Source organism: Micromys minutus, assembly GCF_963924665.1.
Source record: "Micromys minutus genome assembly, chromosome: 17".
NCBI classification, from domain to species: Eukaryota; Metazoa; Chordata; class Mammalia; order Rodentia; family Muridae; genus Micromys; species Micromys minutus.
Genome location: NC_137952.1, coordinates 504,475 through 565,422, shown reverse-complemented (window position 1 = coordinate 565,422; position 60,948 = coordinate 504,475). Strand labels below are relative to the sequence as shown.

The 60,948-nt window shown below is 37.8% G+C and overlaps 3 protein-coding genes and 3 pseudogenes across 6 annotated transcripts; 3 read left to right on the top strand and 3 right to left on the bottom strand.

Annotated features, from left to right (window-relative positions):
* Positions 1–8,387: 8,387 nt before the first annotated feature.
* On the bottom strand, positions 8,388–10,461 carry LOC308431763 (WW domain-binding protein 11-like; annotated as a pseudogene). The gene is made up of 2 exons: positions 8,928–10,461; positions 8,388–8,604 (listed from the first exon to the last, which is right to left on the bottom strand). The product of its transcript is annotated as a WW domain-binding protein 11-like (transcript).
* A 2,971-nt stretch (positions 10,462–13,432) lies between these two features.
* LOC308431768 (olfactory receptor 4B13-like) lies at positions 13,433–14,359 on the top strand (the record flags this gene model as incomplete). The annotated part of the gene is made up of 1 exon (XM_080931344.1): positions 13,433–14,359. One exon carries the CDS (start codon positions 13,433–13,435, stop codon positions 14,357–14,359), a length of 927 nt encoding a protein of 308 aa, XP_080787470.1.
* Positions 14,360–31,983: 17,624 nt separating this feature from the next.
* Positions 31,984–32,898, top strand: LOC308431869 (olfactory receptor 4B13; the record flags this gene model as incomplete). The annotated part of the gene is made up of 1 exon (XM_080931494.1): positions 31,984–32,898. One exon carries the CDS (start codon positions 31,984–31,986, stop codon positions 32,896–32,898), a length of 915 nt encoding a protein of 304 aa, XP_080787620.1.
* A 13,865-nt stretch (positions 32,899–46,763) lies between these two features.
* LOC308431765 (GA-binding protein alpha chain-like) lies at positions 46,764–52,120 on the bottom strand (annotated as a pseudogene). Its single transcript has 2 exons — positions 51,976–52,120; positions 46,764–47,969 (listed from the first exon to the last, which is right to left on the bottom strand). The product of its transcript is annotated as a GA-binding protein alpha chain-like (transcript).
* On the bottom strand, positions 51,647–51,872 carry LOC308431775 (cytochrome c oxidase assembly factor 5-like; annotated as a pseudogene). The gene has a single exon. The product of its transcript is annotated as a cytochrome c oxidase assembly factor 5-like (transcript).
* A 4,999-nt stretch (positions 52,121–57,119) lies between the features above and the next one.
* LOC308431773 (olfactory receptor 4B1-like) lies at positions 57,120–58,031 on the top strand (the record flags this gene model as incomplete). The annotated part of the gene is made up of 1 exon (XM_080931354.1): positions 57,120–58,031. The coding sequence occupies one exon, from the start codon at positions 57,120–57,122 to the stop codon at positions 58,029–58,031; it is 912 nt and encodes a 303-aa protein (XP_080787480.1).
* Positions 58,032–60,948: the final 2,917 nt, after the last annotated feature.

The following is a 60,948-nucleotide window of genomic DNA, read 5'->3' as shown; positions in this document are numbered from 1 at the left end:
TTTGTTGTATTCTCAGATTTGGTTTGAAGAATTTTATTGAGTATTTTTGCAGTGATATTAATGATGAAAATTAGTCTGAAGGTTTATTTCTTTGTAGGATCTTTGTGTGGTTTAGGTATGAGCTTAGTTGTGGCTTCGAAAACTGATTTGGGTAGTATTCCTTTTATTTTTATTTTGTGGAATAGTTTGCAAAGTATTAGTATTATGTCTTTTATGAGGTTTGATAGAATTCTGCACTGAACCCATCTGGTCCTGGGATTTTTTTCGTCGGGAGGTTTTTGGTGACTACTTCTATTAGTCTGGGTGTTATGAGATTGTTTAGATGGTTTATCAAATCCTGATTTAATTTTGGAACCTGTTATCTGTCTAGAAATGTATCCATTTCCTCTAGCTTTTCTAGTTTTGTTGAGTATAGGCTTTTGTAGTGGGATCTGATGATGTTTTAAAAAATTTCCTCAGTTTCTGTTGTTATATTTTCCTTTTCCTTTCTGATTTTGTTTATTTGGATAGTCTCTCTGTGCCTTCTAGTTAGTCTGCCTAAGGCTTTACCAATATTGTTGATGTTCTCAAAGAACCAGCTCCTGGGTTTTGTTGATTCTTTGTTTAGTTCTTTTGTTTTTACCTGGTTGACTTTTGCTCTGAGTTTGATTATTTACAACTACCTACATCTCTGGGTTTTATCTGCTTCTTTTTGTTTTAGAGCTTTCAGGTGTGCTGTCAAGCTGCTAGTGTATACTTTCTGCAGTTCTTTTTTGGAGGCATTCAGAGCTATGAGTTTTCCTCTTAGTACTGCTTTCATTTCATTCTATAATTTTGGGTATATTGTGCCTTCATTTTAATTAACTTCTAATAAGTCCTTGCTTATTTTCTTTATTTCAGTCTTGACTATATTATCATCAAGTAGAGAATTATTCAGCTTCTATGTATATGCGGGCTTTTTTGTTTTTATTGTTATTAAGGACCAGCCTTGGTGTGTAAGGATAGAGCATAATGGTTTTTTTTTTCTTGAATTTCATGTAGTCTGTGAGTTGTTTCTGGGGTGTTCAGAGATTTCTGGGGTTAGTATCCCAATCAGTGACTGCATATTATGTCTGTTCTTTTGTGACTGTGTTATCTCACTCAGGAAGATATTCTCTAGATGCAGCCATTTTCTTTTTTTTTTTTTAAACAACTTTATTTTACAAAACAAAGATAAATGTACAGATTTTAAACATTTTTTTTGCTTAAAATTATACATTTTTCTCAGTACTTTTTTCAGATTTTAAAATAATTTTTACATAAAACTATATGAATATATTTTTTAGTCAGTACTTAATTTTTTTCAAGGTTTGATAGTATGCCTTGAAAACTTAATAGTTACAATGAGCATAAAGTATATGCAAAACAAAACACAACATGGAAATAGTCAAAGTCTTCTTGTTTTGTAAATTTTTTTTTGTTTTGTTTTCTTTATTTCTTGGACTTCATACAGTCTGTGAGTTGTTTTTGGGGGAGTGGAAGCCTCTGGGGTTAGCATCCCACTATCAGTGACTGCATATTATGTCTGTTCTTTTGTGACTGGGTTATCTCACTCAGAATAATATTCTCTAGATGCAGCCATTTTCTTAAGAATTTGGTTAAGTCATTGTTTCTGGTGGTTGAGTAGTATTCCATTGTGTAAATGTACCACAATTTTTGTATCCATTCATCTTCTGAAGGACATCTGGGTTCTTTCCAGCTTCTGGCTATTATAAATAGAGCTGCTATGAACATTGTGGTGCATATATCTTTGTTGTGTATTAAAGTGTCTCTCGGGTATATGCCCAGAAGTGGATTAGCTGGGTCTTCAGGTAGTACTATATCCAATTTTCTGAGGTATCGCCAGACTGATTTCCAGAATGGTTGTATTAGTTTGCAACCCCACCAACAGTGGAGAAGTGTTCCTCTTTCTTCATAGCCTCACCAGCATCTGCTGTCATCTGAGTTTTGGATCTTGGCCAATCTGACTGGTGTGAGGTAGAATCTCAGGGTTGTTTTGAGTAGCATTTCCCTGATGGCTAAGGATGTCGAGCACTTCCTCAGATGTTTCTCGACCATTCGGTGTTCCTCAACTGAGAACGTTTTGTTTAGCTCTGTACCCCATTTTTTAATAGGGTTATTTGATTCTCTGGTGTCTAGCTTTTTGAGTTCCTTGTACACCTTGGATATTAGGCCTCTATCTGATGTGGTGTTGGTAAAGATCTTTTCCCATTCTGTTGGTTGCCGTTTTGTTTTCTTGACAATGTCCTTAGTCTTACAGAAACTTTGCAATCTCATTAAGTCCCATTTGTTAATCTTTGACCTTAGAGCTTGAGCCATTGGTGTTTTGTTCAGGAAATTTTCTCCTGTGCCTATGTGTTCTAAGGTTTTCCCTACTTTCTCATCTAATAGTTTCAGTGTATCTGGTTTAATGTGGAGATCTTTGATCAACTTATACTTGAGCTTTGTACAAGGAGATAAGAAAGGGTCTATTTTCATTCTTTTACATGCTGAGTGCCAGTTGGACCAGCACCATTTGTTGAATAGGCTGTTTTTTTTTTTCCATTGAATGTTTACGGCTCCTTTGTTAAAAATCAGGTGGCCATATACATGAGGACTCATTTCTGGATCTTCTATTCTATTCCATTGATCCACATGCCTATTTCTGTACCAGTACCATGCAGTTTTCAGCACAATTGCCTTGTAATATAGCTTGAGGTCAGGGATAGTGATTCCCGCAGATGTTTTTTTGTTGTTGAGGATGGATTTCGCTATTCTCGGTCTTTTGTTATTCCATATGAAATTGTACATTGATCTTTCCAATTCCATGAAGAACTGGGTTGGAATTTTGATGGGGATTGCATTGAACCTGTAGATTTCTTTTGGTAGGATGGCCATTTTTAAGATGTTGATCTTTCCAATCCATGAGCATGGGAGATATTTCCATTTTCTGAGATCCTCCTCAATTTCTTTCTTTAGAGGTTTGAAGTTCTTGTCATACAGGTCCTTCACTTGCTTAGTTAGAGTCACACCAAGGTATTTCATAGTTTTTGTGACGATTGTGAAGGGTACCTTTTCCCTAATTTCTTTCTCCACATGTTTGTCCTTTGAGTATAGGAAGGCTACTGATTTGTTTGAGTTAATTTTGTATCCAGCCACTTTGCTGAACTTGTTTATCAGCTGTAGGAGTTCTCTGGTGGAATTTTTGGGGTCACTCAAGTATACTATCATGTCATCGGCAAAGAGTGATGTTTTTATGTCTTCCTTTCCGATTTGTATCCCCTTGATATCCTTTTGCTGTCTAATTGCTCCAGCCAGGACTTCCATTACTACGTTGAATAGGTAGGGGGAGAATGGGCAGCCTTTTCGAGTCCCTGATTTTAGTGGGATTGCTTCAAGTTTCTTGCCATTAAGTTTGATGTTGGCTGTTGGTTTGCTGTATATTGCTTTTATTATGTTTAAGTATGGACCTTGGATTCCTGTTCTTTCCAGGACTTTTAACACGAAGGGGTGTTGGATTTTGTCAAATGCTTTCTCAGCATCTAGTGAGATGACCATGTGATTTTGAGCTTTGAGTTTATTTATATGGTGGATTAAGTTGATGGATTTCCTTATATTAAACCATCCCTAGATGCAGCCATTTTCTTACGAATTTCATTAAGTCATTGTTTCTGATAGCTGAGTAGAACTCCATTGTGTAAATGTACCACAATTTTTGTATCCAGTCATCTACTGAAGGACATCTGGGTTATTTTCAGCTTCTGTCTATTATAAATAGAGCTGCTATGAACATTGTGGTGCACGTGTCTTTGTTGTATATTGGAGTGTCTCTTGGGTATATGACCAGAAGTGGAATAGCTGGATCTTCAGTTAGTAGTATGACTAATTTTCTGAGGAATTGCCAGACTGATTTCCAGAGTGGTTGTATCAGTTTATATCATTTCCAGTTTCTTTGTACAAGGAGATAAGATAGGGTCTAGTTTCATCCTTTTGCATGCTGAGTGCCAGTTGGACCAACACCATTTGTTGAATAGGCTGTCCTTTTTCCATGAATGTTTACAGCTCCTTTGTCAAAAATCAGGTGAACATATTTGTGAGGACTCATTTCTGGATCTTCTATTCTATTCCATTGATCCATGTGCCTATTTCTGTACCAGTACCAGGTAATTTGTAGTAAAATTGCCTTGTAATATAGCTTGAGGTCAGGGATAGTGATTCCCACAGATGTTTCCTTATTGTTGAGAATGGATTTTGCTATTTTAGGTCTTTTTTTATTCTAGATGAAATTGCATATTGCTCTTTCCAACTCAATGAAGATTTGGGTTGGAATTTTGATGGGGATTGCATCCTTACACACCAAGAAAACTTTGACTAATTCCAGGTTACATCCTGTTTTACATGTACTTTTTGCTCCTTGTAATTAGTAAGACCTTAATGCACAGTATCAAACCTTTGAAAAGAAATCCAAGCACTGACAAAAATGTATTCGTATACATTTTTGCAAAAATGCTTAAAATTTGTTCTTTTATCTTTGTTTTTTTAAATAAAGTTGTTCAAAAAAAATCAAACCTGTAATGATCCTGGAGTGGTTCTGACATCGATGGCCTGCATTGCATCACATGAATTCTCTGCAGCCATGGTTTTGAACAGACATATGAATTTGTACTGTGCATCTTGTAATTTCTATAATGCTAATTCACGCTGTCTGGAACACTGTGGCTCAGACTCAAGATTATTTTAACTTGAGAACTGCAATGCTTTCCTGCACACAGTTTCTGTTGTTTTTATATATGGGTTGGACAAGCACTATACACTATAGTCTATTACTATGAAAACTGCAACAAATGAGAACATATGTATATAAAAAAGGACCAGCCTTATTCCATGGTGATCTGATTGGATGCATGGGAGTATTTTGATCTTCTTGTATCTGTTGAGGCCTGTCTTGTGACTGACTATATAGTCAATTTTGGAGAAGGTACTGTGATGTGATGAGAAGAAGGTATTTTTTTTTGTTTTAGGATGAAATGTTCTATAGATGTCTGCTAAATCCAATTGGTTCATAACCTCTGCTAGTTTCACTGTGTCTCTGTTCAGTTTCTGCTTCCATGATCTGTCCATTGATGAGAGTGGGGTGTTGAAGTTTCCCACTATTATTGTGTGTGGTGCAATATATGCTTTGTGTTTTAGTAATGTTTCTTTTATGAATGTGGGTGCCATTGGTATTTTCAGCATAGATGTTCCAGTTTGAGAGTTCATCTCGATAGGTTTTTCCTGTGATCAGTATTATATGTTCTTCCTTTTATTTTTAAATAACTTTTGCTTGAAAAGCTATTTTATTTGATATTAGAATGGCTATTCCAGCTTGTTTCTTCAGATCATTTGCTTGGAAGTTTTTCCCAACATTTTACTGTGAGGTAGTATATCTTTGTCACTGAGTTTAGTTTCCTGTATGCAGCAAAATGCTGGATCCTGCCTATGTTTCCAGTCTTTTAGTCTATGTCTTTTTATTGGGAAATCAAGTCCACTGATATTAAGAGATATTAAGGAATAGTGATTATTGTTTTCTGATATTTTTGTTGTTAGAGGTAGTATTATGTTGGTGTGATTTTCTTTTGGGTTTTTGCAAGAAGATTTTCTTGCTTTTCCTAGGGTGTAGTTTCCCTCTTTGTGTTAGAGTTTTTCATCTTTTATCCTTTGTAGGGCAGGATTTATGGATGGATATTGTGCAAATTTGGTTTTGTCCTGAAATATTTGTTCTCTTCATCTATGGTAATTTAGAGCTTTGTTTTGATATTGTAACATGGGCTGGCATTTATGTTCTCTTAGGGTCTGTATGACATCTGTCCATGATCTAGCTTTTATAGTCTCTGTTGAGAAGTCTGGTGCAATTCTGATCAGTTTGCCTTTATATGTTACTTGTCCTTTTCCCCTTACTGGTTTTAGTACTTTTTCTTTGTTTTGAACATTGGGTGTTTTGACTATTATGTTTTGGAAGGAATCTTTTCTGGTCCAATGTGTTTAGAGTTTTGCAGACTTCTTGTATGTTCATGGTCAACTCTTTCTTTAGGTTAGGAAAGTTTTTTTTTTTTATGATTTTGTTGAAGATATTTAGTGGGCCATTTAGTTGGGAGTCTTTGCCCTCTTCTACACTTTTTTTTATGATTTGGTCCTGGATATGCTAGATGTTTTGGGTTAGGTGCTTTTTGATATTTGAATTATGGCTGATTGATGTGTCAATGTCATCTATGTTGTCTTCTGCTCCCCGAGATCCTCTCTTCTATCTTTTTCTGTTGGTGATGCTTGCATCTGTGACTTTTAATTTATTTCCTAGGTTTTCTATCTCCAGGGTTGTCTCCTTTTGGGATTTCTTTATTGTTTTTATTTCCATTTTCATATTCTTCATCTCTTTGTTGTGTTTTCCTGTACCTCTTTGAGTGATTTTTGTGCTTCCTCTTTAAATGCTTCTACTTGTTTATGTGTTCTCCTGGTTCTTCTGTAATTCTTTATGTAAGTTATTCATGTGCTTCTTGATGACCTCCATCATCATCATAAAGTATGATTTTATGTCTATATCTAGTTGTTCTGGTGTGTTGGGATATCCACTACTTGCTGAGGTGGGATAACTGGGTTCTGATGTTGCCAGGCTGTCTTGGTTTCCATTGCTTAGATTCTTGGGCTTGCCTCTTGCCATCTCGTTATCTGTGTTGTTAGGTGATCTTCTTGTCTCTGACTGGAGCTTGTCTCTCCTTTTGGTCTGAGTGCCTATGGGCTTTGGAGGGAAATTTCTCCTGGGTGCTCTTTGCCAGCAGCCAGTGAGTTCTTATGGTAGTGACCTGACTCTGTCTCTCTGGGTTCTGGTGGGAGGATATTTCTGAAGTTCTTCTGGTTGCTCAGCAATCTGTGAGCAGGCCCTGAGTCTTGATGGCAGTGACCCAGCTCTCTTTCTGGACCGGAACAGACCAATTCCCAGAGAGCACCACACTACTTGGACCTGGAGAGTTCTTACTGGTCTCTTTCCAGATAGTCAGTGTGTGGGGGTAGTGGGGGAGGATTCACCTGAGGGCTCAGGTGGATAGCATTTGTGAGGCTCTTCTGGGTGCTCATCAGTCTGTGGGTGGGCCCTGAGTCCTGATGGCGGTATCTGGCTCTCTCTCTCTGGGCTGGAACAGAGCATGGTATTTTATATTATTTGGGACTATTGTGAATGGTGTTGTTGCCTCAATTTCTTCCTCAGTTTGTTGTATAAAGAAGGGCTCCTAATTTCTTTGAGTTAATTCTATATTCAGCCACTTTGCTGAAGCTGCTGTAGGAGTTCTCTGGTAGAATTTTGTGGATGCTTGCACATACTATCATATCACCAATGAATAGTGATACCTTGACTTCTTTCTTTCCAATTTATAACTCCTTGATCTTGATTTGATTCTCTTGGTTTTATTGTGTTATTGCTTTAGCTAAAACTTCAAGTAGTATATTGAATAGATAGGGAGAAATTGGCCTGACTTGTCTTGTTCCTGATTTTAGTGGGATTGCTTCATGTCTCTTTACATCCAGCTTGATATTGTCTACTGGCTTGCTGTATATTTCTTTTATTATGCTTAAGTATGTTTGAATCCCTTACCTCTCTGAGACTTTTAACATAAAATGGTGCTTATTTTGTCAAAGGCTTTTTCAGCATCTAATGTGATGAACATGTGCCTTTTTTCCCTGTGAATTTGTTTAGATAGTGGATTGTATTGACGGATTTTCATAAATTGAACCATCTCTGCTTACCTGGATGAAATCTACTTGATCATGGTGAATGTTTTTGATGTGTTCTTGAATTTGGCTTGTGAGAAATTTTTTCTGATTGAGAGAAATAACTTTAATCCCTGAATTGTATATTTTTTCCCATTTATCCTGCTTTGAATTAGGAAATGATATTGTAATCCATTTCCATTACAAAAAAATACAAAACATTTATAGGAAAATATTAAAAATAACTCAAAACACAAAAGTCAAAATGAAATAAACTTTTTTTTCCTTTCCAGAATTCTCTACTCTAGTGCCCATGGAACATGAGTCAAAACAAGTAACTAAGACTTTGCTGACAGAATTACAGAAATGAAGAGGGGAAGAGAGGGAGGAGATGTAAGTGTCATGGAGAGGAAATAGAGGGAGGGTGTGGTGGTGTCAAGGGAACACGGTCAGCTGCAGTGCTTCCCATCCTGGTCTGTTGTAAAGAAACACCTTGTGTGTGGGATCCCAGCAGGCAAGCATTAAGAGGCTCCTGGAACTGGACTTGAAAAACACCCGACAGTGGACATTGCTCTGTACTCTAAGGTTAACAGGAGCCTCTTATTCCCCAAACCAGTCCGCTGAACAGAAGCCAGTCCTGGCAGAAGAAACCGTCACAGAATCCCTTCCATCTCTTTCATAAACGCTTCATAAATCTTGTCCTTAGTTTGTACTGAGACAGGGACTGAAGGATCAGATCTGGGGGTGGCTTTGGCAATGGGCACAGCAGAGTCATCCCTGTCCTTCTCTGGGGAACGGCAGTAGCCCCTTTATTTTCCCAGTGCACCCTCAGTGTAGTAGGCACAAACCATGTGACCTCAGCCTTGGTGTCTTAGTTAGGGTTTTATTGCTGTGAGCAGACACCATGACCAAGAAAAGTCTTATAAATAACATTTAATTGAGGCTGGCTTACAGGTTCAGAGGTGCAGTCCATTGTCATCAAGACAAGAGCATGGCAGCATCCAGGCAGGCATGGTGCAGGAGGAGCTGAGAGTTCTACATCTTCATCCAAAGGAAGTCAGAAACAGACTAAGCATCCTCAGGCAGCTAGGAGGAGTGTCTCCAAGCCCACCCTCAGAGTGACACACTTCCTCCAACAAGGCCACACCTTCTAATAGTGCCACTCCCTGGACCAAGCATATGCAAACCATCACACTTGGTATTAGTGATCTGGGGCTTAGCTCTGGTGGTCGCTGTGGCTTTCTTCTCAATGGTGGCTGCACTTGCATCATCTGCCTTCGGTCACTGAATGAGTTTGGGTGGGGCCCTCAACACCCCTGGGTTAGGCAAGGGAGCTGGTGGGAAAAGGCCAGGAGGGCTGGTCCAAGATGAGGCACCAAAGGTGGGTGCATCATCCCAGGATGAGGAGGAGGGATACCAGGAGGTATAAGGGGAGGTAGCCTTGGTGGGGTCCTCGCAGAGGGGGCCCAAGGGGCAGACCTGGAAGTGGTCCTGGGGGAGGGCCAGGAGGCCATAAGGGTGGGGCAGGTGTTGGTCTAATAGGTGGTGGTCCTGGAATGTACTGTATCTGAGAGAGAAGTAGGAACGGGCTGGAGGAGCCTGCTGCTGTGAAGATGTGCCATCAGAGTGGGCATCTTCCTTATGCTGCTTTTGAGATTGCTTTTCTGCTTCAGAATCATCAGAACCATCATTTCCCCCTCCTCTGAAAATTCCTCCACTTCACGTCCTTCCTCGGGGATTTCCTGACCTGCCATTCGAAGAAGCATCATGGTTCGAAGTGGAGTCAGCTCCTCCATGTTCCTCTTCTTATTTGATTTCCCAGGCATATCAGCACATCAAACACTCAGACCTGACTTCTCAGCCTTGTCACACTCACGGTCGTCGTGGTGCCCGAACTCATCCCCATCACTCTCTGCATCAGCTCTGTCAGTGTCACTGTCCTCAGCTTATCTTGATCCATGTCCTCAGGATAGCCGTCGTCGTCACTGGTGATGGACATCACCATGACCCCGCTGAGCACATTCTGGACTGGACAGCGTGTCTTCATCTCTCCTCGGAGGAGGAAGATCGAGAGCAAAGGCCACTTATGGCCGTACATCTGCAGAGCTTGAGGAGGAGGTGGGGTAGGTGGAGGTCCGGGAGGTTTTCTGCCAGGGGGCAAACGTGGAACACCATGTCCCAGGACAGGGAGGATAGAAACTGCTCGACTTGGAGGCCCATATGCTGCGGTTTGCAGGATGGAGCAAGGCTGGGCAACAGGAAGAAGAATTTCCTGGATCAAGATGCTGAAAGGGGCATGCCGGCATGTCTGGTAATCTCTACTTCTCCATGCTGAGCGTTCTTGATGGCATCAAAGTACTGGCTCAGTTGACCCCTCTCCTGTTTATACTCTACTTCTAGCTTTCTCAATTCTTTGTAAATATCTGGGTTTTCTTTTTCATAAAGCCGTAGGATTCGTTCAAAGGTTTCACGCAGCTTTTAATGCTTGTCTTTCAGTACTATCTCATTTAACGGTGGCGGTTGCACTTTAAATTCTACTTTGTCAAGTTTCTCTAGGTCCCGGACAATCTGTTTGGGATCCTTCATCTTCAAAACTGCAGCTCGGACCATCATGCCCTGTGTTTTGTTCTTTTTCAATTCTCTTTTTTTCGGGACTTTCTTTCAGGCTTGGTCTGTGGGATTCATAAACTTCCCACTCTTGGTGGAGGATGTTGATCTTTGTCCCATGTTGACAGTTTATATGATTTTCTTCTTTACTAAAAAAGAAGTCTGTAGTCCAGCTGCACAATTGCCAGCAGTTGTGAATGGAAGTCCAAGGATCTAGCAGTTGCTCAGTCCCGCAAGGCAGGAAGGGAAGAAGAGTGTCGTTTGTGAGAATTTTATTGAGTATTTTTATGTCAATGTTCATAAGTGAAATTGGTGTGAAGTTTTCTTTCTTTGTTGAATCTTTGTATGCTTTATGCACCAAGGTAACTGTGGCTTTGTAGGATGAATTAGGTAGTGTTCCTCATAATTCTAGTTTGTGGAGTATTAGTATTAACTTTTCTTTGAAAATATAGTAGAATTCTGCACTAAAATCATCTGGCCCTGGTTTTTTTATTTTGGGGGGGGTGTTGGGATATGTTTAATGATTGATGACTGCTTTTATTTCTCTAGGGATTATAGAACTGTTTAGATAGTCTATCTGATCTTGATTTAACTTTGGCTAGTGGTATTTGTCTAGAAAATCATTCATTTCATTTAGATTTTCAAGTTTAGTGGAGTACAGGGTTTTGAAGTAAGACCTGAAAATATTTTTAAAATATTTTCTCAGTTTCTGTTCTTATGCCTCCCTTTTAATTTCTGATTTTATTAATTTGGATACTGTCTTTGTATCTTTTAGTTAGTCTGGTTAAGGATTTGTCTAGCTTGTCCATTTTCTCAAAGAACTATCTTTTGATTTTGTTGATTCCTTGTATTGTTCTCTTTGTTTCTAATTAACTGATTTCAGCCCTGAGTTTGACTATTGCCTGCTATCTACTAGTTTTGGGTGTGTTTTTATCCATTTGTTTTAGAGTTTTCAGGTGTGCTGTTAAGTCGCTAGTATGAAATTTATTCAATTTTTAAATTAAGGAACATAGTGCTACGAATTTTCCTCTTAGCATCACTTTCATTATTTTCCATATATTTAGGTATGCTGTGCCTTTATTTTCATTGAATTCTTGAAAGTCTTTAATTTTCAATTTTTTTCTTCTCTCAGTAATCATTGAGTATAGAGTTGTTCAGTTTCATTGAGAATGTGGGTTTTCTGTATTTCTGTTTTTATTAAGTTCACCTTTAATCTGTGGTAATCAGATAGAATGCAAGGGGTTATTTCAGTCTTGTATCTTTTAGGTTTGCTAGGTGTCCTATTATATGTTCAGGTTGGAGAAGCTTCCAAGAAGTGCTGAGAAGAAGAAATATTCTTTTGTTTTTAATGAAAGAGTCTGGAGATATCTGTTAAATTTATATGGTTCATAACATCTGTTAGTTCCATCCTGGTTTTTTTTGTTGTTGTTGTTTAGTTTCTGATTCTATGACTTTTTCATAGAGAGTGAGAGTGTGTTTTCTTATATGATGTTGAAGGTGTTTTCTGGCCCTTTGAACTGGGAATCTTCATTCTCTTCTATTTCTATTATTTTTAGATTTTGTCTTTTCATTGTGACAACATTTCCTGGATGTTTTAAGTTAGAAACTTTATTCACATAGCATTTTTTGACCAATGTATTAATTTCTTCTATGGTATCTCCTATGTATGAAATTCTTCCATTTCTTGTACTCTGTTGTTGATGCTTGCATCTATACTTCTTGTTATCTTTCCTAGGTTTTTCATCTCCTGGGTTACCTTCATTTGTGCTTTTAAAAATGCTTCTATTTTTATTTTTGTTTGGACTATGCTATTAATTTCCTTTGCCTGTTTATTTTTTCCTTTATTTCTTTAAATGATTTATTTCATTTTTAAGGGCTTCTACATGTTTGACTGTGTTTTCTTGTATTTCTTGAAGAGAACTATTTATATCCTCTTTAAAGGTCTTTATCATCTTCATGAAATGGGTTTAAGGTCACAGTAATGCTCCTCAGGCATGTAAGGGTATCATGGACTTACTGTAGTAAGAGAGCTGGATTCTGATGGTGCCATATTATAATTGTATTTGTGGATTATTTTCTTGCATTTGCCTTTTGCTATATGTTTGTCTCTGGTGTTGGCTAACCTTTGTGACCTGGGTTAGAGCAGGTCTCCTAGGAGGGTGGTGGAACTGAGTGTCTCAGCTTTGAGAAGGCCTCCTTGGGGGGTAGGAAACAATGTGCTGAACAGTGACTGGTAGGAAGATGTGAAGGTGGTGACTGGAAGGGAGATGGAGCTTCAGAAGGGCAGGGCGAAGCCCAAGACTATGGAACTTGCTGGGCTCTAGCAGTTGGGGAGAAATGGGGATGTTGTCTCACCTATGTGTTTGGGGTTAGAGAAGGTCTCCTGGGAGGCAGGCTGAGCTGTGTGGTGGGACATAGTTTGCTGATTCCAGACTGCAGGTATAGGTACATACCAGAGGAAGATGAATTTCTGACAAGATGGGGCACTGACCATGGCTGCTTAGTTTGCTAGGGTCCCAGGAGGTGGAGGAACTGGGGTGGGAGGAGGTCTTATCCATTTGTCTCCAGTTAGAGCAGGCCTTCTGAGAGGCAGGCAGAGCTGTAGAAACATTTTTTGATGCAAGAACTCTGTTTTGAGTAAAGTGAAGAAGAATTGGACTAGAATGGTATTAAAAAGAATATTCAAGAGAAAGTCCTATTAGATGACTGAAATAATACATACACGATCTGTTTCTCTATCTAGCCACCTATCATCAATCTACCTATAATATATATTGAACTCTTCCATTCATAACCTGGGCTGAAAGTTAGAAAAAATTATTCTGAGTTACACAGTGACTGTGAGTGAATAAACATTTCTCTGGATTTCTACTTTCTGTTAATAGCTAGATAAAATTAAAATATAATAAATTAAACCACTAAAGTACTAACATTTAATGATGAATGAGAATATACTGGCTGAGCAGTAAGTATTTAGCAAAACAACCTGAGCTTTTGAGAATGCTTTTAGTGAAATTAACTTGTACAATAATCTTTTCATTTTCTTCCAGCCTTCCTACTATCTGATATTCAACACACTTGAGCTGACTCCATGGCCAATGAAAATAATGTAACTGAGTTAATTTTCACTGGCCTTTTCCAGGATCCAGAGGTGCAGAAGGTGTGCTTTGTGCTGTTCCTTCCCGTGTACCTGGTCACAGTGTTGGGAAATGGTATTATTGTTGTGGCAGTCAGTGCCAGTAAGACTTTACATTCTCCCATGTACTTCTTCCTGAGCTCCTTGTCTCTGGTGGAAATCTGCTACTCCTCTACAATTGTCCCCAAGTTCATCACTGACTTGCTTGCTAAGATTAAAACCATCTCTCTGAAAGGCTGTCTGGCTCAGATATTCTTCTTCCATTTCTTGGGGGTGGCTGAGATTCTCCTGCTTGTGGTAATGGCCTATGACCGTTACGTGGCCATCTGTAAACCTCTGCATTACATGAACATCATGAGTCATCAAGTGTGTCACATGCTGGTGGCTGGTTCCTGGCTGGGAGGCCTCATTCATTCTATAATCCAGATCCTCATCACCATTCCATTGCCCTTCTGTGGTCCCAATGTGATTGACCACTACTTCTGTGACCTGCAGCCATTATTTAAGCTTGCCTGCACTGACACCTTTGTGGAGGGGGTTATTGTGATGGCCAACAGTGGTCTAATCTCTATAATCTCTCTCTTTATCTTGGTGTCCTCTTATGCTATCATTTTAATCAGCTTGAGGAACTATTCTGCAGAGGGGAGGCGCAAGGCCCTCTCTACTTGTGCCTCTCACATCATGGTGGTCATCCTGTTCTTTGGACCTGCTATCTTCCTTTATCTACGACCCTCCTCTACCTTCACGGAAGACAAACTTGTGTCTGTGTTCTACACGGTCATCACCCCCATGCTGAATCCCATCATCTACACACTGAGAAATGCAGAGGTGAAAAATGCTGTGAGGAAGTTATGGGGCAAAAGGGACCCAGAGACAGAGTGAAAAGAGCAAGAAGCTATGGAAAGGAATTTAAATTAGTCTGTTGTTATTCTGCAGTTTTGGTTCATGTTCAAATATCAGAATAACTAGGTGAGCATAGTTCTTCTACTGCTGCACCTCTGTAGTAACAAAAATTCTCTAATGGCAGAAGTACGATAGTCTCTGTGACATAATGGATTTAATTGGCTGCATAGTTTCTGGGGTTATGAAAAATTACTTAAAGTCTGGGTAATCTGAATGTTCTAAACAGGTGCAAATGCCGAGATTATTTAGAATCATGCCTGTATTTTACAATGAACATGGTAATAACTTCTAATATAGGGTAAAGTATTTTAATATTTGTAGTCAATATATAATAATCCTTTTACAGTGATAGTCTTATTGTTCTTTGATGGATTTAGCATATCTTATAATTGAGAAAAGCCAACATTAGTTCTAGTAGCTATTTTGAAATATTTACCAGCCATTGTTGCCTTATTGTGTTATGAAACATCTGGAATTATTTTCTTTTTTTTGAACAACTTTCTTTAAAAAAAACAAAGATAAATGAACAAATTTTAAGCATTTTTGCATTAAAGTATACAAATACATTTTTGTCAGTGCTTGCCTTTTTTCCTCCAAAGGTTTGATAGTGTGCATTAAGGTCATAGTTGTTACAATGAGCATAAAGTACATGTAAAACAGAATGTAACCCGGAATAGGTCAAAGTTTTCTTGGGGTGTAAGGATTGAGCATAATGGTTTTTCCTTTTCTTTCTTTCTTTCTTCCTTTCTTTTTTTGAACTTCACAAAGTCTGTGAGTTGTTTCTGGGGTGTTCAGAGCTTTCTGGGGTTAGTATCCCATTATCAGTGACTGCATATTATGTCTGTTCTTTTGTTATCTGGTTATAACTGAGTTATCTCACTCAGGATGTTATTCTCTAGATGCAACCATTTTCTTAAGAATTTGGTTAAGTCATTGTTTCTGATAGCTGAGTAATACTCCATTGTGTAAATATACCACAATTTTTGTATCCATTTATCTACTGAAGGACATCTGGGTTCATTCCAGCTTCTGCCTATTATAAAAAGAGCTGCTATGAAAATTGTGGTGCATGCGTCTTTGTTGTATATTGGAGTGTCTCTGGGGTATATGCCCAGAAGTAGAATAGCTGGATTTTCAGGTAGTACTATGTCCAAGGATTTCTGAGGAATCGTCAGACTGATTTCCAGAGTGGTTGTATCAGTTTACAACCCCACCAACAGTGGAGAAGTGTTCCTCTTTCTCCACAGCCTCACCAGCATCTGCTGTCATCTGAGTGTTGGATCTTGGCCAATTTGACTGGTGTGAAGTGGAATCTCAGGGTTGTTTTAATTTGCATTTTTCTGATGGATAAGGATGTCAAGCACTTCCTTAGATGTTTCTCAGCCATTCGACATTCCTCAATTGAGAACTTTTTGTTTAATTCTGTACCCCATTTTTAATAGGGTTGTTTGATTCTCTGGTGTCTAGCTTTTTGAATTCTTTGTATACCTTGGATATTAGGCCTCTATCTGATGTGGGGTTGGTAAAGATCATTTCCCACTCTGTTGGCTGCTCTTTTGTTTTCTTCATGGTGTCCTTAGCCTTACAGAAATTTTCTCCTGTGCCTATGTGTTCTAAAGTTTTCCCTACTTTCTCATCTAATAGATTCATGAATCTGGTTTAATGTGGAAATCTTTGATCCACTTACACGTAAGCTTTGTACAAGGAGATAAGAAAGGGTCTATTTTCATTCTTCTGCATGCTGAGTGCCAGTTGGACCAACACCATTTGTTGAAGAGGCTGTCCTTTTTCCAATGAGTGTTTACAGATCCTTTGTCAAAAATCAGGTGACCATATAGGTGAGGGCTCATTTCTGGATCTTCTATTTTATTCCATTGATCCACATGCCTATTTCGGTACCAGTACCATGCAGTTTTCAGCACAATTGCCTTGTAATATAGCTTGAGGTCAGGGATAGTGATTCCCGCAGATGTTTTTTTGTTGTTGAGGATGGATTTCGCTATTCTAGGTCTTTTGTTATTCCATAAGAAATTGCACATTGCTCTTTACAACTCAATGAAGAACTGGGTTGGAATTTTGATAAGGATTGCATTGAATTTGTAGATTGCTTTTGGTAGGATGGCCATTTTTAAAATGTTGATCCTTCCAATCCATGAGCATGGGAGATCTTTTTATTTTCTGAGATTTTCCTCAATTTCCTTCTTTAGAGGTTTGAAGTTCTTGGCATACAGGTCCTTCACTTCTGTAGTTAGAATCACACCAAGGTATTTCATAGTTTTTTTTGACAATTTTGAAGGGTATCTTTTCCCTAATTTCTTTCTCTACATGATTGTCATTTGAATATAGAAAAGCTACTGATTTGTTTGAGTTAATTTTATATCAAGCCACTTTGCTGGACTTGTTTATCAGCTGTAGGAGTTTTTTGGTGGAATTTGTGGGGTCACATAATTACACTATCCTGTCATCTGCAAACAGTGCTGTTTTTACTTCTTCCTTTCCAATTTGTATCCCTTTGATTTCCTTTTGCTGTCTAATTACTCCAGCCAGGACTTTCAGTACTATGTTGAATAGGTAGGGAGAGAGTGGGCAACCTTGTCGACGCTCTGATTTTAGTGGGATTGCATCAAGTTTCCCACCGTTAATTTTGATGTTGGCCATTTGTTTGCTGTATATTGCTTTTATTATTTTTAGGTATGGACCTTGGATTCCTGTTCTTTCCAGGACTTTTTACATGACGGGTTTTGAAATTTGTCAAATGCTTTCTCAGCATCTAGTGAGATGACCATTTGTTTTTTTTTCTTTGAGTTTGTTTATATGGTGGATTACATTGATGCATTTTCGTATATAAAACCATCCCTGCATGCCAGGGATCAAGCCTACTTGATCATGGTGAATGATTGTTTTGATGTGTTCTTGCATTCAGTTTGCAAGGATTTTGTTGAGTATTTTTGCATCAATGTTCATAAGTGAGATTGGTCTGAAGTTCTCTTTCCTTGTAGGGTCTTTGTGTGGTTTAGGAATGAGGGTTATTGTAGCCTCAAAAAATGAGTTAGTTAGTACTCCATCTGATACTATCTTGTGGAATAGTTTGGAGAGTATTGAAATTATTTCGGCAATAAATGTCTGATAAAATTCTGCACTGAACCTATCTGGACCTGGGCCTTTTTTTGGTTGGGAGGCTTTTGATGACTTCTTCTATTTCTTTAGGTGTTATAAGGTCATTTAGATGGTTTACCTGGTCCTGGTTTAACTTTAAGATCTTGCATCGGTCTAGGAATTCATCCATTTCCTCCAAATTTTCCAAATTTGTGGAGTATAGGCTTTTGCAGTAGGATCTGATGATTTCGTGAATTTCCTCAGTTTTAGTCATTATTTCTCCACTGTCCTTTTTGATTTTGTTAATTTGGATACTCTTTCTTTGCCCTCCAGTTAGTCTGGCTAAGGGTTTTTCAATCCTGTTAATTTCCTCAAGGAACCAGCTCTCGGTTTTGTTGATTCTTTCAATGGTTCTTTTTGTTTTTATTTGGTCTATTTCTGCCCTAAATTTGATTATTTCTTGCTGTCTACTCTTCTTGGGTGTATCTGCTACTTTTGTTCTAGAGCTTTCAATTGTGCTGTCAGGTTACTAGTGTATGCTCTCTCCAGTTTCTTAATGGAAGCACTCAGAGCTATGAGTTTCCCCCTCAGTACTGCTTTCATTGCATCCCATAAGTTTGGGTATGTCGTGTTTTTGTTTTCATTAAATTCTAGAAAATCCTTAATTTCTTTCTTTATTTCTTCTTTGACCCTAATATCACTTAATAGGGCATTGTTTAGTTTCCATTTGTATATGGGCTTTTTGTTGTCTTTGTTGTTATTAAACATCAGTCTTAGCCCATGGTGATCTGAAAGGATGCATGGGAGGATTTCAATCTTTTTTTATTGATTGAGGCTTGTTCTGTGTCCAATTATGTGGTCAATTATTGAGAAGGTGCCGTGAAGTGCTGAGAAAAAGGTGTATTCTTTTGTTTTAGGGTGATATGTTCTGTAGATATCTATTAATTTTAGTTGGTGCATAGTCTCTGTTAGTTTTACAGTGTTCAGTTTCTGTTTTCATGATCTGTCCATTGGTGAGAGTGGGGTATTAAATTCTCCCACTATTACTGTGTGTGGTGAATTGTATTTTTTGAGCTTTAGTAGGGTTTCTTTTTATGAATGTGGGTGCTTTTTTATTTGGAGCATATATGTTAAGGATTGAGAGTTCCTCCTGACAGATTTCTCCTGTAATAAGTAAAAAGTGTCCTTCCTTATCTTTTTTTGATAACTTTTGGTTGGAAATTTACTTTATTCTATATTAGAATAGCCACTCCAGCTTGCTTCTTGGGGTTTTTGCTTGGAAGTTTTTTTCCCAACTTTTTACTCTGAGATTCTCTCTGTCTTCGTCTCTGAGATGAGTTTTCTGTATGCAGCAAAATGCTGGATTTTGTTTATGTATCCAGTCTGATAGCCTATTTCTCTTTATTGGGGAGTTGAGTCCATTTATGTTAATAAATATCAAGGAATAGTGGTTGCTGTTTTTTGCTATTATTGCTTTTGTAGGTTGAATTGTGTCTGTGTTTCTTTCTTCTTTTGGTTTTATTGCTTAGGAGTTTTCTTGTTGTTACTAGGACTTAATACCCCTCATTTTATTGGGTTTTCCACCTATAATTTTTTGTAGTGCTGGGTTTGTGGTCAGATATTGTGTAAATTTAGATTTGTCTTGGAATATCTTCATCTCTCCATCTATGGTGATTAATAGTTTTGCTGTGTATAGCAGTTTGGGCTGGCACTTGTGCTCTCTTAGGGTCTGCATGATGTCTTTCCAGGGTCTTCTAGCTTTCATAGTCTCTGTTGAGAAATCCGGGGTGATTCTGATTGGTCTGCCTTTATATGTTATCTGACCTTTTCCCCTTACTGCTTTTAGTATTCTTTCTTTGCTTTGGGAACTTTGTGTTTTGACTATTATATGTTGGGAGGAATTTCTTTTCTGGTCCAACCTATTTGGAGTTCTGAAGGCTTCCTTTATGCTCTTGGTCATCTCATTCTCAAGGGTAGGAAAGTTTTCTTCTACAATTTTGTTGAAGATATTTGCTGTGCCTCTTAGTTGATATTCTTCTCCCTCTTCTATTCCTATCATCCTTATGTTTGTTCTTTTCATTGTGTCCTGGATCTCCTGGACCTTTAGGGTTAGGAGCTTTTTGGTTTTTGCATCTTCTCTGACTGTTTTGTCTATGTTTTCATTGTTGTCTTCAGCTCCCACAATTCTCTCTTCTCTCTCTTGTAGTCTGTTGGAAATGATTGTATCTGTAACTCCTGATTTCTTTTTTAAGAGTTCTACTTCTAGGATTGTCTCTTTTAATGTTTTCTTTATTGTGTTTATTTCTGTTTTAAATTCCTTCTTCTATTCCTTCATCTCTTTGGTTTTCTTTTCTTTTTGTTCTTTGAGTGCTTTTCTTATTTCTTCTTAAAAGCTTCTAATTCTTTTTCTTTTCCTTCCATTCTTGTTTAAGGATCTCTCTCATTATCTTGAGGTAGGATTTCATGTCTGAGTCTTCTTTTTCTGGAGTGTTTGGCATTCTGCAGTTTTCTGTGATGGGAGAACTGGGTTCTAGTGTTGCCAGGTTGTCTTGGTTTCCCTGGGGTATGCTCTTTTGCTTTCCTCTTGCCGTCTTGTTGTCCTTGATATGTTCTTGGATTTTCCTTGCACCTGGCCTGTGTCCCTGGATCTCTGCTGGTCCAGGTGGAGGTTGGTCTGAGCCCTGTTCTGTGCCTCAAAGCCTCAGGGTGGGAACAGAGGTCCCAATGCTGGGTTCCTGGTTTCCTAGTTACGCAGGGTAGGGGGCATGCTGTCCGTGCACACTTGGCAGAGATCTCTCTGTTCCCTGGCTAGTCTGATTCCCTTCTACACAAAAAAGTTCTCAATTGAGGAATATCGAATGGCTGAGAAGCATCTAAGGAAGTGCTTGACATCATTAGACATCAGGGAAATGCAAATCAAAACAACCCTGAGATTCCACCTCATACCAACAAGAATGGCTAAGATAAAATATTCAGATGACAGCAGATGCTGGCAAGGATACAGAGAAAGAGGAACACTTCTCTATTGTTGGTGGGGTAGTAAACTGGTACAACCACTCTGGATATTAGTCTGTCGATTCCTCAGAAAATTGGACATAGTACTACCTGAAGATCCAGTTATTCCACTTCTGGACATATACCCCAGCGAAGCTCCAACATACAACAAAGACACATGCACCACAATGTTCATAGCAGCCCTATTTATAATAGCCAGAAGTTGGAAAGAACCCAGATGTCCTTCAGTAGATGAATGGATACAAAAATTATGGTATATTTACACAATGGAGTACTACTCAGCTATCAGAAACAATGACTTTATGAAATTTTTAAGAAAATGGTTGCATCTAGAGAATATCATCCTGAGTGAGATAACCCAGTCACAAAAGAAGAGACATAATATACAATAACTAATAATTGGATACTAACCCCAGAAATCTCTGAATACCCCAGAAACAACTAATAGACTATATGAATTTCAAGAAAAAAATGCCAGAAAAAAACAAAAATAGAAAAACAGTTATGCTTAATCTTTACACACCCAGAAAACTTTGACTATTTCCAGGATACAGTTTGTTTTACATGTACTTCATCCTCATTGTAGCTCGTAAGATTTTAATGCATAGTATTAAACCTTTAAAAACTCAAGTACTGATAAAAATGTATTCATATACTTTTATGCTAAAATGCTTTAAATCTGTACATTTATCTTTGTTTTTTTTAAAAATAAAGTTGTTGAATTTTTAGAAAAATAGAAAGAAATGGTGTTCTCATTTGGAAACTTATTCAGTAGCTAATCAAAACCTATTGCTTAAGTCTTTTTTTCATTAAAAATTATGATATTTACTTCAGTCAGAACTATGTAAAGTAGTATTGAAATATCACTAAAATAATTGCAAAATATTGATAATTATTGTCAGAGTCACCATTAATTTGGCTAAGTTTTCCTATAGGGAAAAACTCCATGGGGAAGATAGTCTCTTGATTATATGTGTGGATTCATTCATCATGTGAATCGTCCAAGTAGGTGAGCATTTAAGCACAGCCTTTGGATACAGTGTGGATGAATCACACTGCTACACTGAAATAGATTTAAAAAAATTCTTGAATTACCTGTTCTCATGAATTTTTTTTTATTAAGCTAAATATTGTAAATCTTAATATTTTTTTTGATACAGATGCCCTAAGATTTTCTTTCCTTGTGATTTTCCCCACTTTGTTTTCTAAATACTTCACAGGTGTTTGACCTAGAAGACAGATGTAAGCCTTGAATTGCAGGGCCATTTCCACCTCATACCCTCAAAGCCTAACATTTTGGATAGAATACTGTACTTACTAGACTGTGGCTTTGTGAAATCAATTCACCTCTCTCAGACTCTTTCCTCTTCTTTTATGTTCAAGAATTGTTATAAGATTATTCTAACTTTTGTCTCAAATTATTTAGCGCTATGCTCTTAGGGTAATTTAGCTGAGTGTTACCTGGGCTAGGACATTCAGTGAGAAATCTTGGTGGTAATATTATTCAAGAGACTTTTTTATTGAAGAAGACAGACTCTGTAAAGAGTAATCTGTTACTTCTTCTATGTTAGTTTCTTTCCCCATTAGATCACAACTTTTCTTTGAGCTGTTTCATGAAAGCTGAGAATTTCATGATAAATTTGAGACAATTTATTTGAAATCCATGTGATCTCCAAGGTAGAGCAGGAGCTTACCTGCTTTTCTTATCCAAAGGTAGGTGAAATTACTGGATATTACCAAAATTAAGGCACAGAGTTCATGGGTTTCTATTGATATCAGTTAACTCATTTTTCATTATCTCTATCTTTATAGACTTCACATGTTTATCTGAAAATCACCTTTTTGGTTTCCATGCTTCCTGATGAGTTATTCATTGAAGGAAAAGAGAAGGAATTTATCAATTGCTACAAATATGAGTGTACAAGTGAGAGGAGTATATACACAAAGGACAGAGTTGTTGTATAGGAATAGGTCAAGTTAAAATAGACAAGATTTCAAGTGTGTCTTACTGATGGGAAAATTCAGCCTGGAAACACAGGACACTGCAAAGTTTTTCTTATCTCTGAGTGATGTCTCAATTCCTGTATTAAATTAAAATGATATGTACAGATAATTTTATTTCTTTAGTGTATCATTAATAATGTTTAAGTTTAGAGAAGATACATTGCTTTTGAAGGTAAGTACGTACACCCATAACTTCTTACAACTCCTTTGTTTTCTACCATGTTTATCCTGTTAATGATGCTTGATTCTTGGTAAAATAGACAGGCATAGATGATAAACTGGTAGGTTTTAAGTCCTGATTTTGCCACTGTGTAATTATTCAGAAGCTATAAATATAAGCTAATTTATTTAGAGTTTGTATGTTTTCTTATGAAAAAGCTGATAACAATGAGAGACAGGTTTCAAGTTTTTTATCAAAACTGGGATGAATTAGCAAACACAATTTTAAAGCCTGATCCGTAAGAGCACAAGACACCTTAATGGGAAAAGACAGTTGCTTCCAAGTTGATGACCTGATTTTCTTCCCTTACACATATTCCACAAGGTGGAGAAAGAGAACTGACTTCTGTAAGTTGTTCTATGAGCACCACACACACATCGTGGCACACCTACACCAATAAATCAAGATATGTTTTGATTTATTAAAAATATTTGATTTACATTAAAAAATGCCTGAAGCTGTGGTACAGCGTTTAAATGATGACATATTAGGTACTTTGAATGTTTACTGTTGGGGTTGGAGCAATAGCTCAGTGGTTAAGAACATTTACTACTCTTGGAATGGACCACTGTTCTATGCTTATTACTGACATGGGTGCTTATAGCTTCTTATAATCCGTGTTTTTGGGGCTGTGGTGTTTCCTTCTGGCCTTACAGCTCCTCCCCCCAGAATTCTCCTAGTGCATGTTCATATCATCCGAAACACATATATAAACACAAAATAGCAAGGAGAGAACCTTTAATATTCACTAAAATGCAAAGAAATATTTAAGAAAAATAGTAAACATAGTTTTGAGTAATATAATAGTATACTTTTGGTTGGAAAACCTAACATGCACACTGCAATGACCAAATAAAGTACTTATCGTTATGGATGATAATACATCACAATGACAGAGAGGCATGAGAACTTTATTTTGTAGCAGTGAAATTCTGATTACATTTTAGAGTGAAAGAGCAGAGAGAGGTGAGCTTATGTTCGGCGATTACTACATTATGTCTATTTGGAAACTGATTATAATGGAGCAAATTTAGAAAGAACAATCTAAACAAGACCTTGAACTCCTAAGAGCATGCAAATTTGTTCTGTAGCTTACGGGGACATTATTGTATACTTTAAAAAAATTTAGTCAGTGATCATAGAATGAAGAATCTGTGGTGGCATCACTTGTAAATGTCTCACTCTCTGAACAGGACTTGAATCGGGCCTGCAAAATGGGTAGCATTGGAGGGGACAGGTGAGGTTACTTTGGGTAAGTGAGGCTCTATGATGAGAATTAGCAGTGTGTGTGTGTGTGTGTGTGTGTGTGTGTGTGTGTGTCGGGGGGGGGGGGTCAGGGAGAGGTTGAGCAATGTTAAAGAGAAGCCTGGGTAGACAAGGGTGCAAATTGTTGAGGGACCTCAGATTATGAAAATAACTGATTTTAATTTAGAGGATTTTATAATTTTTTCTTTATGGATGTTAAACTAATAAGAACCAAAACTTAAGAGGGAGCATAAAACATACTTGTTGCTGACAAAGATAATGAGGAAGATGGAAATTTATGTCTGTTACAAATGACTTTAGCAAAATTTAGTCCCTGAATTAGGGAAACATAGAATTCCACCTACTAACAGTTTTTAGTATATTTAAAGTTGTTTTAAGAATAATTTTTCTAACACATGAGTTTAGAATAAATGCTTCAAACATGAGACATCAGTCAGGGACAGGAGAGTTGTGTAGGGTGGAATGTTTCTAGGCTTCAACTCAAGTACAAGGAATATGACGAACTTTCTCTTCAAGCATAAATATTTTTTGGTTCTATAATATGTTTTTGTTGGTTTAAAATTTATTAAATATTTTCATTAAAGTTTTTTGTTTTCTTTTTTTTAAACAACTTTATTTTACAAAACAAAGATAAATGTACAGATTTTAAACATTTGTTGCTTAAAATTATATATTTTTGTCAGTACTTTTTTCAGATTTTAACATAATTTTTACATAAAACTATATGAATATATTTTTTAGTCAGTACTTAATTTTTTTCAAGGTTTGATAGTATGCCTTGAAAACTTAATAGTTACAATCAGCATAAATTACATGTAAAACAAAATGTAACATGGTAATAGTTAAAGTTTTCTTGTTTGTAAATATTTTTTTTTGTTTTATTTTGTTTTCTTTGTTTCTTGGACTTCATACAGTCTGTGAGTTGTTTCTGGGGGAGTGTAAACCTCTGGGGTTAGCATCCCACTATCAGTGACTGCATATTATGTCTGTTCTTTTGTGACTGGGTTATCTCACTCAGGATGATATTCTCTAGATGCAGCCATTTTCTTAAGAATTTGGTGAAGTCATTGTTTCAGGTGGCTGAGTAGTATTCCATTGTGTATATGTACCACAATTTTTGTATCCATTCATCTTCTGAAGGACATCTGGATTCTTTCCAGCTTCTGGCTATTATAAATAGAGCCTATATGAACATTGTGGTGCATATATCTTTGTTGTGTATTAAAGTATCTCTGGGATATATGCCCAGAAGTGGAATAGCTGGGTCTTCAGGTAGTACTATATCCAATTTTCTGAGGTATCCCCAGACTGATTTCCAGAGTGGTTGTATTATCTTGCAACCCCAACAACAGTGGAGAAGTGTTCCTCTTTCTCCACAGCCTTGCCAGCATCTGCTGTCATCTGAGTTTTGGATCTTGGCCAATCTGACTGGTGTGAGGTGGAATCTCAGGGTTGTTTTGATTTGCATTTCCCTGATGGCTAAGGATGTCAAGCACTTCCTCAGATGTTTCTCAGCCATTCGGTGTTTCTCAACTGAAAATGATTTGTTTAGCTCTGTACCCCATTTTTTAATAGGGTTATTTGATTCTCTGGTGTCTAGCTTTTTGAGTTCCTTGTATACCTTGGATATTAGGCCTCTACCTGATGTGGTGTTGGTAAAGATCTTTTCCCATTCTGTTGGTAGCCATTTTGTTTTCTTGACTATGTCCTTAGCCTTAGAGAAACTTTGCAATCTCATTAAGTCCCATTTGTTAATCTTTGACCTTAGAGCTTGAGCCATTGGTGTTTTGTTCAGGAAATTTTCTCCTGTGCCTATGTGTTCTAAGGTTTTTCCCACTTTCTCATCTAATAGTTCCAGTGTATCTGGTTTAATGTGGAGATCTTTGATCCACTTATACTTGAGCTTTGTACAAGGAGATAAGAACGGGTCTATTTTCATTCTTTTGCATGCTGAGTGCCAGTTGGACCAGCACCATTTGTTGAATAGGCTGTCCTTTTTCCATTGAGTGTTTACTGCTCCTTTGTCAAAAATCAGGTGACCTTACACATGAGGGCTCATTTCTGGATCTTCTATTCTATTCCATTGATCCACATGCCTATTTCTGTACCAGTACCATGCAGTTTTTAGCACAATTGCCTTGTAATATAGTTTGAGGTCAGGGATAGTGATTCCCACAGATGTTTTTTTTTGTTGAGGATGGATTTCGCTATTCTAGGTCTTTTGTTATTCCATATGAAATTGTACATTGATCTTTCCAATTCCATGAAGAACTGGGTTGCAATTTTGATGGGGATTGCATTGAATCTGTAGATTGCTTTTGGTAGGATGGCCATTTTTAAGATGTTTATTTTTCCAATCCATGAGCATGGGAGATCTTTCCATTTTCTGAGATCCTCCTCAATTTCTTTCTTTAGAGGTTTGAAGTTCTGTCATACAGGTCCTTCACTTGCTTAGTTAGAGTCACACCAAGGTATTTCATAGTTTTTGTGACGATTGTGAAGGGTACCTTATTTCTAATTTCTTTCTCCACATGTTTGTCCTTTGAGTATAGGAAGGCTTCTGATTTGTTTGAGTTAATTTTGTATCCAGCCACTTTGCTGAACTTTTTTATCAGCTGTAGGAGTTCTCTAGTGGATTTTTTGGGGTCACTCAAGTACACTATCATATCATCGGCAAAGAGTGATGTTTTTATCTCTTTTTTTCCGATTTGTATCCCCTTGATCTTTTGCTGTCTAATTGCTCCAGCCAGGACTTCCAGTACTATGTTGAATAGGTAGGGGGAGAGTGGGCAGCCTTGTCGAGTCCCTGATTTTAGTGGGATTGCCTCAAGTTTCTCGCCATTAAGTTTTATGTTTGCTGTTGGTTTGCTGTATATTGCTTTTATTATGTTTAAGTATGGACCTTGGATTCCTGTTCTTTACAGGACTTTTAACATGAAGGGGTGTTGGATTTTGTCAAATGCTTTCTCAGTGTCCAGTGAGATGATCATCTGATTTTGATCTTTGAGTTTGTTTATATGGTGGAATACTTTGATGGATTTCCTTATGTTAAACCATCCCTGCATCCCAGGGATGAAGCCTACTTGGTCATGATGAATGATCGTTTTGGTGTGTTCTTGGAATCAGTTTGCTAGGATTTTGTTGAGTAATTTTGTATCAGTGTTCATAAGTGAGATTGGTCTGAAGTAATCTTTCCTTGTAGGGTCTTTGTGTGGTTTAGGTACGAGGGTTATTGTAGCCTCAAAAAATGAGTTAAGTAATATTCCATCTGATTCTATCTTTTGGAATAGTTTGGACAGTATTGGTGTTATATCCCCAATAAATGTCTGATAGAATTCTGCACTGAACCCGTCTGGACCTGGGCTTTTTTTGGTTGGGAGGCTTTTGATGGCTTCTTCTATTTCTTTAGGTGTTATAGGGTCATTTAGATGGTTTACTTGGTCCAGGTTTAACTTTGGGATCTTGTATCTGTCTAGGAATTCGTCCATTTCCTCCAGATTTTCCAATTTTGCGGAGTATACGTTTTTGTAGTAGGATCTGATGATTTCTTGAATTTTCTCAGTTTCAGTTGTTATGTGGCCACTTTCCTTTATGATTTTCTTAATTTGTATACTCTCTCTTTACCCTCTAGTTAGTCTGGCTAGGGGTTTATCAATCTTGTTGACTTTCTCAAAGAACCAACTCTTGGTTTTGTTGATTTTTTCAATGGTTCTTTTTGTTTCTATTTGGTCTATTTCTGCCCTAATTTTGATTATTTCTTCCTGTCTACTCTTTTTGGGTGTATCTGCTTCCTTTTGTTCTAGGGCTTTTAGCTGTGCTGTCAGGTTGCTGATGTAGGCTCTCTCCAGTTTCTTTTTGGAAGCACTTAGGGCTATGAGTTTTACTCTCAATACTGCTTTCATTGAAACCCATAGGTTTGGGTATGTTGTGTTTTTGTTTTCGTTGAATTCTAGAAAACCCTTAATTTCTTTCTTTATTTCTTTTTTGTCCCTGCTATCGTTTAACAGAATATTGTTTAGTTTCCATCATTAAGTGGGCTTTTTGTTGTCTTTGTTGTTGTTAAAACCAGCCGTAGACTATGGTGATCTGAGAGGATGCCTGGGAGTATTTCAATCTTCTTATATTGATGGAGGCTTGTTCTGTGTCCAATTATGTGGTCAATTTTTGAGAAGGTGCCATGGGGTGGTGAGAAGAAAGTGTATTCTTTTACTTTAGGATAATATGTTCTGTATATATCTATTAATTCTGGTTGGTTCAAAGTCTCTGTTAGTTTTGCAGTGTCCTTGTTCAGTTTCTGTTTCCCTGATCTGTCCATTGGTGAGAGTGGGGTATTAAAGTCTCCCACTATCATTGTGTGGGGTGAGATGTATTTTTTGGGCTATAGTAGCGTTTTTTTTATGAATGTGGGTGCTTTTTTATTTGGAGCATATATGTTAAGGATTGAGAATTCCTCCTGAGAGATTTCCCCGGTAATGAGTAAAAAGTGTCCTTCCTTATCTTTTTTGATAACTTTTGGTTAGATATTTACTTTATTCGATATTAGAATAGCCACTCCAGCTTGCTTCTTGGAGCTGTTTGCTTGGAAGTTTTTTTCCCACCCTTTTACTCTGAGATAGTGTCTGTCTTTGTCTCTGAGATGAGTTTCCTGTATGCAGCAAAAGGCTGGATTTTGTTTATGTATCCAGTCTGATAGTCTATGTCTCTTTATTGGGGAGTTGAGTCCATTTATGTTAATAGATATCAAGGAATAGTTGTTTCTGTTTCCTTCCATTATTGCTTTTGTGGGTTGAGTTGTGTCTGTGATTTTTTTTTCTTTTAGTTTTCTTGTTTATACTAGGCTGTATTTTCCCTCATTGTATTGGGTTTTCCACCTATAATTCGTTGTAGTGCTGGGTTTGTGGTCAGATATTGTGTGAATTTTGATTTGTCTTGAAATATCTTCATCTCGCCATCTATGGTGATTGATAGTTTTTCTTGGTATAGCAGCTTGGACTGGCACTTGTGCTCTCTTAAGGAGTGCATGATGTCAGTCCAGGCTCTTCTAGCTTTCATAGTCTCTGTTGAGAAATCGGGTGTGAGTCTGATTGGCCTGTTTTTATATGTTACCTGACCTTTTTCCCTTACTGCTTTTAGTATTCTTTCTTTACTTTGGGCACTTGATGTTTTTCTTATTATGTGTCGGGAGGTATTTCTTTTCTGGTCCAACCTATTTGGAGTTCTGAAGGCTTTTTTTATGCTCGTGGTCATCTCATTCTTGTGGGTAGGGAAGTTTTCTTCTACAATTTTGTTGAAGATATTTACTGTGCCTCTTAGTTGATACTCTTCTCCCTCTTCTATTCCTATTATCCTTAGGTTCGGTCTTCTCATTGTGTCTTGGATTTCCTGGACATTTTGGGTTAGGAGCTTTTTGTTTTTTTGCATCTTCTCTGGCTGTTTTGTCTATGTTTGCAATGTTGTCTTCTGCCCCCGAGATTCTCTCTTTGATCTCTTGTAATCTATTGGAAATGCTTGCTTCTGTGACTCCTGATTTTTTTTTTTTTTTTTTTTTTTTTGGTGTTCTGCCTCTAGGGTTATCTCTTTTAACGTTTTCTTTATTATGTCAATTTCTATTTTAATTTCCCTCTTTCATTTTTTTTTTATTTCTTTGGTTCTGTTTTCTTCTAGTTCTTTGAGTTCTTTGAGTGTTTTTCTTGTTTCTTCTTTAAAAGCTTTTGAATCTTTTTGCTTTTCCTCTTGTTCTTGTTTAAGTATCTCTATCAGCATCTTGATGTATGTTTTCAGGTCTGTGTCTTCTTTTTCTGGAGTGTTTGAAAATCCGATGTTTGCTGTTATGGGAGAGCTGTGTTCTGGTGTTGCTAGATTGTCTTGGTTTCCTTGGGATATACTCTTTCGCTCTCCTCTTGCCATTTTGTTGTCAGTGATATGTTCTTGCCTTTCCCTTGGTTCTGGTCTGTGTCCCTTGGTCTCTGCTGGTCCAGGTTGTCAGGTGTGCCGTTCCCTGTTTTATGCCTCAGAGTCGTCGGGTGCGAACAGAAGTTCCAACGTTCTGTTTCTGGTCGCTGGCTCAGGCAGGGCAGGGCAGGGCAAGGCAGGGGGTGCATTTTCCATGTGCACTCTGCAGAGATCTCTCTGCTCCCAGGCAACCCAGGTCTCCCACCCACCAGTTGCTCAGCCTCTAAGAGCCGCTGTTCCGGTTGGCAGATGGGCCAGGCTCTGCTCTGCGTCCTGAAGTTGCCGCTGGGTTGAAACAGAAGTTCTAATTTTGTGTTCCCGGTCGCTGGATCAGGCACGGCAGGGCAGGGCAAGGCAGTGGGTGCACTTTCAGTGTGCACTCCGCAGAGATCCCTCTGCTCCCCTGCAGCCTAGGTCTCCCACTCACCAGTTGTTTAGCCTTTACGAGCTGCCGTTCCGGGCAGCAGATCTCATTAAATTTTTTATAAACTATATTTAAATTTTATTCTTTTCCAATCCCCTACTACTTATAGATCTCCGCTAGCCACCTAACTTTATGTTCTTTTTTTTTTCAAAAAAATCAAATAACAAACAACAGCACCCCCTTCCAAACTACCATAGAAACCCCCACCATTCAAAAAAAATCCACAAAAATCCTGAGTCTTTTTTTTTTTTCTTTTTTTTTGTTGGCTAATTACTTCTGGGCTTGAATCCTGTCCTGGAATGTAGTTGATATAGTCATTGTCACTGCATGGGTAAAAACTGACTTTCTTCTAGCAGGTATCAACTACAAATAGACTTTGGTTAGGGGGTGGGACTTTTATCCACTTCCCTTTCTCCATGCTGGAATTTTGTCTAGCTTGACCCTGTGCAGGTGTTGTGTATGCTGTCACTTTCAGTGATTTTTTTAGGGACATCAACCCTCTTTTGTCTAGAAACCTAACTTTTCCCCTTTCATCAGCTCTGTGTTTTATATATGTGATCCTTTCTCTGTTGCTCCTACTCATCTGCTCCTACTGAGCTATTAAGGAATTTCTCTGTGTCTTTGTAATGAATGTCTCTCACTAGACATCTCTCACTAGTAGATGGTGTGAAATGATTATAGAATAGTGTGTAAAATTTAGTTAGTACAATACTCTCAGTGATGTGAACATTTATTAGAAGACATGAAAGATTTTGCCTTGAGTAAAGTGAGGACAACACAGCTGAGAACAGGAAACAGCATGGAAGACATTGGGGAAGGTCAGAAGGAATAGAAAAATATTTCTTTTTAAAGTATTGTTTTATTTCCTGGTGAGCTCATGATTTCAGAAGCTTGATCTTTTCTTGGTGACTGAACCATGATAGCTTTTTCTGTTTATGCATAAGTAGACTAGAGATCGAGTGGCATTGCTGCAAAGGGAGCTTTTCGCCTATGCTTGCTCTTTGTCTTCATATGATGTTTCTGCCATGCCACAACATAGAAGGAAGGCAATCTGCTTGATTCTGAGCTTGCTTTGGTCATCTCAGCTTGCAGAACGATGAACTAATAATGTGTATTCTTTATAAATGGCCAGTGCAATAATTCTCCGAGGAACAGAAGGACTCAAATAATTGAACAAGAATGGCATCAAAATAAATATTCAAGAGGAAGACTTATTAAATTTAATAAAGTCAATACAAATATATGACCTATATATCCATCTAGATTTGCCTACAATGTACCTTAAACTCTTAAATTCATAATGCCTTGTGATTATAAGCAAGATACCTGGGCTGAAAGTTAGAAACTTATTCTGAGTTACATTTTCTGTGTGACTAATGGTAAATAAACATCTCTCTGGATTTCTACTTTCTGTTAATAGCTAGATGAAATTAAAATATAGTAAATTAAACCACTAAAGTACTAACATTTAATGATGAATGAGAATATACTGGCTGAGCAGTAAGTATTTAGCAAAACAACCTGAGCTTTTGAGAATGCTTTTAGTGAAATTAACTTGTACAATAATCTTTTCATTTTCTTCCAGCCTTCCTACTATCTGATATTCAACACACTTGAGCTGACTCCATGGCCAATGAAAATAATGTAACTGAGTTAATTTTCACTGGCCTTTTCCAGGATCCAGAGGTGCAGAAGGTGTGCTTTGTGCTGTTCCTTCCCGTGTACCTGGTCACAGTGTTGGGCAATGGTATTATTGTTGTGGCAGTCAGTGCCAGTAAGACTTTACATTCTCCCATGTACTTCTTCCTGAGCTCCTTGTCTCTGGTGGAAATCTGCTACTCCTCTACAATTGTCCCCAAGTTCATCATTGACTTGCTTGCTAAGATTAAAACAATCTCTCTGAAAGGCTGCTTGACTCAGATATTTTTCTCCCATTTCTTTGGCGTTGTTGAAGTCATTTTGCTAGTGGTGATGGCTCATGACCGTTACGTGGCCATCTGTAAACCTCTGCATTACATGAACATCATGAGTCATCAAGTGTGTCACATGCTGGTGGCTGGTTCCTGGCTGGGAGGCCTCATTCATTCTATAATCCAGATCCTCATCACCATTCCATTGCCCTTCTGTGGTCCCAATGTGATTGACCACTACTTCTGTGACCTGCAGCCATTATTTAAGCTTGCCTGCACTGACACCTTTGTGGAGGGGGTTATTGTGATGGCCAACAGTGGTCTAATCTCTGTAATATCTCTCTTCATCTTGGTGTCCTCTTATGCTATCATCTTAATCAGCTTGAGGAACTATTCTGCAGAGGGGAGGCGCAAGGCCCTCTCTACCTGTGCCTCTCACATCACGGTGGTCATCCTGTTTTTTGGTCCTGGTGCATTCATTTATATGAGACCTTCTTCCACCTTCACTGAAGATAAGCTTGTGTCTGTGTTCTACACGGTTATCACCCCCATGCTCAACCCTATTGTCTATACACTAAGGAATACAGAAATGAAGAATGCTATAAGAATGTTCTGTAAACAAAAGAAATGAAGGGCCACAACACAATTAAAAGTGTCTTGGTTTTGTGCTTATTGAAATGGTTCTGTTTTTTTGTATAGTTTTCTTTTTAAAAATCTACTAAAAGTTGTATTAAAATTATCTGTATGGTACAATTTCACAAAAAACCTGCACGTTGGTCTATTATTTCTTAACTGCTTAGTTCTGAAACTCATCTACTAACATGGAGCCAGGTCATCAAATTTCAGACATTTGTTTTCATTATTTAATCTACATGTTATGTTTATGTCTACTTGTGAGAGTGCATGTTTCCACCATTTTAATCTATCCCAGTGAGTAGAATGTTGTTAATATGGATCATTGTGAGTTATTTGACTTGATGTAATTTTCCCTGCAGTGATTTCACACAGAACAGAATTTTGCATTCTTCATATTTTATTTTCTGAAAACTCTTCTATTCATGATTTCATGTGCTTTCTAGATGCAACTTGTTCTCTAATACTGATTGGAAAATATTCATCAATCACTCTTACACACTCTTACAGTTCTATAGCACTGGAAGTTTTTCCTGTTATTCACCTGATCATATTTACTTAATAGAGAATATTTTGACAAGTATTTTGTAAGTGAATAATTACTTTTGTTTCTTCTTTCTCCTTTCTTCCCTTTCTTCTCCATTCCTTAAGATAACACCTTGTGTTCAGAGAATAAACAAAGCAATGCAATTATCATGGGATATTTGGTCATGAGAACATTAATCTGCTTTTCTCTTCTAATGTAGACAACTACATTTTTTTCATGATTGATGATGGTGATTGTCATCTTCTACCTTAGGTCATTTAATTTTGATCATCAAAAAAGTTTGTGAATTATTTTTACTTCTTGTGACATAATGGCTTCAGAGATAGTCTTTGTGTTCTATCACCATATCTAACATTCATACTAGAAAACATTAAAATGATACATATTCTGTCTACCAACAAGAAGGATGATGTAAAATAGTTGATATGAACATGAAATAGTTTTTGGCTTATCCTGATATAAATTACAGAATACTAAAAAGTTGTATATTTTCTTAATTCAGTGGAATCAGGCAGGAGTAAACTACTAGTGTTGACCACAATACTTTATATCTCTTTTTAAAAATTTGATATAGAATATTACACCTTAGTCTCTCTTTTTTTAAAGTTGATATAACATATTTATTACCTTCTAAGTCTGATAGCATTTCTTGGTGAAAAATACCAGAGAAGTGTATCTAAAACCTTTCAGAATTTCCATACCACCCACAACCTCTTAGAATTATGAACATTTGGTAGACTATCATAAACTTGGTCCCTTTCAGTTTTGAGAAGATTAAGGCCTGCACTTTATTTTATGTGTCTATTTGTTTATATTTCTCCAGATCAGGTAAATTAATGCCAGCATGTTACCCTGAAAATGCATCAAACGTGCTATATGTATATTTGGACTGTTTGTGTTCCATTTTTTTCCTAGAGATACTGGCTCAATATGTAGATAAATAGTAGCTATAAAATTATCACACAATTCTTATTCTCTTTGTTGTCTCCATTAATCATTAATCAGGGATATTGTGACATTTTTAATAGTCACATTGGCAAAATCTAGAATCACCTGGGAAGGAAGTTTCAATGAGGAATTGTCTAGTTTAGCTTGGCCTATGGGTATTTTGTAGGAGAATTATATTGATTAATAGTCAACTCATACACAGTGTATGCCTTGGGCAGGAGAGACTAAATTTTGTAGAAGTACACAAACTGAAAATCAACATGTTTGACTTAATTCAGTGCTTTCTCCCACTGACTGTGGATGTAATGTGATTAGCCACTTCAAGTTTTAGCCACATTAACTTCTCTGCAATGATGGAATATAGCCTGAAATTGTGGGATAAACAAATCTCTTTCCCCCCAAGTTGCTTTTGGCAGGGTGTGTTATCACAGCAACAGGAAATGGCAGGAAATTCTGATCATTCCACATGAAACTTTACCTTCCTTTCACATATGACAAAGTCTTATATCTCTTTTCAAACCTAGGTTAAATAGAATAATCTTTCTTAGACAGCCTCTTGCAAACACCCTCCTCCTGAAGTGGACTTGCGTCTTCTGTTTATAGCCATTTTAGACTTATGTGATAGAACCATTGCCACTTTCACTGTGGTTGTTCTTAGACTGTAGGCTGTCATATGCACAACTGTGTATTGTTTCTTCTTTGTAGTTCCAACTACTCTGCCCATAAACTGCTGCCCAATAAGCTCTTGTTGAGAATGAAATCTTGCAATATCAATTCACTTAAAATATTTTGAACACTATGTATTGGTACACCATCTTTTCCTCAGTCTCTGAAACTCATTAGCTAATTCAGTTGTCTGTCAAGTATAATTTGAGGTACATATACTTTAACTTCTGTAATCAACTTTTTATTATTAAATTAAAATGATATCAATACCATAATGAAGCTTATAAGATTATTCTGGGTATTGAATCTGATAATATGCATGTTAACATTTTAGGAAGCAACCTGGTATTCAATAAATATTGACTATATCATCATTATTCTGGTCATTAATTTTATTCTGTGTGATAACTGCATCTTCCTAACTGATTTTTCTAATATGTAGATCCTCTCAGAATAGGTCTTAATTCCACCTCAGACCAACACTATTTGCAATTTCATTTATATTTGTTTTTTGGGGAGGTGATGGTAAACATGTTTTATTATCCAATTAATTTCAGGTGTGTAGATAGGAACCTGGTACATCTTAGGGAATAGCTGGTTATTTATTAAATGATTATTGACTATAACATAGCCCCTACATTATATTTTGTGCTGAATAATTTTATGGTTTGTTAATGTGAAATTTCAAAATACTAGATCCTGAGTTAAGTGGAGTGGAGAGACCTTTCATTTCTTTTGATGCCTTGTGCTTAGTGTGCTGGGTAGTTAGGATTCTGTAATAACATCCTTCACTTCTGTGAGGGTTTTCTGCAGTGGAAACTATGGAAACTTCAGTGATCCTTGAGATTTGAAGAATTCTACATGCTCACAGAGCTCACTCTATTTGAATGGTCAAAATTCTCATGGTGTTCTTCATTTTCTGGGAGACAAGAGCTGGTAGATTTATTACCCAGTGCCACCTTTTGTCCCTCCACCTCCAGTCCAGGTGACCAGCTGCTGCTGCTCATCCCTGAAGGAGTCTGGGTGCATGCTGGTTATAGACACTGGTCTCAAAAACTCTTGAATTTCCTGATCCTTTCTTTAAGGGTACCTTATCTTGCTGGGTATGGTAGCACACACTGGTAATAAGAGCTCTTGGGAGGTTGGGACAGGAAGATCTAGAGTTCAAAGTCGGCCTGGGTTCTTCAGTGAGTCCAAATTACCCAGCAAGACCTGTCCCTTAACAACAAAAGAGGCAGCGGGGACAGGTTCTTTAGATGTCCCTGTCCCATTTATCTTTCTTCGGTTTAGTCAAGTTTCTCTAGGTTGCATGAAAAAATGAGAAGAGGTTATCCCCATGTCTTAGCCTCTTTCTTAAAACTGAGGGAGACCAGAGGTTGTGAGTATCTTTTGTTTGCTCTGTGCTTGACCATTGGTTGACTGTGATCTGTCTGTCTCTTTATTATTTTGATGGGCCTTTTCAATATATATATATATGTGTATATATATATATATATATATATATATATATATATATATATATATTTTTTTTTTTTTTTTTTTGGTCACATCACACTCTTTTTACCCAGTCCCTTTCCTTTAGGTGTGGAAAGTGTCTTTGTTCCACATATTCTGGTGAAAAATCCCGTTGTTTATGAAATGAGTCTGTAGATTTATGTACTGTCTATGGTAAAACCCTCTTAGACCTGTGGAGTGTCTCCAGCCTCTTAGCTGTGGTCTGATTTCACCGACGTATGCTCCTAAGGAGTACAGACTGTTGTTCACTGCTAAGGGAGGCCCCAGGGCTCTGGCTTCTGCCTACCTGCTTCTCCTGATCCATGCTACTGCACTGTTGTGACTGACCTTGCCATTCCTCAGCAGATTCCTGTTTCCTCCTGATGCAGAGGCTGCTCCGGCTGTTCCCTTGTCACAGTGTGTTCTCTAAGCCTGCATGGCTGCTACCTCACTTGTGGTTATTAAGCTTATCAAGATTTTTAGAGTGACTAGAAATGTCCCCTCTTTCTGAAGCCCCGTTTACCCTCTCTTGGAAGGCAACTTACCTCTCCCTGCAGCATTCTCCCCTCTACAATCTAAGTTTTCTAGTCAGTGAACTGGAAGAAATCATTAGCAAGAGTTTTGGTTCTGTCTTAGAAGCGAGCTGCTGAGGTCCATTGTTGTGCCTCTAAACAGAAAGTAGAGTGAGCTGAGTCTCTGGAAGCTTTGTGTTTTATATCTACGGCTCTATCCATTTTTAAAGCAATGTCACTTTGTTTACACACGTATTAAATATTTGTCAAGATTACTATTTTGTTACTCTACTCTGTGAAGTTGGTTGCTTCTTTTACCAAATAAAAGTTATTATTTTAATGTTGCCAAAGTTATTTATAAGAACTAGCAATTAGAGGAATAAAGCATTTTGTGGAAAAAAATCAAGTATTCACTTTGTTTTGATGTTGGTAGGAACAAAACACCAAATTTTATTTATTTATTTATTTATTTATTTATTTTGTAAACTTTCAACATGAGAATTTATTGTATAATAGTTTTATTTTTCTCATTTACTATTTTACATTTTATGCACAAATATTTATCTGAGTAAAAATATAAAATAACTGTTTTATGTAAAATTACAAAAAACAAAGAAATACATAATTGTTATTATGATAGTATAAGTGTCTTTATTTAAAGAGTATAAATGTATGCAAAAGTTCTCTCTTCTAAAAAAGACCGAGAGTGTTTTTTTCTTGAAAATAAGTGAAATATTGAAATATCAACATTTTATAGCCTTTATCTGAAGACATTAAGTCAGTCACAAATTTGTTTTGCAATTATAAATTATAAAACCTTTTTGTGCTATTTCAAGGACACACTAGTTCTGTATAAAAGGCAGTGGCTAAGTGGCAAATGCAGAAAATGACACAACTTGCCCAAACTATCTGGAGGCCCGCTCTTTAAAGGACGTAACCGCACTGGAGCATCAGTGCAGGATCTGGGCAGAAAAACTGAGTGATCTTTCCTACTTTACTTACATGGATCGACAGCAAACTGAACGCAGTTGGTTAACTCATCATGTGGAGCTTGGCTGCACGCAGAGCTTCTGCCTAACCAGCTGGACTTTCCAATGCCAGCACAAATGTTCAGAACTCAGGCTAGCACATGTAAAATGAGCTCAATGTAAACATCACATGGGAAAATGGTTTTCTAACAAAATGAACACTTCATTATTCTCAAATTTACAAGGTAAAAATAACAGTTTTCTTTTCTTTTTTTTTTGTTTAACTGTATCTTAGGTTCTATGAAAAATGCATGACAAAACCGAGCTAGGAATACCATGAATTCTTTTGTAGCATGAATTGTTTTCATTGAAGATAGCAAACTGTGGTCTCAATAAGAACAACCAATATTTAAAGTCTCCGTGGAGACAGAGTGGTAAAGCTTGTGTGAAGGATAAGCCCTTCTCATTTCCTGTGTGAAGTCGCCTGAACAGATACAGGGGTGAAGAGAAGAAACACCTCATGTCTGGGAACTGTGCTCAAATCACAAGCAACACAGCAGCTTCCAAGGAAAGGCAATCTACAGAATGTGGTTTGTGATTTGTTTTTCGAAACATTTGGAAATGTTTGATTTTATAGACATAAACAAATATAAATGTTCCTTTTCTTAAAAACATGTTTCTCTGATTGATACACAAAGTCTGTCTTCATGGCTAGAACTTTAACATATTGTCTCCAAAACACCGTAACTCTTTTTTTTTCAAGTTATAAAAACCTTTACTGACTATTGATCTCCCAGGATTGCAGATACAATTTGTTTAAATTATTTCTTGCTTAGACTGTATGTGATTTTTGGATTTTTATTGGTATTTCCCTGAGATGTCGTAAGTTTTCATCTAAGGCGTGTTGAGTAGAGTCTGGAAGAGCTGTCATTTTTTTTTAAACGACTTTATTTTACAAAACAAAGATAAATGTACAGATTTTAAACATTTTTTGCTTAAAATTATACATTTTTGTCAGTAATGTTTTTTCAGACATTGAAATAATTTTTACATAAAACCATGTGAATATATTTTTTTCATCAGATCTTGATTTTTTTCAAGGGCTTGACAGTATGCATTGAAAACCTAATAGTTACAATAAGCGTAAAGTACATGCAAAACAAAACAAAACATGGAAATAGTCAAAGTCTTCTTGTTTTGTAAATATATGTATATTTTTTTGTTTTGTTTATTTCTTGGACTTCATACAGTCTGTGAGTTGTTTCTGGGGGAGTGCAAGCCTCTGGGGTTAGCATCCCACTATCAGTGACTGCATATTATGTCTGTTCTTTTGTGACTGGGTTATCTCACTCAGGATGATATTCTCTAGATGCAGCCATTAATTAAGAATTTGTTTAAGTCATTGTTTCAGGTGGCTGAGTAGTATTCCATTGTGTATATGTACCACAATTTTTGTATCCATTCATCTTCTGAAGGACATCTGGGTTCCTTCCAGCTTCTGGCTATTATAAATAGAGCCGCTATGAACATTGTGGTGCATATATCTTTGTTGTGTATTGAAGTGTCTCTGGGGTATATGCCCAGAAGTGGAATAGCTGGGTCTTCTGAGGTATCGCCAGACAGACTTCCAGAGTGGTTGTATTAGCTTGCAACCCCACCAACAGTAGAGAAGTGTTCCTCTTTCTCCGCAGACTCGCCAGCATCTGCTGTCATCTGAGTTTTGGATCTTGGCCAATCTGACTGGTGTGAGGTGGTATCACAGGGTTGTTTTGATTTGCATTTCCCTGATGGCTAAGGATGTCAAGCACTTCCTCAGGTGTTTCTCGGCCATTCGGTGTTCCTCAACTGAAAACGTTTTGTTTAGCTCTGTACCCCATTTTTTAATAGGGTTATTTGATTCTCTGGTGTCTAGCTTTTTGAGTTCCTTGTACACCTTGGATATTAGGCCTCTATCTGATGTGGTGTTGGTAAAGATCTTTTCCCATTCTGTTGGTTGCCATTTTGTTTTCTTGACGATGTCTTTAGCCTTACAGAAACTTTGCAATCTCATTAAGTCCCATTTGTTAATCTTTGACCTTAGAGCTTGAGTCATTGGTGTTTTGTTCAGGAAATTTTCTCCTGTACCTATGTGTTCTAAGGTTTTCCCTACTTTCTCTTCTAATAGTTTCAGTGTATCTGGTTTAATGTGGAGATCTTTGATCCACTTACACTTGAGCTTTGTACAAGGAGATAAGAACGGGTCTATTTTCATTCTTTTGCATGCTGAGTGCCAGTTGGACCAGCACCATTTGTTGAATAGGCTGTCCTTTTTCCATTGAATGTTTACTGCTCCTTTGTCAAAAATCAGGTGACCATATACATGAGGGCTCATTTCTGGATCTTCTATTCTATTCCATTGATCTACATGCCTATTTCTGTACCAGTACCATGCAGTTTTCAGCACAATTGCCTTGTAATATAGCTTGAGGTCAGGGATATTGATTCCCGCAGATGTTTTTTTGTTGTTGAGGATGGATTTCGCTCTTCTAGGTCTTTTGTTATTCCATATGAAATTGTACATTGATCTTTCCAATTCCATGAAGAACTGGGTTGGAATTTTGATGGGGATTGCATTGAATCTGTAGATTGCTTTTGTTAGAATTGCCATTTTTAAGATGTTGATTTTTCCCGATCCATGAGCATGGGAGATCTTTCCATTTTCTGAGATCCTCCTCAATTTCTTTCTTTAGAGGTTTGAAGTTCTTGTCATACAGGTCCTTCACTTGCTTAGTTAGAGTCACACCAAGGTATTTCATAGTTTTTGTGACGATTGTGAAGGGTACGTTTTCCCTAATTTCTTTCTCCACATGTTTGTCCTTTGAGTACAGGAAGGCTACTGATTTGTTTGAGTTAATTTTGTATCCAGCCACTTTGCTGAACTTGTTTATCAGCTGTAGGAGTTCTCTGGTGAAATTTTTGGGGTCACTCAAGTACACTATCATGTCATCGGCAAAGAGTGATGTTTTTATCTCTTCCTTTCCGATTTGTATCCCCTTGATCTCCTTTTGCTGTCTAGTTGCTCCAGCCAGGACTTCCAGTACTATGTTGAATAGGTAGGAGGAGAGTGGACAGCCTTGTCGAGTCGCTGATTTTAGTGGGATTGCTTCAAGTTTCTCGCCATTAAGTTTGATGTTAGCTGTTGGTTTGCTGTATATAGCTTTTATTATGTTTAAGTATGGGCCATGGATTCCTGTTCTATCCAGGACTTTTAACATGAAGGGGTGTTGGATTTTGACAAATGCTTTCTCAGCGTCTAGTGAGATGACCATGTGATTTTGGGCTTTGAGTTTGTTTATATGGTGGATTATGTTGATGGATTTCCTTATGTTAAACCATCCCTGCATCCAGGGATGAAGCATACTTGGTCATGATGAATGATCATTTTGATGTGTTTTTGGATTCAGTTTGCAAGGATTTTGTTGAGTATTTTTGCATCAATGTTCATAAGTGAGATTGGTCTGAAGGTTTCTTTTCTTGTAGGGTCTTTGTGTGGTTTAGGTACGAGGGTTATTGTAGCCTCAAAAAATGAGTTGGGTAATATTCCATCTGATTCTATCTTTTGGAATAGTTTGGCGAATATTGGTGTTATATCCTCAATAAAAGTCTGATTAAATTCTGCATTGAACCCGTCTGGACCTGGGCTTTTTTGGGTTGGGGGGTTTTTGATGACTTCTTCTATTTCTTTAGGTGTTATAGGGTTATTTAAATAGTTTACTTGGTCTTGGTTTAACTTTGGGACCTTGTATCTGTCTAGGAATTCATCCATTTCCTCCAGATTTTCCAATTTTGTGGAGTATGTTTTTGTAGTAGGATCTGATGATTTCTTGAATTTCCTCATTTTCAGTTGTTATGTCCCCACTTTCCTATCTGATTTTGTTAATTTGGATACTCTCTCTTTGCCCTCTAGTTAGTCTGGCTAGGGGTTTATCAGTCTTGTTGATTTTCTCAAAGAACCAACTCTTGGTTTTGTTGATTTTTTCAATGGTTCTTTTTGTTTCTATTTGGTCTATTTCTGCCCTAATTTTGATTATTTCTTGCCGTCTACTCTTTTTGGGTATATCTGCTTCCTTTTGTTCTAGGGCTTTTAGCTGTGCTGTGAGGTTGCTGATGTGAGCTCTCTCCAGTTTCTTTTTGGAAGCACTTAGGGCTATGAGTTTTCCTCTCAATACTGCTTTCATTGCATCCCATAGGTTTGGGTATGCTGTGTTTTCGTTTTCGTTGAATTCTAGAAAGTCTTTAATTTCTTTCTATATTTCTTCTTTGACCCTGCTATCGTTTAACAGAGCATTGTTTAGTTTCCATGATTAAGTGGACTTTTTGTTGTCTTTGTTGTTGTTAAAGACCAGCCGTAGCCCATGGTGATCTGAGAGGATGCATGGGAGTATTTCAATCTTCTTATATCGATGGGGGCTCGTTCTGTGTCCAATTATGTGGTCAATTTTCGAGAAGGTGCCATGGGGTGGTGAGAAGAAGGTGTATTCTTTTACTTTGAGATAGTATGTTCTGTATATATCTATTAATTCTAGTTGGTTCAAAGTCTCTGCTAGTTTTGCAGTGTCCTTGTTCAGTTTCTGCTTCCCTGATATGTCCATTGGTGAGAGTGGGGTATTAAATTCTCCCACTATTATTGTGTGGGGTGAAATGTATTTTTTGAGCTTTAGTAGGGTTTCTTTTATGAATGTGGGTGATTTTTTATTTGGAGCATATATATTAAGAATTGAGAGTAACTCCTGACAGATTTCCCCGGTAATGAGTAAAAAGTGTCCTTCCTTATCTTTTTTGATAACTTTTGGTTGGAAATTTACTTTATTCGATATTAGAATAGCCACTCCAGCTTGCTTCTTGTAGCTGTTTGCTTGGAAGTTTTTTTCCCACCCTTTTACTCTGAGATAGTATCTGTCTTTGTCTCTGAGATGAGTTTCCTGTATGCAGCAAAAGGCTGGATTTTGTTTATGTATCCAATCTGATAGTCTATGTCTCTTTATTGGGGAGTTGAGACCATTTATATTAATAGATATCAAGGAATATTTGTTTCTGTTTCCTGCCATTATTGCTTTTTTGGGTTGAGTTGTGTCTGTGTTTTTTTCTTCTTTTAGTTTTCTTGTTTAGGAGTTTTCTTGTTCTTACTAGGCTGTATTTTCCCTCATTGTATTGGGTTTTCCACTTATAATTCGTTGTAGTGCTGGGTTTGTGGTCAGATATTGTGTGAATTTTGATTTGTCTTGAAATATCTTCGTCGCTCCATCGATGTTGATTGATAGTTTTGCTGGGTATAGCAGCTTGGGCTGGCACTTGTGCTCTCTTAAGGAGTGCATGATATCTGTTCAGGCTCTTCTAGCTTTCATAGTCTTTGTTGAGAAATTGGGTGTGAGTCTGATTGGTCTGCCTTTATATGTTACTTGACCTTTTTCCCTTACTGCTTTTAGTATTCTTTCTTTACTTTGGGCACTTGATGTTTTTACTATTATGTATCGGGGGGTATTTCTTTTCTGGTCCAACCTATTTGGAGTTCTGAAGGCTTCTTTTATGCTCGTGGTCATCTCATTCTTGAGGGTAGGGAAGTTTTCTTCTATGATTTTGTTGAAGATATTTACGGTGCCCCTTAGTTGATACTCTTCTCCCTCTTCTATTCCTATTATCCTTAGGTTCGGTCTTCTCATTGTGTCTTGGATTTCCTGGACCTTTTGTGTTAGGAGCTTTTTGTTTTTTGCATCTTCTCTGGCTGTTTTGTCTATGTTTGCAATGTTGTCTTCTGCCCCCAAGATTCTCTCTTCGATCTCTTGTAATCTGTTGGAAATGCTTGCTTCTGTTACTCCTGATTTCTTTTTTTGGTGTTCTGACTCTAGTGTTATCTCTTTTAGCGTTTTCTTTATTGTGTCAATTTCTGTTTTAATTTCCCTCTTCCATTCCTTTATTTCTTTGGTTCTGTTTTCCTCTAGTTCTTTGAGTTCTTTGAGTGTTTTTCTTGTTTCTTCTTTAAAAGCTTCTGAATCTTTTTGCTTTTTTTCCCTTTCTTGTTTAATTATCTCTATCAGCATCTTTAGGTATGATTTCAGGTCTGTGTCTTCTTTTTCTGGAGTGTTTGGAGTTCCAATGTTTGCTGTTATGGGAGAGCTGGGCTCTGGTGTTGCTAGATTGTCTTGGTTCCCTTGGGATATACTCTTTCTCTTTCCTCTTGCCATTTTGTTGTCAGTGATATGTTCTTACCTTTCCCTTGTATCTGGTCTGTGACCCTGGTTCTCCACTGGTTGAGGTGTCAGATGGGTCGAGCCCTGTTTTATGCCTCAGAGTAGTCGGATGTGAGCAGAAGTTCCAATGTTCTGTTTCTGTTTGCTGGATCAGGCATGGCAGGGCAGGGCAAGGCAGGGGGTGCACTTTCCTTGTGTACTCCACAGAGATCTTTCTGCTCCCCTGCGGTCTAGGTCTCCCACTCACCAGTTGCTCAGCCTCTATGAGCTGCCGTTCTGCCTGGCAGGTAGGCCAGGCTCCGCTCTGCGTCTGGAAGTCGCCTCCGGGTGGAAACAGAAATTCTAATTTTCTGTTTCCAATCGCAGTCACCCGGCCTCTATGAGCCGCCGATCTGGGTGGCAGGTAGGCCAGGCTCTGCTCTGCTTTCGGAAGTCACCTCCGGGTGGAAACAGAAGTTTTAATTTTCTGTTCCCAATCTCAGTTGCTCAGCCTCTATGAGCCGCTGTTCCGCCTGGCAGGTAGGCCAGGCTCTGCTCTGCGTCTGGAAGTCGCCTCCGGGTGGGAACAGAAGTTCTAATTTTCTGTTCCCAATCGCTGGATCGTGCAGGGCGGGGCAAAGCAAGGTACGGTGTGCACTTTCCGTGTGCACTCAGCAGAGATCTCTCTGCTCCCCTGCAGTCTTGGTCTCCCACTCACCATTTGCTCAGCCTCTATGAGCCGCCGTTCTGCCACCGTAACTCTTAAGATTCTCAAACTCTGGATGTACTGTGGAATGTCCTGTTCTGAAGCAGTGATTGACGGCTCTCCAGGCTTTCAGAAGATGGGCAAAGCCTATTTGTTATCTCAAGTCGGGGCCTCGAGATCTTTCTTATACTCTGCATTCTTCAAACCATGGTGATCAAATCATACTAAATAATTTGCCTGCCTACTGTTGTGTGTGTGTGTGTGCGCACGCACGTGTGTATAAACCAAACAAAAATAAAAGATCCAGTTTAACTTTTTCTACTTACTGTATAATCATAAAGGATTTAATATCAAGAAAGTAGAAACTGAAGTTTGACAACCAGCACTGGAAGTTATGACGTAAGAGGTAAGCGACCTCTTTCTTGTCCTCAATTCTCCATGCCAGTACTTAGTCCTGGATGCACAGTCAAGCTACTGCATGTGCTTTCTCTCCTTAGCAACTCTTCTAAAGCCAATTTGGGGAATGAATTGAAAGAAAAACAAATGAGAGAGGTGTATATAAAGTAGCCTTATACCGTTCTGAGAAATTCCTTTCTGTTATGAAAACTATATGCTAATCTCTCATATCATGATGTATGGATAATACTTTAAAATAATCATAGAAAGAATTTTCTAGCCATTTCTTTCTTCTTGGTGTTAGCAAGCAGTAAGGCATTTCATTTAAGATTTATTTAAAGATTTTAGAAATATTAGTCTCCCCTTAAATATTTTTCTGTTTTTATATCTCTAGAAAGTGGTTAGCAATGTGTATAGTATTTTTAGAGTCATATATGCAATATTCCAAAAAAAAAATGGAACAAGTGGGAAACTTTATTTGAAGATTGCCTACAGAGCTCAGGCAAATACCCTTTCATAACTATTCACAAGGAACTTACTTCAACACTAAACACTTTCGCCTGATCTAAAGTTGTCATCTTATCAGAAACACAGAAGGGAATATATAAATGGTGTTGAATAATAATCTGGTACTACAGATTAATTTTTTAAAAAGAGGAAGTCAGAACTAAACCATTTCTTTTTCTAACTGAGGTATACTTTTTAAAATCTGAGAGAAAGAATGATATCATTTTGGAATTTTTGCACTAGCTGGTTTATTAGAATTAAATGCCTCTCTCAAAATAATTTAAGTCCTTGACTTGACATAATGAATAATTTATACAGAAAACCACTAATAATGGTTTGAATTAAGCCAGCTTTAAACCTGGGTCTCATTCAACACTTTCTTCTGTCAGTTAACTTATTTTTTACATGCAAACATATAAATTAATAACCTGATAGTTTAGTAATTACCAATATAATTTTATTTGATATGACCATTTAGCTCTGCTTGATTAGATGAAACAGGCACACATGCTTTAGCTGAGAATTTCCGTTTTCAGGCTCTGTGGAAAGCAGAGGGGAAACAGCTACACTCCCGCAGTGGCTACACCAGGCTGGTTCCTGGAAATGCTTCTTCCTTACTTGGTAGAGCTAGACATTAATACTGACCAGTTTAGCTTTCCTGACTGTTAGCAAACTAATCCCCGATGAACCTGCTCTCGCATTGCAGGCATCGTGGTGATCCTTTAACAGATTCTAAAATATATGTCCAACGTAAAAAGATCCAAATTCACAAGAGTATGAAATATTTATAAAAAAATTATGCATCAGATTGTACACTCTAGAAATAAGATTCAAATTCAGTGACAAAGGTTAGAGCAAAGCTTGCCGTAAATATTTAAGAAAAACCTTAAGAGTCCTCAGGAGGTGCTAGACCTCAATTGTCCTCTGTTTGTAGAGAGGCAGCTGCCAGTGCTACGGCTGTGACCGGCTGGGCGATCCCGTGGAGCTGCGTCTTCGCAAGTTTCTTCTGCTCACACTCCGTGACCAGGCGGTTCAGTTCCGCTGCACTGTATCCAATCAGAGTCTTCAAGTCACAAACAAACTTGTACACAAATCTCTTGCCTTGAACTTTACAAATTATGTCCCCATCACAATAAGACCGTAATGCATGGCTAAGTTTCTCGTAGGCTTGTTTGTACGTTGTCCCCATTTTCGTGCAACCAATTCAGGCTGATTTAGCTTAAATTCACCTTCATCACCAACCCAAGAAATACAGTCTCGAGCATCCTTGTCAGTAAGAAGTCCCAGCAAAAGCTGCCGTAGCTGGATCTGACCATTGTTTCCTGTTCTGTTCCCCGGTGAGCTCCTATCTTCTCCTGAGATCCGTGGGGATCTTTGTACTTTTGCTGCCTTTGTGCTACTGTTTATAACTTTAATCGTAGTTGGTGTAGCAGAAGGCACTGACGCTGGAATAATCTGCACAGGCTGGTCAATTGTAGCTATCTCATTCAACTGCTGCTCTGGCTTGCCAAAACACATTTTCGAAGAAGCTCCAGATGACTCCAGAGAATCTCTCCCCAAGGGACCCGCTGAAAAAAATCTTCTTGGTTCAGACTACATAATTCTCTTCCAGAAATGTTGAGTGTGGTGAGGTCTATATCAGTCATGCTGAACTCCTTCATTACCCAAACCACCCAATGCAGGACTTGGTCTGTGGACCATTGTATAGGATAACGGGGGATCCCCAGGCGCTCCTGCTCCTTTCTGTAGCCTTCCAGTGCAGCGGCCCATCTCATCACTTGCTCTGAGGTCTCATCTGAAATGGTTGTAATATGCTTGGTGCCATCAAGAGTTATCACTTGGGCTTCTTCAACGAGATGTGCTTCTGCTTCTGCGTGGTGGGCGTCTGGATCAATGACAACTTCAGCTGTTTCCGCAGCCTTAACAATTCCAAGGATGTTTAACTTCGGCTCAATTCCTTGGTAAGAAATTACCTGTACACTAAGCTGTACAGTCCCATCTGTTTTCACTCCCTGATCAAACAAGCTTCGGTCTGAATCCAGCTGAATATCTTGCAGGCAAATTTCATGAGCATCCAAAGAACATTGCAATCTCGGTTCTAGTAGTTTCTTTAAATTGCCTAATATGCAGTCACTGATAATGGGATACTAACCCCAGAAAGCTCTGAACACCCCAGAAACAACTCACAGACTGTGTGAAGTTCAAGAAACAAAAAATATATTTTAATTAAAATAGAACTGTATCACATCCCCCTTTCCTCCCTACAGCTCCTCCTAGTTTCTCTCCTATCCCCTCAAACTAATAGCCTCTTTTCCTATATTATTGTTACATATATACATATGTGTATGTATATGTACCCACAAATACTTAATTACAACCTTAAAATGTATTTGTATACTTTTATGCAAAAATGCTGAAAATTTGTACATTTATCTTTGTTTTTTAAAATAAAGTTTTTCTTTTTTTTTCTTTTTTTTTATTTTCTAACTTCAGATTTTTATTATAGAACAAATACTTTCTGATTTCAAATTTTTATTATAATTCTCAAATTATCAATAAAATCAGTGGCGTTGCATGAAGGCAGACAGAAGCACAGGAGAGACTGTGCTCAGAAATAGTCCCAGCATGCATGGTGGGATGGTTTCTCACCAAAGGGCTACATGTGAAGCTAGATATCCACACGTGAAGAGTAGAGAGTCAGACCTTACATCACACACAAAGATGAATTCAAAATGCATCAAAGAGCAAAGCTACAAGTTAAAACTAAGATTCCCAGGGCAAGCTAGAGTCAGCTCCCTTGGGTGGGTCAATGCTTTTATGTACACGACTACCAAAAATTTAACCAGAGCCAACAACCCAACTATTAATGGGCAGAGGACCTAAAAAGATTTCTTCCAACGATATATAAAGAAGGCCACCAAGCATATAGAGCACGTGACATCAGTAGTCAGGGAACTAGGAAGCAGAAGCACTGGTCGATCTTAACGCCCACTAGAATGGCCACTACAAAAGTGAAAGATTCACAAGGACATTTCTATCTTTGTGCACTGCTGACAGGAACATAAAATAGTGTGGCTGCTATGGAAACTATGGCAGTGCCTACTAATAAAAACAGAATTACCCTATGACTACCCTATGACATACAGTCTGCTGCCTATGTGCTAAGACTGAAAGCAGGGTTCTAGGGATATTTGTATTTACATGTTCACAGCATAGTCAGGAGCTCCAGGGTGGGAACAACTGAGGTACCCACAGCTGGATGAGTAAGTAACAAGATACATACAATATACACACAACACACACTAAAACACTATTTGTCTTTACAAAGGAAAAAATTTCTAATACATGATACGAACATTCATAGTATTCTGCTACATGAAATAAGCCAATCCTCACCTCATTCCTGAAACACACACACACACACACACACACACACACACACACACACACACACACACTCCACGAATATCAGGCACTTAGAGTACTCAAATTCAGAGACCGGACAGAGAATAGTGATTACTGTGGAGAGAGAATATTCAAGGACAGAGCAGAAGGGACGGCCTGGCAGTGGCTGGGGGTCATTAGATGGGCTCTCACTGCATTTTCTGAGGTGGATGCAGAACGGGGATGCAGGCCGACTGCACTGCACTGTGAATGTGCTCATCATGACATATACAGAACTACATACTTAGCCATGCTAAGGTTCATTATTTCTAGTTAATTTAAAATATGGTCATGGATAAAGGTATATAAAATTACTTTGAGAGCACAGGCTTACAGGTAAGAGGTAAAATTAAAAACTTCTTCAATGAAGATATAATCTTCTGTAAGTTTGGGTTAGGAATGGTTTCTTAGGGTATACTGAAAGAAAAAACACATTGTCATTTTCCAATATGAAAACCGCTCTAGCCAAGAGCAGCAGTGTGTGCCTCCTGGGAAGGAAGGGATGAAAATACTCTGTGTTCGATGCTTTGGGGATTTCTGGCCAACCTGAGGTAAAACACACAAAAGCAAAGTATAAAAATAAAACTGCTTCAGAGAGTATTAAGAGACTGAAAAGGACAAACCCCAAGTTGAGAAAAAAAATGCCAATTATTCTTTAAGAGATGAGTCAACAGTTAAAAAAAAAACTTACAGGAAAATAAAAAGGTCCAGCTGAAAGCTGGACTGTAGACTGAAATAAGCATTCTGCAAAGGCAGCATAGAAAACCAGTGAACACATGAAAAAATGCTCAGATTAAATGAAAAACTTTGAACTTTTCCACAGATGGTCATAGCATTAGTCAAAGCCCCACAGTAGAAACATCTCAGAGATCCTCTGTTCTAAGGAGAAAGTCACATGGTGTCTGTCTACTATGGAATGCTACTCAGCACTACTCCATTACAGACTGGCGCTGCAGGTGCATAAACCTTCAACTCAGAAAAGGCCGGGTTATATAATTCACTCATCTAACAGATCTGGAACAGAGGGAAGGAGGACAGAGTGCTAAAGGCCGGGCTATATAATTCACTCATCTAACAGATCTGGAACAGAGGGAAGGAGGACAGAGTGCTAACGAGTGCAGTTTCTGAAAAGGATGAGACTGTTCTGGAAGTAGATAGTGGTGACCGCTACATGCTCCAGGAACACTCTAAATAAAATCCACGGGATTGTATAATTCAAGGTTCAATTATGAGACATGTGACTTTCTCCTAATACAGCTATATCTAGTCAAGTGGAGGCATTTCATACAACACATCTCACTCTCCATTGAAATTGAAGCACTAATGGGAGGTGCGGCCCAGTGGTCGAGCTTCCTAGCATAGAACGCACACTCCTCCACACTGCACACAAACACCAAGTTTGGGACATGGGCGGCAGGACTGAGGGGTGCAGCCTCCACTCCCAGTGGGGGCAGTGATACCCTAGGGAAACCCTCACAGCTTTCAAAACTGTAAATCAGCAAGTGAACTTCCCAATCCTTGATTGCCTTAGCCCCAGTGAACTACAGAACAATATAGAAGCTACAATGACTCCCTGTTCAATGGCAAGAACGATACTGAAGATTTAGTGTCCTGGTGGCTCTCTACTGTGTTAAGTGGTCCAAATAAAATGATCAGGATTCTATACATTCCCAGACCCTTTATGTCTCAAACCTTTGTTATCTAGAGTGAATATCTGTTTTATCCATTTGCTGCAAATCCCAGTGTTTAGGGATGAGGCCCATCACTCATCCTGTGTTGGTATAGTACAGGACCAGGATCTAGACAAGATCAGCAAGGATGTACAGGAGCATATGACCCAGAGAGGACTAGAGGTCTTCAGTAAGGTGGGATTTGTGGGCCAGCTCATACTCTCGTCTTGGAACCCATATCTTGAGGATGTTGGGCTGTGGCTGCTAACACCCCTTTAAGAGGAGAGGGCTGGCCCAAAACTGAAGCCAAGAAACAGAAACAAGAGTTGGAGGAGGCTGAGCCACAGGGTCTATGTTACTAACTGTGCCGATCTCATGTGGCCTCCTGGATGCACATACTGTGTAATCTGATCGGAGAGTCATCCTTGAACATAATCTTCCCCATTAGGCAATTCCCAAAACAGTAAGATCTTAACCCAGAGTTGTTCAGTACCATGGGTCTTCTATAAATGACGTCAACCAACAGAATCATTCAGAAACAGCACTGATGTGTTTTCTCTGGTGTCCTGAGGAGGAACACCTGGCCCGGAGGTTGAGCAGATACAGCAGCACCATGCTTCCTATTTTGGTTCTTTCCTGTGAGGGACCTGGAAAAATTCTGGGTGTTTTTCATCTTACATTATCAATATCCTTTTCTTCCTCTGAATCTTGATATGGCGTCCAGAATTGATCTTTTACACTCAAAAAAACGAGTACTGCAAAGCCCTGCAGTATCCTTCCTTCAAACACTGCCACGGGGATTTTCCTTCCTGGAGCACACGGGCCGACTGCACCAGACATGCACCCAGATCCTCCTTCACGCCCGCGCACGCGCTGCCCTCCGGCTTTTCCTCATAATACCCGGGCATGGCAGAGCCCACCGCCCTCACCATACCAGATCTCGGCCTTCGGTCATTCTCGACCGCCCGAAAGGGCGGGGGCCAAAGTTTTTCAATAAAAAAAGTAAATTGCCTATTGGTTCACTGATGTCTATGGCCTGGCTCACACATTCAGCTGGAGTATAGGTTTGTTCCACAATGCTTTCTTCTGTGCACTCTGATTTCTCAGTTCCATCGATCTCAATTTCTATCAGTTCTTCTGCTTCTCTCTTAGTCATGGTTGAAGTATTTCAAAAGTTCAGTCCCTCCACTTCCTTCTCCTGTTTGGCTTCTGTCTCACCTAGAGGCGTCCGGTCGCAGACTCTCTTCCAGGCGCTTCCTGTCCGGTGAGCGTCGAACGACTCAAACACCAAATTTTAGAAAACAGAGAATTTATTCATTTTTAATTTGCCTGTTTTTAAATACATACATGCATATTTGGATGGATATATATATATATATATATATATATATATATATATATATATATAGAGAGAGAGAGAGAGAGAGAGAGAGAGAGAGAGAGAGAGAGAGAGAGAAAAGACAGAGAGAGACAGAGAGAGACAGAGAAAGGAAGAGGAGGATCTGGGAAGAGATAAAAAGAACCATAATATGAGGATATTGTATACAAAATTCATTATCAATAAAAACCTAACCCAAATATGTATATAAATTGTGTGTGCGTGTGTGCATGCATGTGTATGTATCTTTAATTAATGAAAATATGAGCACTCTACCAGTAAATAGAGCTCTTAGTTGTTGATTTTGTCAAAGTATTGAAACCCAGACCTACTCACTTATAAATGGATATTAGTTGTTAAGTAAATGATAATCATACTATGATCCACAGACCCAGAGAGAGGAAGTAACAAGGAAGACTCTAAGGGATATGCATGGATATCCCCAGTAGGGTAAAATAGAATAGATTTTGCAGGGGAACTGGGGGCTAGTGGCGATGGGAGCAGGAGGGATCAGGTGGTGGGGGAGGGATGAAGAGGTAGAGTATAGAAAGAGAAGATTGGAACTGAAGGGTATTTGAGGGACATGTGGAAGTGTTTCTCAGTAAAAATTCCTCAGAATCTCCGAAGGTAACACTAGCAACTCCCAATCCAGTCACAAAACCTTTGACCTACAATCTGTCCTACCTGGAAAGATGTGAAGGGGGTAATAGAGAAACATAAATTGTGGGAACAACCAACCAAGAGGGAGCCCATGCCCAACACTCCCTGGATGACCAGGAACTGGAGGCATTGACTACTGCCCACTGCAGAAAGATTTTGAGCAGGGTTGAAAATAGCTTATGTCTGTCAGTATAAACCTAAACACAAACATCATAAACATAAACAAACATTTAGAAAGCAGTTTATAACATGGCCATTTAGCAGTAGCAATAACAGTAACAACAATAACAATTATAATAATTTCTACCCTAGGACTATGACCTTCCCAGTTATAGGCTTTTGAGTAGTCATGAATGCCTTCCTGTGAACAGGCCTCAAATCCATTCAGAGACCAGGTGGTTACTCTACAGCCATTATATTGCTACTGCTCCAGGGGGTGTGGTTCTTGTGTCAGTACCATAGCAGGTGTGCCTAGCACTGGCAAAGATCACTGACACTTTTCTCTTCAGCAGCCTGCATACTGTCTTTTGGCACCATAAAACTGAACAGCAGGAAGTCTCCCAGTTGGCTTCAGATTGTTTTTTCTATGTGTGGGAGCCAAAACATGTGAGATCTTCAGCAATCAGGTCTTATATGGTTATGTTCACTAGTATTTCTTGTCATTTTTCCTCTTTCTGCCTATTGAAGAACTGAATTCCATGTTTGCAATCAGTTTTTCATTTTTTCTCTACTTCTGTTATACCTTAATAGGGAAATTAAAAAAGTTAAATCCCTAATTTGTCCAAGTGACTTTTTTTTCTCAGTGTAATATCAAGTACCAAACAGTGCTCAGAAATCACAGAAATCAATATTATATTTGTTAAATTGTGGATGGATGAATGAATGGATCAGCAATTGGAATCTCTTTCAGAAGGAATTCCTGCTGTAATCTATGATTGGGCCACTGTTATTGACAGAGCCACAAAGAGTCTATGTGTTTTATACACAAACAGTACACATACATGCACGAAGCTGGGTTTTGAAGAGTACAGCAATGATAGCCATGTGAGTTGTCTTTTTTTCCTTATTCACATGGGATCAATTCTTAGTTGGCAGGTTTAGTCAAACACTCCCTGCTTTCAACGCTTCATGTTCCTTCTCTCTATTGTGTGCAAGACAATATGAAAGTGTCAACAAAATAATTGGGACAGATTTTGATATTTTCTTCAAGACACACCTTTATTGGCAAATTTTACTGTAGGGAGAAGAAATTCCATGGGGAAGTTGGTTCCTTGGTTATAATGTGAGGGTTGATTTACTATGAACACTTTATACATATGAGACTTCAGTTCCAGTGCTTAGATTTTGTATGGTGGGTAGTTCTTTATGAAACAGAATCTCTGAATTTACTATTCTTAAGAATTTTATTTCTTAAAAATTATAAATTGGGAAATGGGATAACATTTAAAATGTAAATAAAATAAGAATTAGAAAAAAAATTCAAATACGGATTTCCTAAATATTCTTTCTCCTTTTGTTATTTATATACTGTGCTTTGTTTTTAAAAGCTGCCAGGATACTATTTGATATGTTCTAGGAGACAAGGCTAACTCCTTAACTATAGTAACAATAATCACCCCCTATCAACAGCATTTTTTTGAGAGAATAATGATTCCTGAGATAGTACCTGGAAATTTATTAGAGTGTGGGCTTGGGAAGTTAATTGTCCTCTTTTATTCTGTGCCACTTTATGTATGGATAGAAGGAGTTAGAGTAATCTTTCTTTAATTTTTTTAGCACCCCCCCCCCCAGAGTGGCTTAGTTGGGTATGATCTGAGGGTCTTTTGTGATAATTCAGATAGTTGGTAACATTATCCCATAGATCTTGCTTACTCTAGGATCAATTTTCAGATAACAATCCAGTTATTCTATCTCGGTTTTCCTAAGTCTGAACAAACTTGATTAGTGTTGTATTCTAGCAAAGTACCTGACATTATTCTAACTTGGAGGCACATTAAGTGCATTTAAAATTCATGCTGTCTAATTTCTTATTCCAAGGAAACAGAAGAGTACAACGGCTGTTCCAATATAAAGGTAGGTGGTGTGACTAGATGAAAAATATGGAATTTATCAGATGATGTAAGGTGTTGGGCTAGTCAAATATTTCTTAGAGCTATAAGAATTTGTTTTTGAAATAAGGTAAGTTTAGGGAAGAGTAAAGAACTAAGATTATAACTTTTCTTATGATGTAAAATTAATAGTATAAAGTTTAATGATGCCAAAATTCTGTTACAATTATACATTTTTAAAAGTACTATTTGGGAATTACCAAATTGGAGCTCATGATTGGTAGGGGTTGTATTACTTTACTTCAGGTCAGTTACATTAGACAAATGTCTTATAGTTTCTGCTAGCCATGGTCTGCATATCATATGTCCTAGTATAAAGCAAATTAGGAGATATTTACCATTTAAGTAGCAGACAGAGTTAGAATGGGTGAGTGGGAGCAGAAAAGGGGAGAGGGAGACATGGAGCAGAAGGAGATAGAGAGAGAGAGAGGAGGGGGACAGAGACAGAGACAGAGATAGAGAATCAAAGAGAAAGACACACACAAAGATATTTTCAGAGACAAGGGTAATTTCTAAAGGAATATAGAATAAAGTTCAAAAACACTGTAGATTTACTCAATTCTCCTATCTACAAGTGATATCTCATATTTTTCTCATAATTGTAAGTGTATATATTTTAGCTTTGATATATTTATGTATATATATTATTACATTTTCTCTTGTAAAATAGTATAAGTTTATACATTCTGTGTTTGTAGGAAATTTAGTATCTTTGCTTCCTGTAACAGAACAGAGGCACTTGAGTGAGCAGAAAGCATTTCCTTGTATGTGATAAAGATGATAAGGAAGACGGTGGCTTAAATTTGCCCCAAGTAGCTTTTGTATAGTCTACTCAAGAGTTTGGGAAACATACACACAGGCATGTCAGCACTAGATGTACTTGACCAAACACAGTGTCATGCTTATACTCCACATTGAAAGAAACTCATGAAGTACATTATCTGAAATATTCATTTAACAGGAGGAGAGGTGAGGGTAAGGGACTATTTTCTTCCAAGTTCATTCTGTCTCCTCTGGATGGGTGTGGCTAGGAGTGCTTTTTATTCCTGTAGCAGGGAAGAAAAATTTCTCTTGATCATCTCTATCAAGTTGTGTACTTGTAAATGGTGCTTCTTAATATACAAATATCTGATTTGCTGTGTTTCATGATTTACAATATTTAAATACTGTGACCTTGACTGATTTTAAGATAACAAGATGGTATTCCTAAATGTGAAGTTTGAGAAAATTGCTTTAAAAGAGGTTCCAATGAAATTGCATTAAAAGAGGTTCCAATTACCCCATACACTGTGCCCAACACTTGTGTATAGAGTTAGACTTTCTGTTCAACATAGTAATTTAATTACCTGTACATACATTTGATGGCAGTTTGTTCTTTAGAGTGGTTGTGCTGCTTTTCATGTTTACAATGGAATATGAGACCAAACCATTACTTTTGTTGGCTCTCTTCTGCTAATCACCTTCACAAGTAAAAAGCCTTGATTGGCTTTTTAAGTGTTTCTTTTTATGTTTTATGATTATCATGGTAATATAAATTACTGGCAAGACATATTTTCATTTTGATACAATAAAAACTAGATACTCTTTGAGATATAGAAGAAAGAAATAAATTTAGAGATGAAGAAGTATGCCAAGGTAATTCTTCAAGAAGAAGTATCAAGATACAGTGAGGATGTATAAATAAATACATGTTCAGAACTTGAATAGCTACCCAAACTCAAAATATGTTGTCATCAACATCAACAGGCTGAAAGCTAGACTGGTTCTGGACCCAGAATTGACCTCTGTCTGTGTGGTTATGGGAGAGTAATAATTTCTATGGATTTCTATTTTCCAATGATAAAACTAAGTAAAACTAAAATATCATATTAGAATGCTTTGTTGAATTCTGAATTATTTCCTGTTGTCTAATGGAATGATTAGTAAGTGGTCAATGGTGTAAACTTGTGCTACAATGTTGTATTTCAGGATGCTCACTGCCTGATGTCCACTACTCCTCAACTGAACCCATGGCCAGGGCAAATAATGTGACTGAACTGATCATCACTGGTCTTTTCCAGGATTCAGAGGTGCAGAAGGTGTGCTTTGCATTGTTTCTTCCTGTGTACCTGGCCACAGTGTTGGGCAATGGCCTCATTGTTGTAATGGTCAATGTCAGTAAGAGTTTGTGTTCTCCCATGTATATTTTCCTCAGCTCACTGTCCCTAGTGGAGATCTGCTACTCCTCAACTGTTGTCCCTAAGTTCATCACTGATTTACTTGCTAAAGTTAAAACCATCTCTCTGAAGGGCTGTCTGGCTCAGATATTCTTCTTCCATTTCTTGGGTGTGGCTGAGATATTTTTGCTTGTGGTTATGGCCTATGACCGCTACGTGGCCATCTGCAAACCTCTTCATTACATGAACATCATGAATCGTCAAGTGTGTCACATGCTTGTGGCTGTTTCTTGGCTAGGGGGCTTCCTGCATTCTATAATTCAGGTTCTTATCACTATTCAGTTGCCCTTCTGTGGTCCTAATGTGATTGACCACTACTTCTGTGACCTCCAGCCATTATTCAAGCTGGCTTGCACTGACACGTTCATGGAAAGTGTCATTGTAATGGCGAATAGTGGCTTAATTGCTTTGTGTTCCTTCCTTGTCTTGTTGTCCTCCTATGTAATCATTCTGGTCAACTTGAGGAATCATTCTGCAAAGGGGAGACACAAGGCTCTCTCCACCTGTGCCTCTCACATTACAGTGGTTGTCTTATTCTTTGGACCTGCCATCTTCCTCTACATGAGACCTTCCTCTACTTTCACTGAAGACAAACTTGTAGCTGTGTTTTACACAGTAATCACTCCTATGCTGAACCCTATCATCTACACACTCAGAAATGCAGAGGTAAAAAATGCTGTGAAGAAGTTGTGGGGGCAAAAATAACATAGGGATGAAATGAAGGAGAAAAATAATGGATGAAATATGATTAAAAAACATATTGTTGAGTGGATCTGATTTCTGTGAGATATCAAAAAAATGGTCATAAAAATAAAGACATCATATTACTACCTTTGTGTCTTTCCTTAGTAGGCCAAAACTGCATGGTGTCCTAGCATTGCATGCAAGCACAGCACTGAGCTGCCTCTCTGGAATCTTGTGGAACTTATTATCTTCCTGATACCTGCTTCTATCATGGCTTGAGAAATTTGAATATTTAAGCTAAGTAAAAATGTAAAGCCCATTTAAGTTTGTAGTCTTAGGTCATCCCTGAAAGTATACATGCAAGTAACAGTGTATGGACTGAACAGGATATATATAACAATTTAGTGAAGAAAGGAGCCATGAATTTGAAGGAGAGTGTGGAAAGTTATATGGGAGAGTTTGGTGGGAGGAAGGGGAAGGGTGAAATTTTGTTACTAAAATAAAAAAAAAATGTATTTCTTCCCAAATTAAAAAAACCTGTATTTTATTTATTTTTATTACAATTTTTATTGGATATTCTCTGTATTTAAATTTCATATGTTATCCTCTTTTTCCCCTAAAAGCTGTATTTTAAATGACACTTGGTAACATATAATTATGGGCTATAATATATTATATCAATACATGTATGGAAATGTGTAGTAATCTTTTTATCAGGCATGTCTATTACCTTGATCATAACATTTATCATGTTGAAAAATTTCTTCATCCTCTCTACTACCTATTTTGAAACATATGATTAATTGTTGACACCATTAGTTATCAATAACTAATATAAAATATTAAGAAATATTTCTTAACCCAGCTGCACCCAGTACAAGAATATTTTCAGAAATACAATTTGGGTAAAGTTTCTTCTGCTGCTTCCTTTTGCCTTATTTATTTAAAATACCCAGGATAATAACTTTAAAATAAGTTATTAACACTTAACTTAGAAAGGAAACCTGCCAAAGCAATTTATCATGGGACATTGTGAAATAGGTTATTGATCTGGTTATCGCTTCTTATCAAAAAATGTATAATTTAAAATTACATCCAAGGTTTTTTTCTACTATTTGGATGTTCTTAGAGTCTTGAAACCTATACCAATTATAACCAGTAGACCAAATTATTCCCATGAATAATTTCAGTTCTTGTGACATTTTGGTATATAAGACATTTAGGCCCCCTTAACAATGTTCAAAATGACATAGATATTCTAGTTTGAGCAACACCATTTGTTGAAGATGTCTTTTCAGCGTGCATTTTTTGTTTTTGTCTTTTTATAAAAAATAAAGTGTGTGGATTTATGTCTGTATAAAGAACAGTGCAAATAAATTTATACTGATTATCCCACACAAAACTTACCAGAAAGTGCATCAAGGACCTAAATATAAAGCCAGATTCACTGAACCTGACAGAAGAGAAAGTGGACATTGGCACAGAAGACAACTTTCTGAACAGAACACTGTTAGTGCAGACACTTCGGTCAATGGTTAATAAATGGGACCTCATGAAACTGAAAAGCTTTTGTAAAGCAAAGATAAAGTGGCAGCCTACAGAATGGGAAAAGACTTTTACCAACTGCCCATCTGATAGAGGACTAATAACCAAAATATATGAAGAACCCAAGAAACTACAATATCCAAAACCCAAATTATTTAATTAAAAATAGGTTACAGATCCAAACAGAGAATTCTCAACAGAGGAAATTCAAATGACTGAGAAACACTTAAAGGAATGTTCAACATCCCTAGTCATCAGGGAAATGCAAAACTATTTTTTAATTTTATCTTACACTTGTTAGATCAATAACATAAGCTCATGCCAGCAAGGATGTGGAGCAAGGGGAACACTTATCTAGTGTTGATGGAAATTCAAACTTGTACAGCAACTATGGAAACCAATATGTCAGTTCCTCAGAAAGATGGGAATCAATCTACTTCAGAATCCAGCTATACTACTCTTAGGAATCTAGCCAAACAATGCTACATCCTACCACAAAAACAGTTGCTCAACTATTTATTGCTGTTCTATTAATTATAGCCAGAAAATCATAACAACCTAGATGTCCCTCAACAGAAAAATAGATAATGAAGACATGGTACATCTATACAATGGAATATTACTCAACTGTTAAAAATCACATCATGAAATTTGTAATCAAATGAATGGAACTAGAAAAAATTATCCTTTCTTAATAGAGAGATGAAACATCAGTGATGTAACTAAAGCATGTTTTTTTTCCTTTTTTTCTTTTTTGTATGTGCTGGTTGAAGCTGTATATCAATAGTGGCTTCACTGGCATCACAGAATCTTCTTTCTTCTTCTGGTGCCTCCACTATTCCCTGTTCATGGATAAATGTTCACAAGTGGTCCTTGGTTCCCTAAGAAGTTGCTGCTTGCTCTGCCTGGAATAACTTATGTCCCTTTCCTATACAGCAAACCTTAGAGTTCTACTTTAAAACCACCTGCTCTGTGAAGTATTTCCTGACCACTTTTATTCTGAAGTAGAATTAAGTTTCCAAACTATTTATGATATCACTGTTCTATTGGTTTGATTATAATAATTGTAAGTTTGTTTTTCCTTTCAAAATATAAGCTCTCAAAGTAGAGGACAATTCATTGTCTCTTCCTGTGAATATCATAACTGATGCCTTATAACTACTTGGTAAATGAGCAACTTTGAAGCTGATAAGCAATGCTGTAACCTCAGCTGTGACAGTGAGGAGCAGCACATCTTTTCTGTAAAAAGTTTTAAGAGGCTCTGGCTCTTAATTACATATGATGTTTTAACTGCCAGCTAATGTCAGAGATTCAAGATCCCTAACTTCTGTGAATAATAGTTTTTTGCCTACATTTAGCAAGAAAAACAGTAGGAAGGTATTCATGTGATTAT